This window comes from Calypte anna, chromosome 5A (genome assembly GCF_003957555.1).
Source record: "Calypte anna isolate BGI_N300 chromosome 5A, bCalAnn1_v1.p, whole genome shotgun sequence".
Classification (NCBI taxonomy): domain Eukaryota; kingdom Metazoa; phylum Chordata; class Aves; order Apodiformes; family Trochilidae; genus Calypte; species Calypte anna.
In genome coordinates, this window is record NC_044251.1 from 4241380 (window position 1) to 4309632 (window position 68253).

The 68253-nt window shown below is 54.0% G+C and overlaps 4 protein-coding genes across 6 annotated transcripts; 2 read left to right on the top strand and 2 right to left on the bottom strand.

Annotated features, from left to right (window-relative positions):
• Positions 1-7550: 7550 nt before the first annotated feature.
• On the bottom strand, positions 7551-33604 carry LARGE2 (LARGE xylosyl- and glucuronyltransferase 2). 2 transcript variants are annotated; one of them, XM_030452457.1, is made up of 15 exons: positions 33523-33604; positions 14412-14585; positions 13595-13851; positions 13125-13207; positions 12744-12867; positions 12042-12213; positions 11783-11887; positions 11419-11531; positions 11176-11301; positions 10866-11021; positions 10592-10755; positions 10074-10352; positions 9607-9753; positions 9247-9442; positions 7551-9135 (listed from the first exon to the last, which is right to left on the bottom strand). In XM_030452457.1, the coding sequence occupies exons 2-15, from the start codon at positions 14509-14511 to the stop codon at positions 8938-8940; spliced, it is 2220 nt and encodes a 739-aa protein (XP_030308317.1). In that variant the 5' UTR covers positions 14512-14585; positions 33523-33604; the 3' UTR covers positions 7551-8937. The 2 variants fall into 2 exon arrangements, with proteins under 2 accessions (XP_030308317.1, XP_030308318.1); XM_030452458.1 differs by lacking the exons at positions 13125-13207; positions 33523-33604 and having other exon boundaries at positions 13772-13851; positions 14412-14497.
• Positions 33605-33676: 72 nt separating this feature from the next.
• PEX16 (peroxisomal biogenesis factor 16) lies at positions 33677-40080 on the top strand. Its single transcript, XM_030452608.1, has 11 exons — positions 33677-33856; positions 34020-34055; positions 34313-34389; positions 35613-35746; positions 36052-36158; positions 36640-36720; positions 37106-37255; positions 37578-37650; positions 37934-38053; positions 38264-38328; positions 39431-40080. The coding sequence occupies exons 1-11, from the start codon at positions 33700-33702 to the stop codon at positions 39487-39489; spliced, it is 1059 nt and encodes a 352-aa protein (XP_030308468.1). The 5' UTR covers positions 33677-33699; the 3' UTR covers positions 39490-40080.
• Positions 40081-41306: 1226 nt separating this feature from the next.
• C5AH11orf94 (chromosome 5A C11orf94 homolog) lies at positions 41307-41976 on the top strand. The gene is made up of 3 exons (XM_030452575.1): positions 41307-41374; positions 41528-41601; positions 41711-41976. The coding sequence occupies exons 1-3, from the start codon at positions 41307-41309 to the stop codon at positions 41842-41844; spliced, it is 276 nt and encodes a 91-aa protein (XP_030308435.1). The 3' UTR covers positions 41845-41976.
• Positions 41977-42146: 170 nt separating this feature from the next.
• Positions 42147-52383, bottom strand: MAPK8IP1 (mitogen-activated protein kinase 8 interacting protein 1). Of its 2 annotated transcripts, XM_008500396.2 has the most exons (10): positions 52097-52382; positions 48618-48699; positions 47535-48410; positions 46406-46481; positions 45779-45951; positions 45409-45518; positions 45159-45278; positions 44081-44151; positions 43641-43739; positions 42147-43195 (listed from the first exon to the last, which is right to left on the bottom strand). In XM_008500396.2, the coding sequence occupies exons 1-10, from the start codon at positions 52259-52261 to the stop codon at positions 43123-43125; spliced, it is 1845 nt and encodes a 614-aa protein (XP_008498618.1). In that variant the 5' UTR covers positions 52262-52382; the 3' UTR covers positions 42147-43122. The 2 variants fall into 2 exon arrangements, 1 of the variants encoding a protein (XP_008498618.1); XR_003987673.1 differs by lacking the exon at positions 44081-44151 and having other exon boundaries at positions 43108-43195; positions 52097-52383.
• Positions 52384-68253: the final 15870 nt, after the last annotated feature.

Here is a 68253-nt window from a genome sequence, read left to right on the forward strand (position 1 = left end):
AGCGTAAGTGGCAGAGAGACAGCTTGGCAAAGGATGTCAGAAGTGACCAAACTCATTTTTATGACTGTGTATCAGCAGGTACCAACAGGGGTCATTACCATAGGGCAGCACTGGGCCTGCAACCTGTAGAATTTAGAGGTTGAATAGGTTGAATTAAACGAAGGACTGTAGAAAAAAACCAAACTGAACACAAGCCTTTTTTCTTTAGAATGTGAGCCAGGATCTGATGCCCAGATACTCAGGAGACACTGCCTTTTTGACCAGGTTGTTCTCTAGTTGGCTACTTAGGTAATTCTTAACATCATGTGAAGCATTAAGTGCATTCCTGATAAGAGACAGTTCTAGGAATGCATGTGCCAAGTCTTCATAATCCTCATGTTCTTATTTCTGGGGTTATCTCCTGAGGTCCCTTGAAAGCACTGGACTATTTGGGGATAGCAGGCTATGCCTGAGGACTCGTTAGTCCTTCTCTTTCCTTTGCCAACTCAGGAGGGGATGAAAGTAAAATTCACGAGTAGCCAAATTTAAATTTGACCACAATTAATGAGCCAGAAGATGTGAAAACAGCTACTGCTGCTTTTTTGAGGCATGTACTTGTCTCCAGAACCCAAGTAGAAGAGCACAGACTATTATGTCCCTTTTGTTACAGCATTTGTGTTCCAGACTGGAAAAGGATTCCTTTAGTTAATCATAACCTGGCTGATCCTGTTCAGATCCTTTCCCTCCTGCCTCTCCAGCAGTATCTATCAATAGGCAAGGAGCATTCCCAGGGTTGCACTGACTCTGGCAGTGATGCTGCTACATTGACACAAATAAATAGGGTTATCTTTGCCCCATTAGGAACAACAAGGTGGAAGGGGAATTGGCATTTGCTAAATACAGAGCAAAATGGGTTTTTTTCTGGCTGCTCTAAGAGGTCCCAATCAAGGGAGAAATTTAAACTGACAGTCTAAAGCTCCAGCTTGTCTACTGGGTTTTAATTGTTGGGGTTTTTTCCCTTATGTAATATTTGAGATAGAGTAAATTTGAACTAAAACTTCTGTGCTTTGGGAAGCTGTCATAATGACTGGTGTTTTGTATTTCAAAACCACCATCAAGGTGTTGACTAATTCCTATGTCATTTTGTGTCACTGGTGGGAAGTAAGTAGCTTTTAAATCTTTGTTATAAAGAAGGGGATGAGACCACAGAGGAAGCTCATCTCAGAGATGGTCCTGGCCCTCAGCCCAGTGCTAAGGGCTTCAAGAAGTCATCCTGCTTCTTTTTTTCAGAAATAGAGTAAGCATTGCAGTTTTTCCCTCATCCTTGTGATCTGTTCTTTAAACATCTGGAAGGGAGTGTTGTGGTTAGAGTGGGGAAAACGAGCACATCACCTGGCTAGAAGAATCAGAATTATTAATATTCTCATTATCTTTGTTTAGAGCCACAGTGGTGTTAAGTGCTGTACAAAACAGCACTTTTTAAACTAAAGTTTAAATTTAAACTTACTAAAACAGTAAAGGCAATACTGCCATGGATGGTTGGCAGCAGGGTGAGCAGCATGGATGGAAATTATTAGCCAGGAGTTACTGTGTTGATAGGATCAACTAAGGGTTTGGCATGAGCAAAACAAGTACTTTGTTCTTTGTTGCAAGCAAGTTTCTGTTGGTGGGGCTATGAGTTAAAATCCACTTATCTAGAAATGAGAGAAGGGTTTATTTTATGGGCAGGTATGCCGGTTTTGTTGGTAGAAAACACAGTATTGTATTTTAGCCTTCTTAGCTGACCATATCTGTATTGCAGCTTTCTAGAAATTTGAAGCCTAATTCTGACCTCCTTGGCTTCAAATGATCTTCTCTGAACTATTGCAGAGACAGCCCCAAAGAGCAGCATCAACAGCATTCAGGAGGGCCCAGAGTGACATCTCCCTCTTAACCCCACCCAGTTGTGGTGCCCTGCAGTACAGGGGAGTAAACTCTGAGATTTCCTTCCCATGTGGATACAGTAGAAAATATTTGTGAATTTGCAGTGCACATCCTTATATCTTTTTTTTCCCAGCTAGGTTGCCCTCTGCTGTCTTTGATTCTGGAGCACTAATGATGAGTATGTTTTTAAATGAAATGTGTTTTTTAAATATCATATTCAAATGTCAAAAAAAAAAAAAATTAACTCTTTTACTGAGGGCCTCTAACAGTGAGCTGCACAGGTAACTACTGAAATAGGGATATTACACTTCCTTGTGTGCCCTTTGGGCAGAATTTATTGTGTCTTTTCTTAATTGTTTTGACCCTTCTTCACCTCCATCTTTCCTCCTTTTGAATGCTGAAGATCCAGGGCAAACTCAGCCTTGCTGGGTTACTGCAGAGTTTTCTGATGAGTGTGTAGAAACACTCCAGAAGAGTCAGGAACCTGGAGAAAGAGAGAGATGTTCTGTCACACAGCTAATTGATTTGGTGCTTAGGCTTGCCTGGCCAACAAACTACCTCTGCAAAGGCCATTCCCAAGCACTCTGTGGATTCTGTAGTTTCTGGCATTCAGAATCCTTCCAACAGCCATCCAGGTGCTGGTCTCTGAGGGGATGTGAGCAATATGCTGTTGGATCTTTGTTTTCAGTGACAGAACCTGGACCTGGGAATGCCCTAAAAATCAGGTGGGACCAGGAAAACACAGGGGCTGCAGACAGCTTGTCTTCAGGTTATTGGCATCTTACTCAGATCCTTCTTTAAGCCTCAGTCTTGTTTGTTACACCTACACAATGGAATGTAATATTTGAAAAATACTACTCTCTGTCCTTTTCCTTTATCTCCCATTTCCCCCACGTTTATCTTTTATCTGGGACAAGTACTTTCCACCTCGTGTCTTGTATAGGCTGAGCACATAGTTGAAACTTGCCAATAAAGGAAATTATTTATACCATGCACTGGTAAGCTTGGTAATTAGAGACTCATGAAAAGACAAACACCTTTCCTAGAGGTCAATTTAAGATGTGGGCTCTTTTCAGCAAACCAAGGCCTTACCTGTGGGTTGGTCTGTCTGTATCCTGTCAGGATTACTCAACTACTTGAGTAAGTAATGGAAATAATGGGCTCACCAAGAGCATCACTGCTGTTCCCCACTGTGCTGGGCTGGAATCTGTTGAGTGAGAACAGTCAGGCCAGGGCTTCAGATCTCCTCTGGCTAGAGGTGGGTGCTGCAGGGACCACAGAAAGGACAGAAGCCTCTTTTGAGAAGCAAGAGCAGTGAGAGGAGGAACAGAAAGGAAGATTACACAGGATAAAGCAGAGCAGAGAGGAAAAATGGAAAGAGATGAAAATGGAAGGAGTGAAATTGAAGGCAGGCAAAATCCAGGAGTGACATAGTGCTGCATTGTGAGGAGACTGTCATCCCTGAAGTTAACAGAGATTGAAAGTACAATGGAAAGACCAGAGGAAAAAAGGCTCTTTAGCCTACCTCAGTTTCTGTCTTGGGTTGATCTGTATTCCAAAAGGACCAAGAGAAAAAAGACCTTCTCTGCTACTGATGGAGAAGGAAGTGGGCACTGTCAGCCTAGCTCTGCTTCTGCTGCCTGGTCATCCCATCCTGACCAGAGCCTTCTTTGACTTCTGTGCCACAGCATGTGATGAGGCAGATCAAACAGACCTTGGGACAGCCAGAGCCTGCTTCTAATCTGGACTGAATTAATAAAAATTTCCCTTCTTAGAAATACTACCAGGAGGAGCCAAAACTTCAGCTTACCAGTATGGTTGTTACTAATTCAAGTGTCACTATCAGCCTACTTGAAACCAGTGTCAGATTCCAGAGGCCCTGAGTGAGCAGAGGAGATGATGCCAGGCAGGACATGTGAATGAGGGACTTCTCAGCTGTCTCTTGGAGTGCAAAGTTCCTCTTCATCTGGCAGTTCTGTGCCAAAACTCCTTTGTGTGCAGCAATGCCTCCCTGTTTTCTTAGGATCTGGTTGATATACAGACGTGTAAAAAGAGAGTTTATCAGAGCAGTTTGGGTTGTGTGGTGAATTTGATGTAACCCATTAGGAGCTGAGCCTGGAGAGCCTGCATCAAGGCTACATGTTCCAGGGAAAAGAGCTGTCCTGCCTGCCCTGGTGTGTTTGCAGGGTACTTAAGGTCTCTGAGCCTGTTCTTCTTCACTCTCTAGTATCCAAGCAGGTGTCAAATGCTTCACACAGAGAAGCTCAGCCCAGACCCCATTTAGGAAGGAAGAAGTACTTAAGTGCATGTTTACTGTTGGAAGTGTCTGGAGAACTCAAAAACTTTGTAATCTTGTCTCTGTCTGCCCTGGGTGGGAAGGCAGCACAGAAAAGCAGCAGCAAACAGGAATATGGGTCTGCTGGCACTCGTCAGACTTGAACATGTGGAGAATTTGCATATTTTTTTTTCTTTTTCCTAAGCTTACACTGGAAAATTTAGACCTCAACCAATTTCTGCTCTTTTGTCACCTGCCTTCTTTTATCTGTGCTGTTGGAAATGAAGTATTGTTGTCTTCTGAGCTTCAAGAAAGCACTTTTCTTAGTGAGCAGCCAGAATGACCTTGGGGATATAGCTCAGCAGGAAAGGGAGGCAAGTTGCTTATGCAGGAACAGCACTGGCAGAGTGCTGGGACTGCTCCTGGGACTTTGTTCAGTATCCACCCTTTATTCTGTATCCCAGCACTGAGATATGATACTGCAGCAGCACTGGGGAGACACTGTGGCCATGCAAGCAAGGGCAGAGAGCTCACCTTGCTCATTACCCAGATCTGTCAGGCAGATCATGACAAAATAGGGGAGGAGAGGGTACTTTGTCCCTCATGTACCCCTCCCTAAAGCAGGTTCCAGTGGTTCTGACACCAAGAGCTGTTTTTCATGGGCTGCAGGCACGAGGAGCTGACACTTGAAAGAAGAGGCACAGTCACACCCCATGCTGGGTGCAGCAGAAGGGTGAATGTCTCTGCCTGTTCTGGGCTCATGTCATTTCTATTCATAGCCTCTTACGTTTCCTTAATTATCACTAGCACCAAAACAGTGATTGACTCTAGAGCCAGGAGTGGTGTCTTACCCATCAGCTCTTGCTTCAAGAAGGTACCTTTGTCTCTGAGTCATTACTGATGCCATCTGTGACTGACAGCCAAGACTTTCCTCATGGGAGGGTTTTTGGTGCCAGGTAAAGCCCTGAGGCTGGGGCAGCAGAGCCAACAGGCAGTCGTGCCCTATGGGGTGTTTCAGTCCAATTACAGCTGTAATTACACCCCCAGCACCTTCTTATACTGGCAGAGGATCCTTGGCCACCTCTCACAATCCCACAGGAGCAAACAAAGCACAGGCTGCTGTTTCAAACTCTATTAAGCAAGGTAACTGGGAGGAGATGGCTGGCACCAACCTGTCAGAGCTTCTGTGGTGGAAAGAGACGACTGCACCGACAGCAGCGGAGCCTGTGGTGCAGAGGTACGGTGGCTGGTGAGTGGCTGCTTGGCTGGGAAGTCTGATGCACCAGTGGGGTGGTTTCCCAATGCAGTGGTTTTTGTCTTTTGGAGACTGACTGGTTCTAATCTGCAAACATCACCATGTGGTCCACAGCTGAGGCAGACAGGTTGTGAAGGTAGCTCTGTTGGTACACAAATCACAGCTTCGTGTCCCTGTGGTCAGGCCAGCACCTCCTCAGCAGACTTGTTGATGCCACCACCCTGTTTATATGCTGTACTTTGTCCTGTCCCCCTCACACCCTCAGTGGTTCACCAGGGGCCACACTGCAAAGCAGGGTCCTGTCCTGGCTTGGGGTTGGACCAGGAGCTGATGCTAATGGGTCCCCTGTCTGAGCCCCAACGCCTCCCAGCCTTCCGACTTACTCCAGGTGATTTTTGGTGAACAACCCCTAGATCTGGTGGTGCAACCATGGGAAGTTGCAGAGCCATGGGCCCAGCACTGCCAGGGAACTGTGGCAGCTCCTCTCCCACTGGGTTTCCACACAGCAAAGCCATGGCTCTGCCCTCCAGGAGGGGTTGCCACCTGTGCTGCCCTTCTCTGTGCCAATCTCCCCCCCCCTCCAACTTGCAGATCTCCCTGGTGTAAAATGGCCTTTCTGACCAGTACCGCCCTGTTGTCACAGAACCACATCATGAGAACACCCGACTTTTTGAGCTGGTTTGGGTTTTTAAAATACCGCTTTATTTTTTTTAGCCTGATGCTCAGTGATCGACACAGTCTCTTTGCTGCCTTCAACTCCCTTGTGGTTTCAGTTTTGGTACAAATGTGTTTTTGAATTTTAGCAAAGCGAAGTTGAGGGGGGTGGGGGTGGGGATGGGATACGGAGCATCTGATCAATTTGTATTTATTTATTTTAACATTTTACTAAATAAAACACGATAAAATCTCTCGTTTCCTTAGCTGTATGTACCAGGCAGGGACAGCTGTGTCCCACTGGCTGCAGGGATGGTGTGGTGCTGCAGGAAGCCCCAGCTGCAGGAGGGGTTTCTGAGAGCAGCTCTATGCCATGGCTGCAGTGTGCTCTAGCTCCAGGCTTGTTTTCTTGGCAGGGAGAAGGGTGCTGGTTTAGCAGAAATCAATCTTAGCTCTAGAAGGGCCTGTGCTCAGTTTAGAACATCTCCGTGAGTCCATGTGGCTGCCTCCAGCTGGGGCCGCCCAGCAGAGGGCACATGGACACCAAAGCCGAGCTGAGTTTACTCCACGGACCTAAATCCCTATAGGGATGTTTTGAGCTAAGGACAGAAATAGGCGGGGGGGGGGGAATTAAAATCTGAAAATGATGGCACACGGTCCTCCTGCTACAGGCACAGCACTTCACCTTCCAAAAAAACCCTGCAGAGGCAGCAGGTTTGCAGCCATCCAACCATCATCTAAACACCCAGAAGAGGCTGATGCCATCCCAGCACTGTTCCACCACCTGGTCTCTAGGACAGAGCAGGCTCGACTACAGCCTAGATGTGACCTAAACCTGAGTTGTGGCAGCTGTAAGGCTGGTGGCTCCTGTGACCCGAGAGACAAGTGTTTATTCCTGAAAAGCCAAGGCCATTCTGCAGGGGGATGAACATAGCCTGAGCTGTCCATCTGTCCTTGGCAGGCAGGGGAAGGTCCTACAGGTCACAGTGCAGCAACCAGCTCGACAGACTGGTCTTGGGGACAAGCCACAGCAGTGCCAGAAGAAAACACAACTCATCTATTGACTGCATGCCTAAGCTGGGGAGCCCCAGGCTCCATTTAAGAGAGCTGCCACCCACACTGCCAGCCCCACCACAGCACCAGGAACCAGCAGGCTTGATCCCACCACAGCTGATGGCTACACCAACCATTTCAAAGCTGCCAGGGACTGTCTCACAGTGACACTTGGTGACATAGGCACTGCTTTTGTCTGCTGTTGCTCCTTGCTCCCCAATCCTCCCTCTATGCCAGCCAGACCAAGAAAAGGCTTCAAACACACCAGGCAGAGCAAGCCCAGTGGTGCCTTTCCCCAGCAGAGCCTCAGGGTGCCCCTGCTTTGCTCTTCTCTCACTGCCCTCCCTCCAGTGTACATGTGCGGGTTTCCTGCAGAAAAAAATTAATAACCAGGCAGCTGAAAGAAAGAGGTGAAAAAGAATAAAAAAGCTTTAATTTAAAAATTAAATTAAAAAGACAGAATTAGCAAGAGGCGCTTGTGTCCTTTCCATACCCCATGCTTGCTCCCACCATGGACGGAAATCTTCACCCCTGCACAGAGCTGGCTCAGCAGCCCAGAGTAACACTAAGGAGAGAACAGCAGAGACTGCAGCAGCTGTCCTGGAGACCCTCCAGGGCCACCAGCAAAATCATCTGGGAGGAAGAAAGGGTTAAAAAAACAAAACAAAAACCCCAACAAAAAAAACCCCAAACCAAAAAGCCCCCAAGACATCCTAATAATCATTCTTATGAGAAAACTAGTAAATAATTTAAGTAGTGTGAGGAAAGCAATGCATCCTCTGTGCTCCAGTGTGTGACAGCCATGGAACAGTGCCAAGCCAAGCTGCTCCTGGCACAGGGATCCAGCCAAACTGCTCAGCTACAGCCTTGTCCAGTGTCAACCATGTCACTGATTGCCAATGGCAATCTCTGCTCTGCCATGAGTTGGGGAGGAGCAGGGTGGTCCCTAAACAGGAATTTCTCCAAGCATATGCTGGCCCACGAAGCTGCTGTATTGCTCCTTGCAGTGGGTGCCTGGCATGGTTGGCAGCCCTGCCCCATGGGGCACTCAGGACTGTGCCTGCCACTGGCATGGCTGCTTCCAGCTGGGAAGCATAGGTCTGGTCTGGAAGAACACTGCTGGGGACAGCAGACAGCCTGTCATCCTCTAGGTGACTCCCACACCACCAGTACTGCACCAGCCTCCTTGGAGACTCTGCATCTATATGGATGGTAACAGTATTTTGCCCTGTTAACCACCTAGCCTTGGTTAGGGCTACTGGAAGTCCATGGCCCCAGCTCCCTGTCTCTGAACCTGGCTACACAATGGATGCAAAAGGTTTCTCTACAATCTTGTCTCCCACTCACCAAAGCGGGGTATGCAGAAGACTGGGACATGGAACCACAGAGAAGAGGCAGAGCAGGGTAAAGTAATGCTCCCAGGCTTCTCCAGGAGCCAGGACTCAGGCTGAAGCGAGCCAAGGAAGGCTAAGAATCCACATCTGCTAAAACAGGGGACAGATGATACTTGTCCACCTGGCCCCTGGCATGGGGAGGTTCTCCTGTAACACAGGAGGGCTGCTGCTCCAAAAGACCCCTTGGCCACACTGCAGCAGACTGACCCTGCAGGCACCACCTGTTCTTGCAGCTGGTATCTTCCATCTAATCTATGGGCATCCCATTGCTGGACTAGAGAAACTGTGCTGCCACCTCAGCTCCTTCAGACCAGGCTGCAGTGGTGGGCCCAGGGCACGAGTGGGGCCCTGCACTCCCCTCTCCAGCGTGCTGCTAGCACCCTGCACCCACTGTCCCTGGGGCATCACAGGCTTCTCTCGGCGGTGAGGTATTTGAGGGCAGCAGCCCCATACCGCCGGGACAGGTCCTGGTGGAACTCCTCCCTCAGTGTCTGCAGGCAGCCCCGGTACCCTGCGCTCAGTCGAAACTTGGAGATGTCGAAGCTGGGGGCATGGGGCATGTGGATCATGAAGGCATTGGGCAGGACCAGCAGTTCATATTCCTGGGGGCAGAGCAACAATTGCCATCAGCTCGGTGATCCCAACACCTCACTGTCCAGCCAAGACCCCCAACCCGGCGCCTCCGTGGTGCCAGGAGCTGTCCCCTCACCCACCTGTGCGTCCAGCTCCATGATGTGGGACACCTTGTTCCATCCAAAGCCCACAAACCTCTGGTCATACTTGGGGCAGTCTCGCCTCACTACAACGTAAGGCTCGAAGTCCGGCTGCCACGCCACGCGGTACGGCACGGTGGCCGTCCGCCACTTGGCGTAATCAGTTGGTGCATGGCCTTTTGGCCACACGTGGTACCTATGGGTAGAGATGGAAACGAGAGGACCAGGAAAAGCTGGCAGCTCCCCAAGACAGGAACCTCTCTGAGTTGGCTTTCCAACAGCTCCAAGAACAAGGGTACAAAGCTGGCTTCTCCTGAGCATGACAGCCCTGTGGGATTGCAGGGCAGCTCCAGTCCCTACCTGAAGGTGTAGAGGGAGCCCATGTCCAGCATGGAGAGCAGCTCTGCTTTGGACTTAGGGAAGGTCAAGCGGTAGTGCAGAGTCTCAAAGGCTGGCACGATGAGAGCTGCCTTCCTCTGGGGCAGCTCCAGCTGCTGGATGGAGTTCCTATGGTAGGAGGAAGGGTGTGATGCCTCTCCAGCTATAAGCTGTGCCCACAGCCTCTCTCCTCAGCCTCTCCCACCTGACCACAAGGCTATTAGCGTATTCAGACACTATGCAGGGGCAGAAGGAACAGGGCAGCCCTAGCAGGCATGACTGCTTCCTTATCTGCTGGTGTCTGACAAAAAGGAGGACAGGATCCCAAGACTGAGCAGCAAGGAAACAGTTTCTGCACATTACGAACTCCTGTCCAGGGTGTTTCCTGCAAACCCCAGTCCTTGAGGAGCCCAGCAGGCTGAGCAAGGGCGAGCAGGAGAGAGCCTTACCTGAGGTAATCATAGAGGCCGTACATAGGCAGGAAGTCAATGTCTGTCAGAAAGACATAGGGTGTCTGCGTGTTGGCCAAGGCCACGTTGCGCAGGAGGTTGATGGGGTAGAACTGCCCCTCCTTGTAGACGACGTGGTAGGCAACGTTGCGGCGGGCGCTCAGCACCTCTGAGGCCTGGGCGTAGCGCAGGAACTGCTGAGCCTCCGCGTCTGACATGTACAGTGCCAGGCTGATGGGGCCTGCCCAGTGTCTGCAAATAGCCTCCAACATCTGTAACCTGTGAGGCAGAGGGCATCGTGTGAGCATGAGGTCTGTCAAAGCCAGAAGGGCTGCTGGCCAGTGAGCCCAGTTCAGGGAGAAGCAGAAGGAACTGCTTGGGGTGTTGCCCTCACTGCAAAATACTGGTGTGAAGGTGAGGAACCTGTGTTTTGAGACCCCTGGTAGCTTCCAAGCTGTGGAACCACTCCTGAGCAGAGGTGGGAGATCCTACCTCCATCCAGCCCCACCACAAAGTACCTGTCCATGGAGAGCTGGGCCACGAGGGTGACATCTGTTGGGTTGGGAAAGGCCATAAACTCGTACTGCACGAAGAACAGGTGGATGCGGTGCTGTGTGAGGTGCTGCCGGCGGAAATCGTAACAGGGATCATCCTCATCCAGCTCCTCCAGTGCCTGCTGCAGCTGTAACACCATGAAGATGAGGGAGAGCAGGGGCCCAAGGGTGGCTGTGTGATGGGGTCTCTGCCCACTCCACGATCTGGGGGTGGGGACAGAGTTGCAATCGCCCTCACCTGGTTGCTGGGAGGACTGGGAAGACTGGCACAGCCAAAGAGCTCCCTGCGTAGCAAGTTCCCATCGTACTCCAGGAAAGTCAGGTATAGATTACGGAAGAACTCCACATGCTTGTTCTTGACATGCAGCTTCTTGGGAGAGTTCCAGTGGATCACCTGAAGGAAGCAGCGTGCCATGTCATGGAGGGAGTCAGCAGCACCCAGCACTCCCCAAGCCCCCAGGCACTATGCTTGCTCCCTCAGACCTCCAGCACATGTGCTGTCTGTCCTTCAAGCCCTGCCCAGTCTCAAAGGCAGCAACCCCACCCACCTTCAGATCTGAGACTTCAGTGTAGCACTGCTCCGAGCGGGTGTGATCAGAGAGCTGTACGTTCCAGAAGCAGGGGAGCCGGTACACCAGGGCTGGGTCATGCTTGATCACCACATTAAAGATGTCCTAAGAGAGATTAAGGTGAGTTTGCAGGTGGATGAGGAAGGCAGCACACCTCCTACATGCCAGCAGTACTATATGGGAATGGAGCAGGGCTGATAACTCTGGGAGAGAGACCATTACCTGATCTGCCAGGGAGGTGGAGAGCATGTTCATCAGCTCCTGCTCAGCTGTCAGCCGCCACATCTGCTCCCAGCCCAGTCGACGCAGGCGGTCGAGCAGGAGCAGGATCACCCCTGGGTGCCAGGGAGGAGGGCACTGGGTCACCGAGAGAGCACTCAGCCCTTGCAGAGCTGGAGCAGAGCAGCATGCCTTCGACCCTTAGGACATGCCACTTCTCTGTGCCCTCCCACATCTGTGCAGCATCCCCATCACGCCCACCACTCTGCTGCCTCACCTCAGCCTTCCCCAGCCTCCCTGTGCCAAGTGCCACCTCAGCTAGACACACCCCCAGGCTGCAGAGCCCACCCCAGCAACCCACACTCACCTGTGTTGAAGCCACGTCCCAGGGCCGGCCATGGTTTGTGGTTTTTCCACAGGTTGCCCAAATACCAATCGCTTTGGTTCTCCACCAACCCAATCACCTGCTTGTCTGAGAACACAGAGGGGACACCGATGCAGCCCATCTTGCTGTAGGTTCAGCAGGCCCAAGCAAACCCACTGTGCTGGTGCTGTTGCAGACAGGACTGCCAGCCTGAGCCCAGCACCCAGGGCCCCAGCAGGTCCTAAGGGCACCCTGTTCTCACCAGAAAACTTCCCAAAGACAGCCCAGAGCTCAGCAATGTCAGTGGCAAAGGTGATGTCGGTGTCCAAGACGATGACCTTGGAAAGGTTGGAGGGCAGTGCCTTGGTAAGCGTCAGCTTCATCAGCCCGTAGATGCCAGAGTAGTGCTTGTTGGGGATCCACGACACCTCTGGCTGCAAGGCAACACAGCCTCAGGGCTGGGCATGGCCACGCTCTTCCCTTGCCTAAGCAGAAGGGCTGTTTGTGCCCAGTACCCTGTGCAAAGGAAGCCAGCAGAGAGGCTGTGGAGCCAGCCAGCCCTGGGGCATCTCCTCCAGCTGCACCACTGGCAGCCGCACATCTCTCTGCCCAGGCTCTTCAGGCACTGGCCAGCTGCATTTCCTTCTCTTTTGCTCTCACTCTGCTATGTCTCTGTGTCTTCCTCTAGCCACCTGAACCCCAGTGTTTCAGAGCTCAGGGGGAACCCACCTTTACCACACAGATAGTGTAACCCAAGGGGTGTCTCCACCCCTCCAGTACCAGCCCTGTGCCACCTTCTCAGCTGAACCAGAAACAAGTCCAAAATGGGGAGTAGGTGGAAGACGGACCAGCAGGAAAAGTTACTAAGCCCACTCCCTGCTGCTCCTCCCTAAGCTCCTCTCTGCTGCTCCCCTGGCATCCAAGCACTGTGTTACATCAAGGTAAAGGAGGGGCAAGTGCCTGCCTTCAAGTCTTCAGCATTGTAGAAGCTGACGTGGACAGAGGGCACCATCCAGGACTGGAAAAGCATCTGGAGGATCTGGTGGGCCACCAAGTCTGTGATGAAGTGAAAGTGGAGGGGGTTCTTCCTGCCAAGGGCAAGCACAGAAGCACTCAGCAACACAGCAGGAGGAAGAGTGCATGATCCTCATCCCTCCCACCCCTGCCAGGGGACACACATCAGCTGAAGGGGCAGATGGAGAAAAATCATCCATCTGGAAGAAAAAAAATCCCCCTCTAAGCAGCAACAGAGGGGGTAGAGAGAGGCCCTGAAGCCCTTCACCCACAGCACTGCCCAGCCTGCAGCAGCTCATCTTGGAAGCCCAAACCAGCACCTCCCCATTACCTGTGGAAGAGGATGGATTTCACCAGGGTGACCACATCCCGGCTGGCGTTGTGCCCGGCACACACAATTGCGACGTGCAGGAGCTGCCCAGAGACAAATGGCACCTTTCTGAGCCTGGACACCCTTTGCCTCACAGGGGCCTGTCTTCCTTGGGGCTGTGCTATGGGGACAGCCTGCATAACCCAGCCTTTGCCTTGGGAAGGAGCCCCAGAGAGAGGTGGGACTACCTCCCAGCTCAGAAGTGGGGACCAGGAGTCTGGTTGCCACTGCTTCTGTCTGGCCTCCCACTCTGTGGGTGAAGCAAGACACCCTCACCCACCATGGACAGTCAGGATAAGGCCCCAACATGACCAGAGCATAGGGTGAGCAGTGGCAGGCAAGCTGCACATCCATCCATGCTCAGACATGATCGCAGCATACCATCTGACTTCCCCTATCTGCCATGCCACCATGTTGGTGTCATCACCCACCTCACACTTGTGAACCATCTGCTGCTTGGGGCAGGCCGTGCGGTTGTTCCTTTGTCCCCTGGGGGGGTCCCCATCCTCGGCAGAGGCCCCCCACTGCAAGCTGCCATTGCTGCGCCCCCCCTGTGCCTGTCCCAGCTGCCGGCGGAGCTGCTGGTTCTCCTCCTCCATCCTCTGCACCTGCGATGCCAGCGCCTCCCGCTCCATGTCCCGGCTCGGCTGCTCGCCCAGGCAGGGCTGCAGCAGGAGGAAGCGGCCATCTGTGGAGAAGAAACAGGGCATGTGGTGGGCATGACAAGGTAAGAGTTTGTCCAGGAGGATGTGGATGTGAGGGCATGATCTCAAGTTGTGCCAGGGGAGGTTTAGGTTGGATATTAGAAAGAATTTCTTTACGGAGAGGGTGATCAGACATTGGAATGGGCTGCCCAGGGAAGTAGTGGATTCTCCATGTCTGGAGATATTTCAAAAGAGACTGGATGTGGCACTCAGTGCCATGGGCTGGGAACTGCAGCGGGAGTGGATCAAGGGTTGGACTTGATGATCTCAGAGGTCCCTTCCAACCCAGCCAATTCTATGATTCTATGGACGGTGGGGCAGAGCCCCAGAAAGAGGTCCCGGCACACTCCATGTGTGCCCACACACGTGTCCCCCAGACACTCCACTGTCAAAGCTCTGCTCCCCTGATCCTCAGGGATGCCCCCTGGAAATGCAGAGCTCAGATGCACCTGCAGCAACGTACATGTCCACAGAGCACCCACCCCACGGCCTCAGCCTCCCCTCTGTTGGGAACTGTTCCGTGATTGGACAAGGACCCACTCACATTCGAGGCTGCCCATGAAGAGGTAGAGCCAGGAGAGAAGGACAGCCAGGGTCACTGTGGCAACCAGCAGCTTCAGCTTCACACGCCAGGAGCGCAACATGGTGTGTGGGAGGGACAGAGATGGTGAAGATCAGGTGGGCAGCCCAAGCCCAGATGGCCCTGGCATCCTAAAGCCTGCAAAGGTCAGGAGAGTGAGGGAGTGGTGTCACCAGTAGCCCTGAAACCCACACCCAGGTGCCTCCACATCCCCTGGCAGGATGTCCCATCTCCTGGTCCTTCCAAGGACACCACCTCGGCCAGCACAGCAGTGACAAAGATGCTCTTCAGCTCTAGTGAGAGCCTCTCCCAGCCAGCACCATCCTGCCCCATCTCGGGGCATCTGGACCTCCCCAGGAGCCTAGCCCATCACCCTGCTGTGTCTGCACTGCTCTCGGGGGGCTCTCAAACATGGGAGAAGAGAAAGAGTGTTCCAAGGGATTTCACTCAAGCTCTGTTCTCGCCATGCACCCTACAGACAAGGAGAACGAACCGAGGGCTCCCAAGGCAGGCGGGAGGCTATGCTGGAGAGGCTCTCCCCGCTCCGGGCAGCAGGGAGCGGGGTGGTTAATGGAGCCTGCCCTTGACAGGGAGAGGAGGTCCCTCCCCCACCGCCTCCGGAGACCGAAAGGCCGGGGCCGCTCTTGAGACGCGGCCTGAAGGACGCGGCTGGGCCGGACCAGGACCTGGCTGGCCTGACCCAACCCTCCCACCGAGAGGGAACTCCCGTACCCAGGTCGGATGCAAGCCAAACACCTCCCCCTCCCACGAAACTGTGGAAAAAACCCAAACGCTTCGGTGAAACGAACTCACTTTCCGGCACCGCTGCAGCACAACGGGGCACGCCGGGGAATACGGTCATTGGGTCGCGGTTCCGGCCAGGGGTGCCGTGTCCGAGGCTCCTGTACCCAGCCCCAGCTCGGGGAGAGCCCTGCCCGAGATCCCAGAGCCAGGTGCCCAGGGCAGACAAAAGGCCCCACAAAGCAAAGGAACACAAACCTCATTCCTCGCCCCTGCCTGCCTCCTGCAGCTCAAGCCTGAGCCCCTGCCCGCGGAGCGACATCTGGACGCTCAACTAAAGTTGGAGTAGGGACGAATGGGCCGGATTAGTACCTGCTCCCCCCGCTGGAGCCCATTGATGTGCAGATGCCCATGGGGCCGCCAGCGTTCGGGGGGCCGGAACAGGCATCCTGGGAGGTCACCACCCTGAGCAGCCCCCGGGCGAAACTCTGCCCCGCCGCAGGAATTGCCTGCTAAGGGCGAAAGGAAAGCTGACCAAGAGAAAGCATATGCACCAACAGGCTCAGGTTCTGCTAAAGCTGGGGTGAGGCCAGCCCAAGGGAGCACGGCCACCCACACCCCTTTAGCAGCAGGCAGGGCTGCAACCCTTTTCCCGGTGGAGAACAGGTCCTTCTGGCTCCCTGCAAGCGGGGCCTGGAATCCCACTGCTTTTCCACTCTATAGAACAGGCCAAGTGCAGATACAGCAAGGAAAAGGAGCAGACCAGACCCCTTCTTCCCTGCCGCAGCCATGGGACAAGCTGGACCTGGCGATGTCTCCACACGCTGCTGCCAGCCCCTCTCCCTTCCCACAAGCTGATCTCCACCCCTCCTCCCTGGCCTGGGCATCCCCCAAACTTTGTGCTGAGCTTGTACCCTGAAAAGTGGGGGCAAGTCAAAAGGAGGGAGATGAGCTGGAACCAAGCAGTCTGGGAAAAGGAAGGACAAAAGGGACTTCGGCATGAATGAACGAGAGAAGTTGAGGGGCACATCTCAGCACCCTCCTGTGTCTGTGACCCCTCGAGGGAAGCCTCAGTGTGGGCAAGAACTTCATCCAAGGCTGCACGATCACACTACCTGGATAGTAGTCTAGGGGACAGAATGGGACGAGCAACAGGCCAGTTGGCAAAGACCCTCCCAGAGGCACCCAAGGACTCCATCCCTCCCCCCGTAGCACCCTCACCCTTCCCACCGTCCCTTCTCCTCCTCACGTGGCTGCTCACCTGCACCCCATGATCTCCTTTCCTGCCTTTCTCCTTCTCCTCCTCCCTGGGCGCCTCCCAAGCCGGCAAGCAGCCCGCTGCTGCTGCTGCTCCCTCCTCAGTCTGCCGTTCCCTGTCCTCCCTTTACTCCTCCCTTTCAGATCTGACACTTCCCCCCCACACACCTCCTCCCTGCTCTCAAACCCAAGTTCCCCCCCCACCCCCCCGCACGCCCTGCGCTGGCCCCCCTTTCGGAGGAAGAAAGAACAAACAAAACAAGAGATTAAATTCGCTTTCTACTCAAGAGCCCCCAGCGCCAGGGGCACCGAGTTGCCCAAAGTAAATCAGAAGGAATCCGCCCTCCCTTCAGCCCCCTTCCTGCTCCCAGGACTTAAAGATCTCTCTTCTGCTGAGATTAGGGATCAGCATTATCCACTCCCTACCCAGCACTTGCCTCCTCCTTTCCCAGGGCAGGTGCATGAGGTTTTGGCCGCACGGAGAGATAACTGGGGGGCTCTGAAAGGCAGCAGAGCCCACCCTGTCTCCCCTTGGCTGGCCGAGAGGGGCTGCACAGCCAGTCCAGGATGCAAGCACGGCAAGGGTAGGGTGCAATCCTTCCTACCTAGAGAGAGGAGCTATCAGCCGGGGTCTGAGTGACAGCCCCTCAGCTGGACAGGGTGCAAACACCACACTGTAGGTGTGAGAAGGGAAGAGCTGCCCTTGAATTTCCCAGGCTTGCTCCAGCCCCACCAGCCCAGGAGAGCAGGGCTCCCCAAAGAGCACAGCATCGACCAGACCTCCCCACTTCTCCAGGAGCGAGCAGGATGGCAGCAGGAAGGGTGGGAGGCCCGGGCTGGGAATGCTAAATATGCGGAGCCAGGCCCTACCTGCAGCTCCCCCTGCGCCTGGCCCCAGGGCCGGGGAAAGGCAGCAAGCTCCTGACCGGCCCGGAGGGAAAGGAGGAGCCCACTGCCCTCCCGGCTGCCTTGGAAGAGCTGGAGGGATGTCCGGAGAAGGCAGGGTGTGGTGGGAGGCCACCACCAGTAGCAGCAGGCGCAGGGATTAGAACTCAACCTGTCTGCACAGCAATTTAGATGAAAATACGCGGCCCCCCACCCTGTATCCCAAGGGAGAACTGTGGCATCAAGCCCCAGCCTGCCTTGGAAAGAATTAACAGCGCCTGCAAAGACACCCCCCGAGCCCCAGGGCAGGGGCGGGCTGGGTATCCACCCAGCCAGTGCAGAAATCACTGCCCCGGGAGACACATTTCCTCTCCTGCTCAGGCAGCTCTTGCTTGCCCTTGCAGAGCCCTGGTACAATAGGCAGTCGCTCCTCAACACCACCCCCTCCCCAGCCTACCCACCGCAGAGAGAGGAAACCACCCCCCTACTCTGCTGCTCCCCTTAGCAGGAGCCCCACCTTTGCTCTGCTCCTTGTATCAGGGGCACACAGAGCACAGCCCCTGGGAACTGTCGTGTCCTTGCCTCAGGGTATCCATCATCCAACAAGTGCTCCGGATGAGGCACCAGCTTCACAGGGCTTACCCACACTCCTGGGAGAAGCACAGACCTTCCGCAGCCTCTGACCACCAGCACTGCTCCCAGGGAGAAAACAGCCTCCCCTGCTAGTTGAAGAACCAGTGAGGAGAGGTGCCCTGCTGAACCTTGTATTAATGAATAAAGAAGGTCTGGCTGGGGACATTAAGGTTGGGAAGAGCCCTGGTGACAGTGACCATGACATGGTGGATTTTAGTACAAGGAAGAAGGACAAGTAGGACCACAATCATGGACTTCCACAGGGCTAACTTTGCACTCTTTAAGGATCTACTTGCAGCAATCCCATGGACTAAGACTCTGGAAGTGAAGGGAGCCCGAGAAAGTTGGTCAGTTCTTTAAGACCAAGATAGATGCATTCTCTAGAGTAAAAAAACAGGTAGAGGTGGTAAGAGACCCACATGGATCACCAAGGAGCTTTTGAAGTCTCATGGAGGAAGGGACTGGTCACTTGGGAGAACTATAGGGATGTTGTCAGAGCATGTAGGAAGGCAACAAGAAAGGCCAAAGCCCTCTTAGAACTCAAACTAGCAGAGGAAGTAAAAGGAAACAAGAAGAGCTTGTTTAAATATATCAGTAGTAAAAGGAAGAATAGGAAAAATGTGGGCTCACTGCTGAATGAGGCAGGAGCCCTGAAAAAAGAGGATGGAGAGAAGGCAGAATTTCCAAATACCTTCTTTGCTTCAGTCTTTACTCCTAAGACCAGCCCTTGTGAATTCCAGACCCAGGATGTAAGAAAGCAAGCCTGGAGGAGGGAAGACTCACCACCAGTCAATGAAGGCTGGGTTAGAGACCAGTTATGCAAACTGAATATACACAAATCCATGGGCCCTGATGGGATGCACCCAAGAGTGCTGTAAGAGCTGCTGATGTTACTGTCCTACAATTCTCCATCATTTTTGAGAGATCATGGCAAACAGGAGAGGTGCCTGAGGAATGAAGGAACGCCAGTGTCACTCCAATCTTCAGAAAAGGCAACTACAAACCAGTCAGCCTCACCTCCATCCCTGGAAAAATGATGGAGCAGCTCATTCTGGAGGTCATCTCTAAGCACATGGAAGAAGAAGGTTGTCAGGAGCAGTCAGCATGGATTTACCAAGGGGAAATCACACAGGCCATCCTGTTCAACATCTTTATCAATGACCCTGATGATGGGACAGAGTGTCTGCTCAGCAAGTTTGCTGATGACACAAAACTGTGAGGAGTGGCTGGCACCCCAGAAGGCTGTGCTGCCATTCTGAGGGACCTAGGCAGACTGGAGAGCTGGGCAGGGAAAAATGTAATGAATAACAACAAGGGCAGGTGTAGAATCTTGCATCTGGGTAGGAACAACCCCAGGTACCAGTATAAGTTGGGAACTGAGCTGTTGGAGAGCAGCAGAGGGGAAAGGGACCTGGGGGTGCTGCTGGATGGAAGGATGACCATGAGCCAACAATGTGTCCTTGTGGCCAAGAAGGCCAGTGGCATCCTGGGGGGCATTAGAAGGGGGGATGGCTAGTAGGTTGAGAGAGGTTCTCCTTCCCCTCTGCTCTGCCCTAGCAAGGCTACATCTGGGATATTGTGTCCAGTTCTGGGCCCCCCAGTTCAAGGACAGGGAACTGCTTCAAAGAGCCCAGTGCAGAGCCTCCAAGATTGTTAAGGGAGTGGAAAATCTCCCATATGAGGAAAGGCTGAGGGAGCTGAGTCTCTTCAGCTTGGAAGAGAGGAGAATGAGGGGTGACCTCATGAATGTTTATAAATACATAAAGGGAAAGAGCCAGGAGGACGATGCCAGGATCTTCTCGGTTATGCCTAATGATAGGACAAGAGACAACAGATATAAGCTTGAGCATAAGAGGTTCCATATAAACACTAGGAGGATTTTTTTTACTGTGCGGGTGACAGAGCACTGGAACAGGCTGCCACAGGAGGCTGTGAAGTCTCCTTCCCTGAAGAATTTCAAAACCCACCTGGATGTGTTCCTGTGTGACCTGCTGTAGGTGACTCTGCTCTGGCAGGGGGGTTGGACTCAATCTTTCATGGTCCCTTCCAACCCCTAACTTTCTATGATTCAGTGCTCTGGCTGACCAGCATCACCTCTCAGCACACTTTTCCCAGCCTCAGTGTCTTGCTCCTTCCTGCAAGCAAGGGCCCAACACCAGGTCCTCACCAGCCAGGAGGCAGGAGCAGGTAGGCTGCTGGAGGAGGACAGGTGAAGCAGAGGCATTTTAGGATGTTTATGGTGGGAGATGGCAAGCAGGAAAGCAGGTACACAGCCTCCCCTCCCCTGTGAAACATTAAAGGTACAGCTAGTGGAGGGCAGGGCTGAAGTGGCTCCCAGGCCAGGGGCACAGCAGGAACCAGCACAGAACACAAGCATCTTGGCTCTGACTGTCCCTATAGCTGCATTGCTCAGTATCTCTGCCCTCCCTCCTCAGTCTCCTTGCCCAGGCCAGACAAGTGCAGCCAGCAGTAAGATGAGAGGTTTCCCAATACTGACAGTTTCCAAACCCAGCGCAAGGGTGCAGGGCAGAAGTGCTGTTTGAAGCAGGTTATCCTCCCTTCCCCACATTCTCCCTGGAAGCAAAGCAGCTTGTGCTTCAGAAGGTGACAAACAGGACATAAAGAGGCACCTGGTTCTGTCACCCTCTGGGAGAGCCTGAGGCTGACACTGGGGATGGGGCAGGCAGGACCCTGCTCTCACCTTATGTCCAGACATCCCTCCTCTCACTGACAACAGGGTGACAGCCAGGGCATGGGGAATGTCAAGCCAGCAGATCCAGGCAGTTGCACAAACACAGGGTGCATGCTCACAGCAGCCTCAGAGGCATGGGCAGGAGCCCATGGTGCCTGCCAGCCACCCCTCCACACACAAGCAGACTTTGCTCCCAGGACAGTGCACCCACCCTGCTTGCCCCAGACCTACCCTCAGAGCTCCCCATGTTCTGGCACCCTGCTCCTCCAAGATCCCCTCTTTCTCTAGAGAGATTTTTCAGCCCAGCTGGCCTTCACTCTCCCTGGCTCAGTGACAATCAGGTGAGCAGTTAATGTTTAGGGAGAGCTGGCAGTGGAAGCTTTCCCACCACATCAGCACAATTCCCTCAGCTTTACCTCCGGAGCAGGGAGCAGCATGGAAACTGTCAGCAAGGTCCATGGCAGGGTGGGCATCATAGCCTGTTGTCTCTCTTAGACCTGCACCTGCAGAGAGGATGCTGGGCACATCAAGACCATCTGCAGGTCACAGGACAGCAGCAAGGGGCAACGGGGGCAGGGCCTTGGCTTGCTGCCCCCTGAACACAACCTCCACCCCCCCCCAAGGCATCCCAAGGGAGGAGGTTGCCTGGCTGTCCCCAGGCAGGAGTGTTTTTGTGGAGCTGCACTGGCTGTTGTCTTACTTAGCTGCAGGCAACAGAAACTAGAAATCCTTCTCCCAGCTCTCATTTTTGGAGCTGGGAGAGCAGCAATGGTTTATCTGACCTGTTTCGACTGCCTCAGCAGAAGCACAGCATGGCAGCTTCCCAGGCTCCCAGGAGGTGAGAAAGGGCCCTACAGCCATGGTGAGAGCTACACAGCAAGACTGGCAACTGAGAAAAGGCACCATGCTCTGAACTAAGACAGCTGCAGAGGAACTCTCTTTTGCTCTTCGATGGGAGGGGACAGGCTGGTTCCTTGTTCAGCAGGTCATCTTTAAAGCCCATGCCCTAGTACCCATCTGACAAAGCACCTTGCAATCTGGGGTCATCTTTGCTCCTCTCCCCATGACCTAAATGCAGCCATTTGAGACGGGCTGCACCAGCTGGCAATACCACACAAGCAGCTGCAGGAATTTACAGAGGTGGAATGGAATTCTGCCAGGAAAGCAGGATTAAAACCTCATGCTCCAGATTACCATCCCTCCCCAGTCTTATAATAAGAAAACTTCAGTGAAAATTTCACCTTTGTTTCTCCATGGAAAGAGCAACATCTGACAAAACAGCCACCATATTCTAGAGATAGGATTGAGCAGCAGCCAGAGTCAGATATCAGCACATGAGCTTCAAGAGAAGCAAGTATCTTCCCACTGCCCCTAACACCACTAAATGGCATAGAAAATCCCAGAAAGGTGAAGATCTTCCTGGGGCAGCAGTCACCTGTGCCTCAGCTATGGTTCATTCATAAGCATCTATCTCTCCTTGGGACCGTTAGATTTTCACCAAACACAATTCTGCTCATCTAAGAGTTCAGCTTTTTATTCAGCAGAGGCAACACTGAAAAGCCACCTTCTCTAACAGCAGCAAAGCACTTGGGAAAGAGGAGCTAACAGTCTGAACAGTGTTAGTTCTTGAAGCTTGGCTGAAGCAGGGGCTTTTATCACCAAACTGTTTCCATGTTTCCAGAGGAAACAAGCAAGTTCAGGCTGGGCCTGACACAGGAACATGCCTCACTGCTCATACCTCTCCACATCTGAAACCCCAGGAATGCATCAGGGAGCAACACCTCTTGGCAGGGATTCTAATAATGAGGCCCTGCTAGACACAATCCACTTAATGCAGAACAGCCCTGCAGCCAACCAGCCTGCCTGCACCCCAGGACTGGATTCAGCTGCCTGGCAGAGCCTCAGTTGAAGAGAGATCTGTGCATGGGGAGCCTGGTGCCACAGCAGAGTAATGCAGCTGTTGTGTAGGAGGTTTAAGTCTTCCAGACATCCTGCAATGCTTACAAGATGGGCAGCTGCACTTTGCCACAACTCTCAGGCAAGGCAAGAGGCGGCCACCCAGGTAGCAATGTTGTCCTTAAGTGCTCTCGGTCCTGTTAGGCCCAAGCAGGTGGAAGGATCCAGCTGACAATAGCCTTGAACTGCATCTGTGGGGACACCAGGGCAGCAGAAAGCATGGTGTTGGCTTGCCCTCTGCATGGGCTCTATTTATCCCTCACTGCACCTGGGAACCAGCAAGAGAGACCCTGAAAGCTTGTGTGCCCAGGACACCCAGCCAGACATGCCAATACCACCAGCTGGGTCTCATCCCAAGGAGATGGGATCTTTGCTAGGAGAAAGGATAACCTCTTGGGGACCAAGTCACTCTCAGCCAGCAAGAAGCCCCTTACCCACAGGCTGTACAACATCCCCAGCACAGCTCTGGAGCAGACCACCTTTCCCCAGTGCTCATCCAGTGCTGTGCCCACAGTGCCAGGCTCAAGGCAAGGGAGCACACTTCATGTCCATGCCAGTCATGGCTTTCCCACCAAGCCCCTGCTTCCACCAGCCCTGCTCCAACCTGGCACTCAGAGGTGTTCCCTGCACCTCCTGCCCCCATGAAACCCTACCATGTGTTGTTAAGACCCCTAAAAAGCTTTGGAGGAGACACCTGTTTAACACACTGCTTCCAGCTTTACTTCCCTGGAGTACAAGTTACTTGATGTCAGGAAGATACTCAGCAGGTGAAGTATTGCCACCAACTGGTCTTTTTCTGGTCCTGATGGAGCATAAGCCTGACTCAGAACAGCTGCTCTGACACTAATAAGAGGCTACAGAGTCCAGCTGAAAACATGTCACTCTGGCCAGCACAGCACAGGAGGGACCAAGCCTGGGCACTACACAGGGCAGGAAGACCCTGTCTGCCTCCTGAAATCAAAAGAAGAACAGCATTTGAGCTGATCTCCAGCTCCCTTCCCTCTACCAAGATCAGGTTTCTAATACCTGCATTTTTGCCAGCATCTGGGCTGCAGCTAATAGGCAGTTCCAAAGCCATTAGGTTCACTTTGTCCCCATCTCCAGATGTTTTTTGGACACCACTGCCACTTCCTGATGTTTCCACTACTATGAGCTTGGAGTTGATGGCATCTCCTGGGGTCAGAGCTGAGAAGCAACAGTGTGCTGGAGCTCCCACTTCCATGAAGGGTAACCTGCTGCAAACCTTCTGCCAGAGCCAGCTCTGCCATCAGCACAGCTGGAGCATGAAGCAGGTATTGCAGAGTGGTGGGAATTTCACCCAGCTATCAGTCCTCATGGGTAAGGATGGACAGATCATCCTCACCCCACAAATCTCCCTGATTCCCTGAAATGCTCTTGAACGAGCTGCATCAGAAGCTGCTCCCTGGTAGGACACGGGCAACCATATGCCAGCACATCTGACCAGACCTAACCCCTACACTTCTGAAGTCAGCACCATTTTATACATAATTAGGCTAAATACAACACAAAAGGAGGCACAGGGACTCCCACAACCCCAGACCAGGAGAAAAGTCCACAAGAGGCAAGATATCATCCTCCCTGATACCTCTGGGAAGGTGCCAGGGGCAAAGCTGTGAGCCAAACCCCCAGGTGCCTGCTATGCATTGTCACTGGCAAAAGGTGGGTGTTTTTAGCCAAATAGTTATAGATTGAAAATTGGAATTTACAGACAGCTCAGAACTATTTGCTGCTTCACTACAAGCTTTGGACAGGAACAAAATGCTTTGTTTTCCAAGCAAAAGGTCTCGTTTTGCATTGTTTTGTTTGAAATTGAGCTGCATTACACTTAAAAGATAAAGGGTCCCTTCAAACTTGGCTGTGTTTTTTTTTTTCCTCCAGCTTCTCATTTTGCACTAAATCAAGCAATTAATTATTTGTTCAGCTCAGCTCTCCAGACAAGCTGCAAGCACCACAAGCCAAAGTCCAGAGCAGCTCTGCCCAAGCAGCAGCAGCAGCACTAAGGGGGGGGTGATGGGGCTTTCTGTGCTGCAGACTCCTTTCAGACTTCAGCTTAAGCTCCCTCAAGGACACTTGCCTGGGAGAAAGGAGCACAGGGCCCTGTGCAAGGGATGGCAGGTGCCCTACCAAAAAGCCATGCACCCTCCCTGGTGGGCACCAGTTCAGGATACATGATCAGGAGTTCACAGCCACTGCTGGAAGGACATGCTAAGAACATGGCTCCCTGTGCAAATCGCCCTCCACAGTCTAAGTGCATCATACCAAGGTCCCTCACTAATCCTACTGCTACCTGGCACTGGAGAAATTCTTCTGGATGCCATCTCTCACGGTGCCAAACTCTGCTCTGGCAGCCTCAGGAGCACAGGGGAGCCAGGCAAGCACACAGGGCATCCATCTAACAAGGAAAGGCAATCCCTTCACTTTCTCTGCATGGAAAGAAGGTGTGCTGCAGAGGAGGCCAATGCTCACAAAGAGCCAGAGCTCATAGATGCAGTCTGGTACCTCTCACACCAGTGACTGGCCCAAACTGGGAGCTGTGCTCAAGCAGCCACTCCCATGTCTTCCTTGCCCAGAGCTATTCCTGGCACTGGTGTGCCCTTAGTGCCCAAGCAAGGATGAAAGCAGAGCTCATCCACAGAGGAATGGAACAACTGCACTATAAATAGCAAATCAGGATGGCTCAGGGCAGGCTCTAAAAAACTCAAGCAGGAATAGTGCCATCTACTCAGGGTGCCCTGGGCATTTTGTAGGACCTGAAGGGGTATCTGAGCTACAGAGTGGCTTACACATTGCAAATAACTGCTGGCTGGGCTAAGACACTGCAAACTTACTCACAAAAAAGCAAACCAGTCGCAAAAGGTGACTGATGAGGGAAAAAAATAGGAGGGGAAGTGGACTGTAGAAGGGTGGCTGTTCCAACAGCCATGCAGTGGAAAGGAGAATGCTCCCAACACCCAAACTCCTTACTGACCATTCCCAGCACTTCTGCCCTCCTCCTGCTCCTGGTGTTCCTGTCCTTGGGGCTTCTCACATTGCTGAGCTAAACCCTGAACTCACGCACCAAAGGACAAAGGCAGGGAAGAAGAAACAGCATAGCTCAGCTCAAGCACACAGCAGAGGAGCAGCTCAGGACAAAAAGTCCCATTTTCTGCAGTCTACAGCAACCTCTGTGCAGTGCCCAGCCTGCACCAGGAGCAGGACAGAGGCACAAGAGCTCAGCCCATCTGTGACCATCAGAGCCAAGTTCTCCTACCTCCAGAAGAGTCTTATCCTTCCCACAACACCCGTGCTCTCTAACCTCTCTTCCCTGCTGGTGCCTTCACCTGGAACAGCAAACATTCCACCTTCCCCTTCACATTGACAGAATATGTCCTAGAAAGGGATGTCAGCCTCCACAGAGAGGGTACATGCCTGGCCTTCTGCAGCACTGCCAGGCAGCAGCCCTGTGCCCTCAGCAGTGCTGAGCACAGCTTTCTTGGGCAGACAGCTGGGAACACGTGGAGATGCAAGTACACACAGGGAAGGCACAAGACCTGAGCTGAATCACCCCCTGTATAAAAAACACAGGCACACACACACATACAGCCAGTGCTTCCTCTGATAAAGTTTTTTTTGTCAAAACAGGAAGACCCAAATCCAAAACGCCAAACAAAACAGGCTCAAGAGGTGAAGACAGCCAATGCTGGCTGCAATTCCACCTTGAGAATATGGGAAGCCCACAGCTCCCCTTTCCAGCCTCCCCCATGCCCTTCCTCCTCTGCACAGCAAGCAAGATGAGAGGTAAAGGTTTTGAGTTTGGCTGAGTTTCCACTCTGGGGACAGAAGCTCAATAACACTAGGCAGGATGTGAGTGTGTTGAGGAAGAGGATTAGTAAGCCCCTAATCTGCACATTTTTGGAGTCTAAGTACTTCACTCCACTCCCTAATTAAACCACAGAGAGCAAAGACTGCCAGAAGGGGGAGAACAAGGAGGAAGAGGGAAAGGAGACCAGAGGCTGTGGCTTAAAAGCTGTTCCTTGTGGCTAAAATTCAAGAGGTGTCATTGCTAGGGATGTACTGCAGCTCCCATTTTTTATGCCACAGCTGTTGAGCATCCTATTGCCACTCCTGACCCAACCCAGAGCAAGACTGAGGGCAAGATGAAGAGGAACCTGAGTGATGGCCTGGGGATGGTGCATTACCTGCAGCAGCCTCGCCTCTGCTTCCCAGACCTGTCTGCACAGAAGAGCTTTGTTCAATTGCTTATCTGGCTCCAGCTGGGGAGGGGCCAGTGCCTTGCTGCCTTGGCACCCTGGCAGGACATTCAGCTCTGCACCTGCCTTGGTTGGGGCTGCACAGAAAGGGAAAATTTCCTGGCACAGGTAAAGAAGGAAACCTTCTCCTGCAGTTCAAATAATGCTCCTTTTCCCTTTTCACATTCAGGCCCATATGCTTAAGAGCCCGTGGCAAGCCCAAGCCTCTGCTCCTCACTGCTGGCACTGCAGCAGGGACAGACTCACTGGGGAACCCACCTGGGGAGCTCCAGGGAGCAAGGGAGCCGGTGGCATAGCTGGGAACAGGAGTGCTTAGGAAGGGCCTCACTTCCCCAAAATCCTCTTGCTTCCAGCTTTGCCCCACCAGACCGAGGCAGGGGGTGTGAGTGGGCTGGGGCAGCCTGTCACTCCAGCATCCCTTTCACTCCTATTCTTTGGAATTCCTCTCTTCTGTTTGCTTTGTTTCAGCCCTCAATAAACAGGAAGAAAAGGGAAGGAGCCTTGACAAATCTGATCAAGGCACAGACAAGCTGAGGCTTCCTCCTGCTGGCATGGCAAGCACCACACTAATGAGGGGTAGAGGAGGGAGAGTCAGACACTGGGAACAGTGGCCCCACTGAAACACTTGGAGTAAGGACAGAGGGAAAAGAAGCTGCTAGGGCAGAACAATGCCAGCACAAGTTCCCAGCCTTCAGAAGGGGGACTCCCCATTTCCTCTGGTTCAGGGAGTTTGTCCCAGTTCCTCAGCCCAGATCCCAGTCACCTACTGCCCACCACAGTGGTAGACTTTGGGCAGAAGGATCCAGATGTGCACATTTAAGGGAAGTTCAACTGAAACAGCCATGAAGATGGGACCACATTTTGTACCAAGAACTCACATGGAAATCTTGTCTGCCAGAGAACTGAACAACAGGGGCTTACAGGAGCCAGTTTTTCCTCCACAACCTCTCCACAGGTGATAAATACCCATGGGTCCAGCAGGGAGGAAATGCAATAAGCCAAGACCTGCTGCCATGCAGCTATCCCCAGTTTATCAAGCTGGGTGTACTGAAGGATTAGGACAGGAAGGAAGAGTTCACATGCAACTCATCTACCCAACAAGCAAGGTAACAAACCTCTGCTGCCAATATTGCAGGGGTACCTGAGAATAGCTGGATAAGCTGGCATAGCCTGGTGGTGGCTCTGAGGACAAGCGTTTAGCCAGGTACCCTCAACCTGAAGGCCAGAGAGCATATGTCAGCTGTCCTTGAGGGTTTTGCAGCTTGCTGTCAGCTGAAACCCAAAAGACAAAGTCATGTGAAGAGCTGCTGCATGAGATCTCTGGAAATAGGTCCCGGCACAGCCAAGAGTGTCATAAATCAGCAGTACCCAACACCTCGTTCCTGAACCTTTCCTCCAGCCTGTTACAAAGCACAGCTCAACTCGTGGGAGAATATCTACAAGCTGCATGTCCCCAGTCCTGCAGACCATTCCCCACCCACACCAGGAGGGCTGTACATGTATCATATATCCCCAGAAGTGCTGGCAAAGCCACAGCCACCACACTCCTTTGTAACACATGCAAAGGAGTCCTCACATTGACTCTTCAGCAGGACAGGAGTTCCCTGACCCCCTCCCAAACATGAAAGCTGCAGCAAGTTTTTAGCTTGTGAGGCAATGAAGGGATTAACTATCACATCCAGTAACCTGAGACTCTGCGACATACCTTGGGCTGTCCCAGGGGTGGAGTCAAGATAGTTTATCCAGATAGATGTTCAACAGAGAGAAGGGATGAAGGCAGAGGACAGAAGGCAGGCTAAAAACCACCAGGCAGCTTGCACTGCAGAGAGCAGAAGAGCCTGTACATGTCACTCCTTCTCAGAGGAAGAGGAGACCCTCCCCTTCTGCTGGGATCTTGTCAGTACACCCTTTTCTTCCAGCTTCCCTGAAGACGGATACCCACATCCCACAACTGCAGGCTGGAATGGATGGCCCTTCTCCCAGGAGTTTGCAGAGAGAAAGACCAAACCAGAAATACAGAGCCATGAAAATAAACTGGGGCAAAGGAATCAAGAGAGGAACTGGGAGTTTTGATCTAAAGCCCCACATTATCCACACATAATAGCTATAAGATTTGGGAGAAACAGGACCATCAAAGCAGGTAAAACTTAGCAAAACTATCTTTCTGGTCTGTCCCACCTGAACACAGAAGGAAGTGTGCAGTGTGCTGGGCACCATTCCTACCAGAGCACCTGTTGCACCCCTCTAAGCCACAGCAAGCCCTAGGTCAGCCTGGCAAAGCACAGCACGAAACAAGGGAAGCAACATCAGTCCAAATAAGGGCCAGAAATAATAAATAACTTGCAACAGCTTCTACCTGAACAGTGAAAATTAGGACTACAGAAGAAGTATAGCACGACAAGCACGCAGCAAAACCCTCCTGACACTACTTCTGCTTTGTGAGGCTCCCTCAGTACCTGGCTACAAGGTGGAAGCCAGTGAGAGTGGACACATTATGGACACCACAATACACATTAGTGAAATGACATCTGTCCCCTCCAGCATCCCCACTCTGCCTACCCTGACGTGTCAGCTCCCACCTCAGACTAAAGGGGTCTAAGGGAGGAACCTTAAGATTATTATTTCTGGAACAGGGGTAACAATATGAACCAGAGTGCCAAATCTGCCCAGTACACATCCCCTTTGTAGTTTGCCATCAGAGCCCTACAGCTACAGGGAGCAGCTCACCAGGGAAGACCCAAGTCCCTGATACCCTCCTGGAACAGGAAGCAAAAAACCAAATAGTTTCCATAGCAAAGAGCTGGAAAACCGAAGGCACCTTCAGCAGAGCTAATCATGAAAAATCATGGGAAAGCAGACGTGTTTGCACATGGCAAGAGCCTCACCATGGTGGAACCCATGCCCAACAGCTACAACTCAGCCACCACCAATTATTTACACAGCACTGCACAAGGGACTACAAGATTTCCAGATCCACTGCCTTCTCCAGGTGAGGTCAGGAGATCTTGGGCGAGACTGGGAAAAAGGCAGAGCAGAAACCACAAGCAGTTGCCCCTCTCACTAAAAGCACTTGAAGCACTTTCTCCCTCAGGGCCCAGCTGAATCTTCCCTTGGAGTGTTTCCATTAACCCAAGCCACCAGAGAACTACATGTCCAAAAGTTTTTTCCAACTGCATCACATGGTTATTAAAAGATATTGCCTGTCCCTCTCAGCCTTTAGCACAGGCAGATTTGGGATATTACAGGAGAGCCTGCACATTGCTACTGAATCAGGGAAGGGAGTGATCCAATTAACAGTCTGGGTCACTGAATGGCTTTCTGCAAAAGATATCTGGAGGCAGGAGGAGGTCACTGTCTCAAAGCAGAGCTCTGCACACATTGCCAGATGTGTTGTTCCTCCTTGGAATTAAAAAGAGATGCAAAGTCTCAGATAATCTGCGAAAGGCATGAGCACCCTGACAGATGCTTCCAAAATGCTTTTAAGTCAAAACACTCATTAAAAGGCACCTTAAGCTTATTTGACCTGGGTTTCCCTTCTCCTCAGACTACTGCTTCAAGCAACAGACCTATCAACATTTCAGAAACTGGAGGACTACATCACCACCATCATAATCCCCTGCCAGCTGTGCTTTTGCAGGTCCCTGAAGGGCTGCTGGGGATCAGAGGTGCCAGCTACCACCACCAGCAAAGCCATGCTCAGAGCTTGGTGTTTGTCTCCTCATTTGGACTGACATTTGGAGCTCTCCTGAAAAGTGCTGGCCTCCAGTGATACTGTGAGTGAATCAGGCCTTCCATTCTAAGCAGGGCTTATGTGTCAGGGACTAAAATACTCCCTGGAGATGCCTCTGTCTACAGGTTATTTGGAGCGAGTCATAATTTATGCTTGGCTATCCCAAAGGATTGGCTGAGCACATCCAGAAGCAAAGAAAACAGATGGCCACAGCAGAGGGTGGGCAAGATGGGATGCCCCAAGGAGACAGGGCCAGAAAGGTCATCTCATCCCAGACTCATCCCAAGGACTGCTCCTTTCCAACCACAGCCAGAACAATCCATATCCCAGACCTCATACTACCAGGCTTCTCCCCTCCTAGTGGTGGAAGGGCATCAGGAAAACACAGCTGGGAAAAATACCCACTTTTCCTTCACAACTATCAACTTCCCAAGACACAGCTACACCTCAATATATTGCATCTGTTCTCCCAAATCCCTCTCCCCAGCTCTAATGCTGGCTAGTGCTGTAAGAACAGGTCCTCACCTACCCCAGCACCCTGCAAGGTATGTTTTGAGCCATGCTTACTTTGGATGATCTGCTTCATACCCACAGCAGGGCTCCATCTGGGGTCAGGCTCCCCAGAAATGATGTGGTCTTCTGAATGCAAGCAAAGAGCAAGACACTGGCAGCCAAGCAAGATGGACTTCACCCACTGACTGTCTACCAGAGAGATTGCTTTTTTCTGGTTTGCTTCTTTTTCTACCATTAGTGCTGAGACTGCACCACTAATCATCAGGGCAGAGGAACTATTTGGCACCCGTTACAGACAGTGGATTTCCAGTAAGCATGAGACCTTGGCATCCAGGCTGGCAGTAAGTGTTAAGAAAGGAGCTGCTCAGGGATCTTTCTGTCTACAGAAAAACTAGCCCCTCAATCCCCTTCCACACATCTCCCACCCCCTCCATGGGCATTATTAGCCAAGGCAATTAGATCAAAGTCTTGTCCAACCTCACAGTCTTGCTGGTGCTCTGAGAAGCCACCCCTCCCACAGAGCTCCCTTGTAGCAAATTTACCATAAAAAGGCAGCATGATGGTATCCAAACTGTCCTCCAAACTCATTCACTGCAGAAGGGAGATGAATAGAAAAGGGGACAGGACAGAGAGTAGGTGAGAGGGAGCAAAGGATGAAGAAGCATCTGCCAAAAAGTTCTCACTCGGGGACTGAACAACACTCTTGAGAGTGGCCCAAGGACTTTGTGCATCAAGCTACACCTCTGTCTGAAAGATAAGGTGTCTTTGGCAGTCCCCTAGGCAGCCAGCTCTTAGATTGCCTTCTGGCAGAGCTAGAGCTTCTCCTTGAAGGAAAGCAGATCCAGCAGTCTGCACTGGATATGCCCCCAGAGTCACGAGCAGTGCACACCTACCCTCAGTAATCTATTCTCCAGACCTCTGTCACATGGCTCAGGTGCTGTCTCACTCTCCTTGGTACTTATCACCAAGCAGCTCAGCCACCGTGAATTCCAGAGGAGCTCACAGGTAGCACCGCATGTGAGCGGAAAAATTGGCCTAATCCACGTGATTCTGACTGAAAAGGTTTGTTTAGTACCAGACTGTTTGCCAGCAGTATCTCGTGCCCTTTTTGAACTCAGCCTGCTGGAAAACAAACCCTCAGGGGACTAGGAGGAGAACAGGAGAGATCAGAAAGGATAAAGTGCCTGCCCATGCAACTGTAATTCTTGCAGAGGAAGCTGCAGGCAGACACTGCGTCCATTGTGTGGAGGTAACCGGACAGGAGGAAGGAAGGGAAGCTTGGCAGAGCTCTGTTTGCACTCGGGAGACCTGTGAGAATCCATGAAACACCCTCCTCATCCACCCTGCGCACCCTCAAAGGTTCAGCAGGGAGGCACGCAGCTGGATCCATGTGCCCCGTTGCCGATCTTTGCACCCCAAGGTGTGCCCAGGGCCAGGTGCCGCTCGGGGGAGCAGTGGTGGGAGGGCAGGGTAGCAGTGGCCGGGCAGCCTCAGCTCAAGGTAACCCTCCCTAGCTGAGCGGCAGGCAGAGCTGGAACACACTGTGCAGCCCAGCACGGAAGGTCTGCCAGCCTGAACAGAGGTTTGGGCCCTCTTTTGCAACAGGCTGCCACCAGACTGTCCCCAGCATCTGCCTTGAATGTTGGGGTTAGCGCTCGAGTAAAGCCCAGGGCGGGACCGTGGCTATGCACAGCACGGGAAGGAGCCCCGACAGCACAGCCCTGACCTCCGCAACTCTGCTACTCTCCATGCTTTGCCTCCTTCCTTTCCTTCCACTCCAGAACATCCTCCGACCTCCGCGGGCAGGGACAGACACTGTCACGCAGGACACGAGCTCGCTTCGGGGTGGGCAGCCCCTTCATCCCCAAGTCCCCCGCCTTTCCCAGGCCTCCTGCCCGTGCCCGTCGGGTTTCCCCTTGCGCTTCCCGAAACGCGGCCCTTCCCGGGTGCCGAGAGGCTCTCCCTGATGCCTGCCAAGGACGGACCCAATGCGTTTGGGTCTGGATGTCCCCCAGAGCACCCCCGCCTGAGACAGCAGCTCCGGCGCGCTGGTTCCCGTCGGGTGGACGCTCCAGACGCCCACGTTCCTTCCCCAGAGCCAGAGGGAACTTCATGCCGGTGCCGCTCCCGGAGCCGGTGTCCGTCTCTCGCCCGTCCCCCCGAGGGCGGTCAGCACTCGCTACGCCCCGAGCACAGCGCTGCCCGACTCGGCAGCCCGCAAGGACCCCCCAAAAATGACCCCTACTACCCCGGCTCCTCACCCTGCGGCAACCGCTTCCCCCCTCGGGACACGCACAGGCTGGGACCCCAGCCCCACGAGGGTCCCCCCCGGTCCTCACAGGATCCAGCAAACCCCAGCCCTGCTGCCAGCTCCCGTCCCTCCTAGCCCGCCCGTACCTGTCCAGCCACCGCTCCAGGTCCCGGTCCTTTAAACCCCCGCCCCACGGCCCATCACCCGCTCGGTGCTCGGCCTCGCCGCCTGGCCCGCTCCGCTCCGCTCGGCTGGGCCGGGCTGGGCCGGGCGTGTCCCGCAGGCGCAGTGCCGGTACCCGGAAGCGTGCGGCCGCGGGAGCCATGGCGGCGGCAGCGGCGGCTGCCCAGGTCCTTGCCCGCGGTCCGATGGCGCGGCTGCGCCTCCTGTGCCAGCGCTACCAGGAGTACGTGAGGCGGCACCCGGCCGCCACGGCCCAGCTGGAGGGCACCGTGCGGGGCCTTTCCTACCTGCTGCCAGGTGCGAGAGGGGGGCGGATGGGCCTTCGTCCCTCCCGCCGGGGCTCTGTGCCTGTGCCAGGGCCCGCTCCGGTACTGTCCAGGAGTGTGAAGGGTGTTGGGGTCTTGCGGGGAGCGGGGGTCTCCCCACGCACTGGTTGGCAGCTGCTTTCCTCCCTTCACAGGTCGCTTCTCGGACTCCCACGCGTTGTCGGAGCTGGGTAAGGTGGGCAGCGGCGGGAGGCCGGGGCAGGTCGGTACCTGGGGGGCTGGTGGTGTTCGCTGGTGTGGGTGTTTGTGGGGCTGTTCTGCGGACCCCTGGTTTTCCTGATGCCTGGCTGCATCATCCAGCAACTTGCGGGAGAAATCTGCGCGTCTTGCTGCCCTTCTCCCCTCGTCCCACTGGGGAAGAGGCAGCAGACCCAGGTTAGTTTGCTTTCCCTGCGTCCTGTAACTGCAGTGTCCTTCCCTTTTCCAGTGTACTCTGCCTCCAACCTCCTGGTGCTATTAAATGACTGGATTCTCCGAAAGGAGTTGCAGCGGAGCCTGCCTGTGGTAAGGCTGGAGTGTGTGGGAGGAGACTACGGGACACAGGCTTTCTTCCTCACAGAAGCTTTCAGAGTGTCTGTAGAAACTAACAGGACTTTGCTGTGGCCTGTCTTTTCTGACAGGTATGTAGAGGCCAGAGGCAAACTCTGAATGCAGATAAACAGAGTCGGAGGAGTGGCTGGAGTATTCCATGGGCCACAGAAATCAGGCCCTGACTTGCACCAGAAGCCCCACTGTTTTGGGTTTTTTTTTTGGGTTTTTTTTTTTTTTAGAAGTTCAGAACTTGAGATGGGCAAAGATGTTGCTGAATAACCATCGCTGTTTCCAGAGCAGTGGCTCTGGAGCACTGACACTCTGATTCCATTTCTCAGACTCTTGCTTTGCATATGCTACTGAGTAAAGCAAATACAAGCACCTTGCTTCTATGTTTCTATTGCAAGAGCACTAGACTGGCTCCCAGCACTTGTTAGAGCCTTTGGGGAATGAGGAGGAGGGTGTTTTTTCCACACAGGCCTCCTCTGTTGCAAGCCTGCCTGCTGTGTGGGTTTGGGTGTTGGCAACTCTCTGGCTGGAGCATCAGGTATGTAAGAGACAGAAAGGCAGAAGATTTGCTTCCCTGATTGCTAAATGCTGAAGTGAATTTCAACTGTATTGCTTTTCAATGGTTAAATCCTGTGGATGCACCAGGAAAGTCCTGTGTGGGGAGCAGGGACCCAGGCTGGAAGAATACCTGCTGTCTGGGGATTCATGTCTGTGATCTAGACTGATGCTGCATTCAACAGGCATTTGCTTTGATGTAACTGTGGACTCTGGAGTCCCCTTCCCTCTACTCTAAGTCCATTGTCAGCTAACTAGGAAGGAGGTCTGTCGTGTAGCCCCGTTCTAGGCCAAGGAGGACAGAGTTTTGCTGTGGAGACTGGGGACAGTGCCACAACTCTCCTGCTGTGTCAGATGGAGTAGAAGGCAATACAGTATGCAGGTGTGATGTTCTCCCTGTTTGCTCCTGCTTGGAGGCTGAGAAGTGGACTTCTGTGTAGACACTGGCTGCATTGGGAGACTTTTTGTTATTACTTTTTGTATTACTTTTTGTTTCTGCGGCTGTGACTTCTAGGGCCGTCTGGTACTTATTTTTTGAGAGTCTCCCCAGACTGGGCTGTGCTGCTGCTGCCCCATTTAACTTGCAAGCAGAACCTGCATCCTATCCCCCTCCTCCCCTCTGTGTTTTGCAGTCGCTGCCCCAGCAGAAGCTGCTGACCTGGCTGAGCGTGCTAGAATGCGTGGAGGTTTTTGCAGAGATGGGGACAGCCAGGGTGTGGGGGGAGATGGGCCGGTGGACCATCATTGTCCTCATCCAGCTGGCTAAGTAAGTGCCACGGGTGGAGGGGAAGGGGCTGCGTGTACTCTGAAAGGGAATCTGGAGGGCACTTGGCTGTACCCCAGGAAAAAAGCCCAAGCAGGACTGAGCTGCCAGTCCCTGAGGCTGCGGGAGTTTGGAGCCCCACAGTGTCCTGAATGCATTGCCATAGAAAGGGACGCTTCCCCTTTTGCCTTGCCAGCTGCCCTGAGCAGACCTGAGTGTCTCCCTCTTCTGTGGAAGCCACCTTTCCAGTGCAACAGGAACCCAGCTCTGTTTCGTGGTATTGAAGTCTTCCATCTGTCTGCCCACAGAGCCATCCTTCGTCTCCTGCTTCTGCTGTGGTACAAAGGTGGCATCCAGATGTCTCCTCCCATTGTGCCACTCAACAGGGAGCAGCAGCAGCCTCTCTACCCCCAAGGTGAGCCCATGGTGCTGTCATCATTGGCTTGGCACCTTGCTGGGCCACATGTACTCATCAGAGTAGTGGTTTGGACAGCACAGGGAACTGTAAGGCTTCATACCACTAAGCTGAGCTGTGTGGAACTTTCTATCCTCTGCAGAGGACTGGTTAGCTTACTGGCAGGGTTGTCCTGCAGTCTTGAAGGGGGGAGTGAAGGAGTCTAAGCCTGGAACCACTGGCTGAACTGTTAGTCAAGCTGCATGTCCCCTGGTCTGATGAGGAAAGATACCTTATGCCTAGGCAATGTCAGGCAGATTTACCCCCTAACCCTCTGACAGATCCACATGGTGTTAGTTGCTTCAGGATGATCAAGTTTGCACCAGAGTAAACAGTCTAGTCATGAAAGAACTGTAGGGATGGCAGTGTAGGGAAAGGTGCTGCCAGCTGGGGGGTGAGGTGTATTCCTTTGGAGCCTGACCGTGGCTGTTTTCCTCTGCAGATGCAGAAGACAGCTCCTTGGGGAAGGATCAGACCTATATTGGCAAACGTTCCAGCCGTGTTGTGCGTTCTCTCCACAACAGTGAGTAGCTGGGGTCACTTTCTGTCCTTGCCTGAGCTGTTTCTGCTCTGTGCCCTTACTGTCACCTAGGTGTGGGCAGTAAAGGGCAGAACCTTGTATTGGGGCACATGCTGCAAGGATAGTGCTTGCTTTCCCAAGTGAACTGTGTGATGGAGACAACCTTTCAGTATGATTTGAGTTTCACAGACCTTACAAATAACTCTGCCTGCTCTCTTCCCACTGAAGGTGAGCTCTACGTGTGCTGGTCAGCTGCAGCAGTTGCTAAGTGCATTTCAAGCTTTCCTGTTTCACACCTTCCCTCGTGGTGCAGAAAGCAGTCGGGTGGTGGTGTGGGGACACTCAGTAGGGAGATTTTTGTGTTAGTGACCTGTTCTGCTTGTTTCAGCCCCATCCCTTCAGTCCCGGCACTGGGGGTATCCCCAGCAGAGGGAGGAGTCTCAGAGCCGACGAGCGGAGATAAACCAACCCCCCACCTCTCTGGGCCTCCAAGAAACCATAGCAGAATCAATCTACATTACCCGCCCACTGCTCCACTGTATCCTGCCCTGGCTGCATGCAGGCAACACCCCCTACCCGGCTGTCAGCAGAGGGTGCTGCAGGCTCGGCCCTGGCTCAGGGCAGTGCCACACCAGCCTCCTCTCCTTGTCTCTGCTCTGCTTAGGGCAGTGGCCTTGGGAATCCTCTTACACCTTGGAGTTATGGGCACAACTCTTGTCCCTTCCCTGGGGAACCCCCAGCACTGCCTTAGAGTGTGTTCTGCTGGGCTTGCAGAGCCCTGCTGGTTAGACAAGGGACTGCTTGTCTCCATGCCTCATAAGGCATCCCTGTTTTTTTCTTTTCCTTGACTTTCTTCCTAGTATTGAGTTTAGGATTATGGGGCCAGAGATCGTGGAAACCCTGGCTCCTCTCAGCAGTCCTGGACATTTCAAGGTCAGTCTGAGGAGATCTTTGCGGGTGCTTGAGGTTGTTGGTGGCTGATTATCACACTGCTTCCTGTTCCCCAACACTGAGCAGGCCTCCCTTAAGAGAAGTATGCAGAGATTGGTCTTTACCCAGGAGGCTGACACATTTAGGTATCTTCTGCAACACTTAGTGCTCTGTGTTCCGAGCTGGTGCAGCCTGCTCTGTGGAGCTGAGAACGGGGGGCATTTAGAGACCCACTTTCCCTGCTGGCTGCTGTTGCTGTGAGTTAGCTCTGCCCTTCTCCTCCTAGCCTGAGCTTGCTGAGTGACCTGAAAGACCTGAACAGGCGAGAGCGAGCAGAGCTGAGACGAAGGACCATCCTACTGCTGTACTACCTCCTGAGATCTCCTTTCTATGACCGATACTCAGAGTAAGAGGCCTCTGCTGGGCTTTTGCTGACAATTTCCCTTTTAACAGAAATAGCATCAGGGGACTGGGGTGAGTAGACCTGAAGACATTTGGGTGCTTGTGACCAGGTTAATCTGAGCCCTTGCAGGAAAGTCACCATTGCTGTTTGTGCACTCAACTGCTGGGGCAGGAGGTGTCCTGCTAGACTTGTTCATACTCTCTCCCTTCCTAGGGGCAGGATCCTTCTCCTTCTGCGCTTGTTGGCTGATTATGTGCCTGGAGTTGGCTTTGTCACACGTAAGTGGGCCCCACTGCTGTATCCCTGTTTCTGTTGGGTAGAGAAAAATCATGGGAGCTGGAGAAAATGTTTGTCAGTTGTTTTCCAACCTGAGGAATGAATTGGGAAGTCCCTAGAATGGTTGACAGTGGTGCATCATGTTGATGCTTGTGTTGTTTTAAACTGGAACATGAAAAGATTAATTGTTTCCTGGCTATTGGGAGCCTGTGTTTGACCACAGTGGTCAAACCCTCCCTGTGCCCTCCTAGGCTGCAGAGCTCAATCTCTGCTACCTAGATCTGTTCTTCTGGTGCACCTCCCTGCACCAGAGCCCTGCTTTGCAGCCTCTGGTTTTGAACTCTTCACTGATCCCCAGTCTGCAGCACAAACACAGGGGATAAACAAGTACTGACCCAGCTGGGAGCTGATTGTAAATCAAAAAGCCAGACTAGGTCTATTTTTTTTCTAGTCCTTCACCAGAGGCTGCCTTTACTATGGGCCAGAATTCCACCTTCCTCCCTTCCTTACTGGTGTGGATTGATTCATGGCACTGATGTGGCATTAGATCAGCCTGGTGTCTGGGATTGTCCTTTCAATGGAGAGTTCACAAAACCAGCTAGCTCAGGAGCTGCTTCCTTCAGTTAGTGATTTTTGGAGAGGCTCTGGAGCCTGCATTAAGCCGTGTGCTGCATAAGCATTTTGATTCTACAGCAGTTGCTTCTATGGCTGCACCTGCTCATTATTGCTGAGTTGTCTTTCTCTGCTGTGCCACAGCAGTGTCCTCCTGACTCACTGCATGCAGGTTTCCCCCTTGCACATTTTAGAATCCCCTTCCCACTGAAGCTTGGACATGTTGGTGGGACACCATGGAAGGAGTGGTGTCCCATACCATGACCGTGCTGACCATGTTTCATTTCCTGCTCTCATCTCTGGCACTGCATCCCAAAATTGTCTCCCATCTTGGCTAAAGTACCTGTTTTATTCTTGGGTTCACCTGGGTTTTGTAACTGGAGATTTGGGATTGTTGGGCATCGTAGTGAGAAGGGGGATTACACCCTGTGTACATACAGGTTCAAGTTCCTGCCTTTCTATGTGCATGACTCTCCTGTTCTCTCTTCTCAGGGCCATTGATGGACTACTTGCCTGCTTGGCAGAAAATCTACTTCTATAACTGGGGCTGATGGGAAGATGATTGTTTTCTGCTGAGATCATGGCTGGACCTTTCTAAGGAAGGCAAACAGTCTGGGAGAGGGATGTTGATAATGTCTGTAATTTTCAGTTAAATGATCAATGAGAAGCTCCCGTTCTGTTCTGCAGTGTGGGGAAGGGGAGTATATATAAATTTTTTTAGCAGATCTGGCTGTGAGCAATGGACTCAACATGCATGGTGATACCATGGCCACCTCTTTCTCTGGACCATTCCACAGCTGCAGCAATGGCGACGTGACAAACTTTTTTTTTTCTTTTCTTTTCTTTTCTTTTTTTTTTTTCTTCCTTTTTTTTTTTCTTCCTTTTTTTTGTTTTGTTTTTTTTTTTGTTTGTTTGTTTGTTTGTTTGTTTTTCTTTTCTTTTTTTCCTTTTTTTTTAAAGCACTTGCTGTTTCTTCTTTTGTATGGCTACACTATGTTAAAGCCAGGCAGCACAGTGGTTTTTTGGAGAGTTTCCCACCTCATGGCATGGAGACTGACCTGCAGCTTGCTTGTCTTGGCTCTGCCTGGCTGATTTGCTTGGAGTGGACTCTTCTGTCAAATAAACTGAATGGAAAGGACCGAGCTGAAGGATTTATCTTCCCCTGTTTGCACGGGCTTCCCTTGTACCTGGTTGCCAGCAAGTCTGTGTCTGTGAGAGCAGGATTTGTAGTTGTATGCCCTGGGATGTGCTGTCTATTAGAAGCCTTTTACTCTGGCTTGGGGGAGAGGGCCTGGCCTTCAGCAGGCAGGGCCCCACCATGTTGCTCCCATGACAGAAGCTTCTGTAACTCCAGGTTACAGTCTCTGGTTTCCTGTGAGTCCCCTGGGGTCACGGAGAGCTGCAGCTTGCAGGCTGCTCCCCTCATGGCTACTGTGTGCTGAAAGGGTTTGCAGAATGGCTGCCAGCCAGAGCTCTGGGGCTTGGCCAGGGGCAGAGGAGAAATGAAGAGAGCAATTCAGCAAATAACTGATAAAGAGCCCAGGAGAGGCCTGGACAGCCATGCCTGTCTTTGTGTCTGCTCTGCTGAGGGAGAGTTGAAGCATCAGTCTTCTCAGTGAGCTGGTGCTGAGTGTCCCTTGCCTAGGAAAAAGGAGCAGGCAGCTGGTGGCACTGGACTGCCCCATGCAGCTGCCAGCACCACGCACAGCTTGGGGGCTGGAAACTGCCAGGTGCATTGGCCTCTGGTGGCTGACAGGGACCTGAGGCTGCAAGGGGTCACAGCCTTCTTGCTTCTGTGCCTGCTGTAAGAGGGTGTATGCCCCCCACACCCTTATAATGGGCTACCACAGCTGGGGACCTCAGGGCTTTGGCAGTGCTGGGGGGGGGGTGTGTTGCCACTTCAGCTGTCAGGGATGCCCGAGATGGCAGCAGCTGTGTGGAAAAGCCATGAGCTCCCTTTTATCACAGGAAGATGCTGAGTGCAGGAGTACAAAGTCTTGGCGTTGGGGGGGGTGTTCATTCCTGGAGACAGGGAGGCACTGAGATGGAGGGATTTGCTTTTGGAGAGGTTGAGAAGGAGGCAAAGGTGGTGATGAGGGACCAGGGAACAACCCTGAAGCTGTGGCTGTGTAGAGGGACATGCACAGGGAGGGCTATGTGGAGCTGGCTTGGTCTGGGCATGAGCAGGCAGCCCAGAACCATCACCTTATGTACCAGGAGGGAGTAGGCAGCAGCATCTGGGAGACAGGGTGGGGGGCAACCAAGTGTTCCAAGGCCACCAGAACGGTTCCTCTGTGACCTCGGTGTCCTGTGGCCATCGGGGTGGCACCTCTGAGACCTTGCTGTGACACTGGCAACAGGGCACACCATGCAGTGCTGGCTCCTGCTGCTCACCCTGCTGCTGGGGGCTGCTCTCTCACGGCCCCTGCCTGAGAGGTGATGACTCTTTTCCCCCTCCTATCTTCAGAACTACCTCGTGTCTCTTGTGGCACCAAGGTCTTGAGAGCTGGCCAGGCAAGGACAAGAGGTGCAGTGCCAGTGTGGGCAAGTGGGTCTCAGCTCACTCCTGCCCCCATTTTCCCTCTGCAGGGGTAGTTACTCAATCCCTGAGGAATTCACTGCTCTCCTGGAGCTTCCAGAGCAGCACTTCGGCCTGGTGGATGGTACATTGCTTTCCTTGCCCTGCTGAACTCCCTTTCCATTCCAGGGAGGGAGCTGTTCCTATGAGTGAGGAGCCCATGTCTGAGCCCAGGCTCTCTGCTCTCCCTGCAGATTATGGCATCAAACCCAAGCAGCCTCGCCTCAGGACCCACACAGCCCGGGAAAAGCCCCCAGGGCTGCGCAGAGCTGGCAAAAGCAAGCGTGATGAGCTTGACTTGCTGGAGTACTATGATGCCCACTTTTGAGCCAATGTGCCTGTGTGCCCACTGCAGCCCAGCCTCCAGGACCCCCTCTGCCCCATCTGTCCTCTACTGCTGCCAGACAGGGTAGGTATGGGGTGTAGGAATGGGGCAGGTGTAAAGGTAAAGTCAGGTGTGGGTAGAGAGAGAGAGAGGTCCTTTCTGTCCTTTCTCTGGCCCCCATGAATTACAGTCAGGCCTTTAGGACTCAGTCTGAAAAGCTCCATCTCCTATTGGGGTCTCAAGGGAAGGAACAAGCCAGGACCCAACCCCACTGTGGCAGGACACACAGAGTACAGCAGCCCTGCTCCATGAACCATCATATTTAATAGTTGTTGCCATCACATCAGATCCAGCTGAAGCACAGAGACCACTGGCTGCAGGGGCCAGGAGAGCTCCTCTACCTCCCTGGTGCTGTGCTCAGCTCCCTACAGGGTTTAGCCCTTCACTGCCCCACTTCTAGCAGGAACACAGCTCCGCAGAGGGGCTGAGTCCCATTGCCCCGGGGTGGCCAGAACCCAGCCCAGCCCCTGCCTCTCACCTGCAGCTGGGGAGAGGGGGAAAGGGGCCAGAGAAAGGCTCCCATCCCAAGGGTGTAATTACTGCAGGGAGATATGGGGAGGGAATTTTCTGTCTTCTCAGTACACAGATGCAAGAGGGGAAGGACAGGGATGGGGGCAGAGGCAGGGGTGAACTGTCTCAGCTCATCCTGGTGCTGCCTCTAGCAGAGGAAATATCGGGGGGTTCCTGTGTCATCCCTGCTCAGCAGCCTTGGCCCCGGGGCCTGGCAGGGAGGTGTTGCCCACCCGGGGCAAGCTCATCTCCCACTAAGGAGCCAGCATGTGGGTCTTGTTTGCTGTAGCTGCTGTGCCTTCATACTGCGAGAGTCCAACTCTGCCACTGCATTAAAAGCCACCCCAGAGGGATGACAGGAAGCTGGGCCATGGTGGTCACAAGGAGAAGATGCTGTCACCCCAGCCTGCAGCAGAGACAGGCACAAGCACATTGCTGCTCACCCCCTCCCACTGCTCACAGGCAGGGCACCCAGCGGGTGCTTCATCAATAGAATAAACTAGGAATATTTTGTACAATAAACACAATTTGTCCAGAGCCCTCCCCCCCTCCCGTCCCCCCAAGGCTGAGGAAGGGGAGTCACAAAAAGAGGCAGCACTCCATGCCCTGAGCCCACTCCTCCTCCAGGCTCAAGCAGCTCTTGTCCATGCAAGACACGGGGAAGGGGCGAGACTGCAGCCCTGGCTGTGCAGGAGGTGCCTGTGCCAGCCCCTACTCCAGGTAGATGTCCTCTGTGGGGCAGGTGTACTCCACATACTCCTTGTAGAATTGCTGAAAAGCTCTCCTGCAACACAGTACAAGGCAAAGCTGAGCAGCATTCCCCCTGGGAGGCATTTAGAGCTGCTGTTCCCACCCTTCCTCCCTGCCCTGCTGGCAATTTGACCCTCCTGCCCTTCATCCCCTGGCCCTTCCTGTGTTAACACCCAGAGTTGCCATCAGAGCCACAGGGCCTCCATTTTTGCCCTGATCCCCTGCACAGTGCATGACTTCCAGCCATCTGCCCGCAAATCCTTGCACTGGGACTTGTTCCAGTGCTGTCAGGAATATGTTGCCTGTAGCCTTGTAAGAAGCCCTGGCTCTCACACTAAGCCTCTCACTTGAGGGAAGAGATGCCAGCCTGAAGCAAGGCCCAAACCCCACTGGGATAGGGAGATGGCAAGATTCAGCCAGGCTGCCTCAATGCCTCCTGCCTTTTGGGAGCAATCCTCCCCTGCTCAGCCAGGACTCACCCTACAGACTCTGCCAGAGGCTTCGTGGACTCCTCCGAGACAAAGACATGACAGGCAAATCTGTGGTCAGCAGGGTGCTTGGTGATGAACCCAAAATATCTGAGGGTAGAGAAAGTGCATGTGACCAGACAAGCAGGCACAGGTACCTCAGCATCCCCAGGTGTACCTGCCCTGTAGCATAGGGGTTTGGAACCTGAGCCCCTACCCTCAAAACCCAGGGGTCACTAGCTACCATGGCCCATGGACAAAGCTGGAATGTAATCCCCTCCAAAGGCTAATTTTGCATGAAGCTGCAGCATTGGGATCACAGGGAGAGGGGACCCCTCAGACAGGGTGCTTCCCTTCCCTACCAGCCCCAGCTGTGCTGCCATTAGGGAGTGGGAAAGCACTGTGACAACCTGCTGGCACTGTGAGCCACCCCACACCTCCCCACTACTCACTTGTTGTTCTTTGGATGGTAACCACAAAAGGAAATGTTCTTCAGCTGGAAAAAATGGCTACACTTGTTTACCTAGGGGACAGAGACAGGAACTGTGAAAGCTTTCCTCCCCATCACCCTGCAGGGCAGCTGGTCTCTGGACCCTGGAAATACATGCTTGAACTCAGTGGTGAAATAAACTGGAGCCTGACCCTGAGTTGCCACCAGCAGAAGTGTCAGGATGGCCCCAAGCACCTGCACACAGGATCATTTTCCAGGCAGCCCTGCAAGCTCCCACCCTGGCTGCCTCTACCTCCCTCCATCCACAGGATTTCCCTGCAGGCCTGGGTTACTCTCTACTCCAGCTAATTCAGTGCTGTTCTTCACCCAGTGCACACAGCCCTTCTCCCTCACTAAAAAGGTTCTCAGAAATACCAGCAGGTGAATAGATGAATAGATAACTTAGTTCTAAGTCATTCAAGCCTGAGCGTTCAAAGGGTCCCAACCAGAAAGAAATGTTTAAATAAGTTTAAAGAGTAACCAAGCTGATGCCATCCTCTAGGTCCAGTCAAGACTGGTAGAAACCCCAGCCCAGCTCCTTTCTACAGCATCCACAGCCAGGAAGTACTCCTACCCCATGGCTGCAGGGCAGGTTTCCCCAAAGGCTTCTTGCAAAACCCTTGGTTGCCTCTGCCCAGCATGAAGCTGTGCTTTGCTATGCTACTTATGCAGAATGCTAATCAGCAGCCAGCCATAGCCTGCTAAGGAGATTACAGGGCAGGCCTGGAGGACACCACTGAAAATAGTAGCTGACAGGTTTAGGAGCAGCTGACAGATTTCAGTGCAGCTCAGCTCACAGCATCCTAGCACAGTGAAGTTCTTGGCAACTGCAAGGGTATCAGCTGGTGGTATGGCCCAAAGCTGGGATCCTGGGAGGCACAGAGGCCCCTGACAACAGAACAACCTGACTGATGGTGCTTCTCACACCCCTAGATGGGTGCAGATCCTTCATCTTCATATGCAAACGTGACCTACAGAACACAGGGGGCACAAACCAGCAGCTGGGGAAGGGATGAGACAAGCAGCAGGGGGGCTCTAACCTTGCTGTGCTCTTTGGAGTCATCAGCTTTCACGGCAATCTTGACCCCGCGCACGCTGATCTCCAGGATGCAGCTGGAGGGTGGGTTAAAGTGCACAGTGAGGCGGCGTGTGGTGGCAATCTGAGAGAGCAAGACAGAGAAACTAAGCCCTGGCACTTGTGAGCAATGATGATGGCTCATCCCTTCCCCTGCCATGCTCTGCCCTGCTGCCAGGAGCAGGCACAGCTCCCAGGGACAGGGTGGGACATACCTTCTGCATGGCCGCGCACAACACGTCGTTGCCCTTGTGGTAGGGAACCTGCACCGAGCCGAGGAACTTCACGTGAAACTGGTCCACCCAATCGCTGCTCTTGGCCAGAGCTGGAGTGAGCATGTGGTAGGGATCAATGAGCAGGCATGTGGGATGAGATCCACCTCCCAGCCCCACACTCCCACCTCTGCACAAAGCTTCCTGAAGCACCAAACTCAGAGCACTGCACCAGAAGCTGCACATCATTTCTCCCTGCCAGCTGCCTAGCTTGGTCCTCCCTCCATCTCCCTGCTCATCACCAGGCTCTGCTCAGCAGAGCAGGTGGACACAAGGATGCAGTACATGAGAGGTGCCCACAGAGGCTTGGTACCTGTTACATGGTCTGGGTCCTTGGTGACTTCGATAGCATAATAGGCAGGGAAAATGCCCCGGTCGCCTGTCCGCATGTTGTATGCTTCATACCAATAATCTTCTGCCTGCACCTCCACCAGCAAAGGATCATCCACTTCCAGCTCCAGCTCATCCACATGGCGAGGCACAAACCTGGGTGGGGAGGCAGTAGCACTTAGCCAGCCAGCAGTGCTGGTAGCCATCTCACCAGCATGCTGCTGGGGAAGGGGCAATGCAAAACCCACCACCCACTCAAGCAGACAGTACCCTGATAGGTGCAATATGCCATGGGGACCCAAAATGCTGAATAAAGCATCTGAGCAGGGTTAGATTCCAAAGGCAGCAGGATTCTGGTACCTAAGGCAAGGGTGTTCCTATTGCACTCATCTCCTGAGAGGTCCCAGCTGCCCTCAGAGGACTCATCCCTGCAGCAGCCTGGGCAGATGTTCCTCCTGGGCAGGCCTTGAGCTATGTGCAGTGGTTTGGTCCCCAGAGCTTCCCAAAAGCTGGTAACACTGGAGTTTGGGCTGGCTCCACAAGGGAGGGAAGGCAGCCACCCACTTTCCCCTGTGAGAGGCTCAGGGCACTGCTCATGCCGGCAGCTCACCTGAAGACAGCACGGTGGGTCTGCTCCTGCTCCTCCCCATTGATCACACAGGAGAACAACCCGAAGGATTCGGCACCTGGGGACAAAGACAGAGGGGGACATCTCAGTGTTGAGGAGTCAGCACCACAGATGAGGGAAGGCCATGGGCTGGGCAGGTTGCTGAGGCTCCTGGGGGATGAATCAGTGGAGATGAAGCCATGCAGTGCCACAGGACAGGAGGGCAGAGCTACAGCAGCTGCACTATTGCCCTGTGGTCCCCGACAGGGCTGTGCCTTCCCTACAGCAAGCTATGACAGCCAGTGTCACCAGCACTGATGAGACCAGCTGCACCACAGGAAGCCCTGCCTGCTGGGGCATGCCACAAGCCCCAGTGCTCCTGCAGGCTTGGGGAGGAGGATGGCACTCCCTCCAGCAGGGATGCTGTCCTGCTGTGAGACCACTGAGCCCCCACACCAGCATGGCCATACCTTAAACTATGCAAAAAAAAAAAGCCTGAAATGCCTCTTGTCACCCCTACCTGCAGGTCATAAAGCTTTTCCTTTGCCACCCCCCCCTCCCACCATGCCTCCCTAGCCACCAGGGACAAAGCCAGAGGCTGTGGCAAGCAGAGCTGGGGCTGGTGTCTGCTGGTGGCTTTCCATCTCCTGAGTGTGCTCCTGGTACACAGAATCATAGAATCAGCCAGGTTGTAAAGGACCTCTGAGATCATCAAGTCCAACCCTTGATCCACTCCCACTGCAGTTCCCAGCCCATGGCCACATCCAGTCTCTTTTTAAATATCTCCAGGGACAGAGAATCCACTCCCATTCCAATGTCTGATCACCCTCTCCATAAAGAAATTCTTTCTAATATCCAACCTAAACCTCCCCTGGCACAACTTGAGACCCTGCCCTCTTGTCTTGCTGAGAGTTGCCTGGGAAAAGAGACCAACCCCCCCTGGCTCCAACCTCCTTTCAGGGAGTTGGAGAGAGTGATGAGGTCTTGCCTGAGCCTCCTCTTCTCCAGCCTGAACATCCCCAGCTCCCTCAGCCTCACCTCATAGGACCTGTGCTTGAGTCCCTTCACCAGCCTAAATCATACCAGGAACAGGCAGCCATCAGCCCCCTTCCCCCTGGTGCCCAGCACTCACTAGAGGAACGTGCCCGGCCACTCATGAAGACGTTGAGGAACTTCTTGGAGAAGTGGATGTCCGCCTCAGGGGTGGAGTCCTCGGAGAGGCAGATAGAGTCATGCTTCAGAGCATCCTCCTCATACTCCTCACCAATGGCTGACTCGTAGGGCGAGGAGACACAGTTGTCATAGACAGTGGCTGAGTCACTCTCATCGCTGTAGCCTGAGTAGCATTGCTTGAGGCTGACCAGCTCCAGCTGCACGTTCTCGTCCACCACCAGCGTGTATTTGACTGAGTCGTAGGAAAGGGCACTGGTGTCTGAACTCACTGAGGCTCTCTGGAGGTTGTACCCCGGCTGGGAGCCACCGCCCCCACCGCCGCAGGAGGCCCTGGGCAGGTTCGTCTTGTCAGGGGAGGACATGTAGTCCAGCACCTCATCCTCCTCACTGATGGAGGGGTTGGTTTTCCCTGCCAGGGCCAAATAGCTGGAGGTGTCGATGTCGGAGCTGATGGACATGCGGTTCTCACCGGACTGAGACAGGAATGGCTTGTCTGTCTCCAGGGGGTCCGAGTTCTTCTGCACAGGTGTCAGGTAGATCTCCTCTGTGGCCTCCAGCCTCACGTCTGTCTGATAGCGGATGCGGTCCCGGTGGGCCTCGGGGCCCCTCGATGTCACCACCACCACACTGGCACCGTGTGGTGGGGGTCGGCTGGTGACCTGGTGCTTCTCGGGTGGCCGGGAGGATGCAATGCAGGTGGGTGCCATTTGGGTGGCTGCTGTGCGTCGGCACGGGCTCTCCGTGGATGTGCCCCGGTCTTTAGTGGAGGTTGTGCTGTTTTGGTGATTGACCTCATCGCTCAGGCAAACGTGGTCATGGGGAGGGGTCTGCTCACCTAGAGGGGGAGGATAGCAGCACTGACAGCCCCGCAGAGGATAATGCTCCCTGCTGGGGATGTCACCCAGACTCAAGATGGGACATGCTCCATCTATCTGTGTGGGATGTTTTACCCAGCCTCCTGCCCTGGCACCACTTGTCCAGGGCTCCTGAGAGCCACAATGGGTGCAAGGAGCTGCCCCTGGCCAACAGCCTGAGAACTCACCTGTCTTCAGAGGGGACGACGACTGGGAGACCCGCTCCTGCCAACTGTGCTTTTTCCCCAGAGAGTTGTTATTCAGAGTGTCCTGAGAAGACAAAGACGCCTTGTAGCTCAAATAGTAAACAGCACGTGGTGGTGTGGTACAACCCATCCCTCACTGGGTCCACAGCACTCAGCTCAGATCCCTGTTTGCCTGGGCTTGGAGGGACACCCCTCCCAACAGGCCCCACATCTCACCATGCTGTGAGAGCTGGTGCAGTGGCCAAAGCAGGGAAGGCAAGTAGCCAGCAAGGAGGCAGATGGCCTGGATGGATGTACTCCACCTCAGCGAGACTCAGCAGCAGTAGACCACGGCTGGATGGTCCCAAGCCAAAAATTCAAGACCTGAGGCTGCCTGGAACCTGCCCAGCTTGCTTTACTTGTGTCCTTTGAGCCTTGCCTACCTTCGAACCACCCAGACTATTTAATGGGGGAAGTCCCAAGAGCCATGGGTTGTTCTGCTGCCAAACTGGGAAGCAGCTTCTGGACAGAGTGACACCTGCTACTGGAGTCATTCATACCGGGTATATATAGGGGTATACATAAGCACAGACATATATGTATGGACACATAGTTGTACATTCACACACACATGTATATACATATAGTCCACTAAAGGACATCAATCCTAACCAGCAGGAGACGAGAGGCAGGATCAGGCTGTCTGTGCTGCCTATGCTCAGGTGAATTTCTGTGGGTGCTGTGCCCTGCCCATCTCACCCTGGGTGGCTGCCCACACGTGTGTATGTGTGTGTGGACAGGGGAACGTGCTCAGCCCCAGTGTGAGACCCAGGGACGCAAATGCCACCAGGCTGGCCCTCCCACAGACCGGGGACAAGTCCTCCCTGCTCACCTCAGCAGGATGTGACATCCTCTCCTCCATCCCTAAGTTATCCTCGGCCACCCAGCCCCTCCAGGGAGGCACAGGATGTTTCTCCCCTAGCTGCAGCAGTGGCATTTTCCATGCCACTAGTTTTTGCTCAAGTACTAACCCCCACTGGGACTCCCTGGATTTTCTCACAGCCTTATCACCAGCCTGCAGCTATTACCAGCAGTGCAGGACTGCCCTGTCCTTGCTTTGCTTCCCTGGCAGTATAAAGTAAGCCTAATGCTTCACCACATGACATGCTGCTGAACCCTGGCTGCCAGATCCCTGCCTCAATGCAGGGAAGGGTGGAGACCCCTGCCACAGGGCTTCTGCCCTTCTGCAGCCCCTACAAGCCCCTCCTGTGCTGAAGTAAACATCAGTGCATCCCCACTTGACTTTACCAGGGACCTGATGGGCTGGGACACGGGCCAGGCAAGCTGCCGCAGCGACAGCCTCTGCGTGCAAAATGCCACGGGGCCAGCACAGGAGCCAGGCTGGCTTCCTGGACCAGGAGAGGAGGCAGAAATGCAGCAGGCAAAGCCCACTCATCCCAGAGGGCAGGCACTGGGGTCTGCGATGACTGGACAGGTTGGAGAAGCACTCTCAAGGTGATGATGAACCTTGCCAATCCCAGCAGCTCTTTCCTCCCCTCTGGGAAGCTGGGGATGTTCCTTTCACCATCTCTGGGTCACCTGCCTAGGACGATGATCAGGGTGGGACAGTGCCCTGCCTCCCCCACCCTGCCCACCCTGAGGGGGCTTGAGGTATGAGAGGGCAGCCAGGTATTCAAAGGGAGATGCATGGCCACAATCCCTCTTCAAACCATTTGCAGGAGGAGGGATCTGGGCAGGTCAGGAGGGTGCAGGAGGTTCTGGTACAGGTTGAGGCAGATCTCCTAGACTGATCCCTCAGTGACAGTTGACACCCTGCCCTCTCCTTGGGAACACCACACATGAGGAGGGAAAAACTGCCTTTGGCCCAGAACAGGCAACTCCCTCCCTGGCCAGCCCTGCACCCCCATCCCCCCACTGGCTCCAGCTGCAGCAAAGCCCTCACCTCCCATCCCCCATGTCCTCTCCTCTGGCCATGCCTGTGGCCCCACAGCCTCCATCAAGGGGACCACCAACTTCCCTCTCCCCATCCCACTGTCTATGCACCTAACCTGCCCCCAGATCTCTCTCCACAGGCCTGCTGTTACCTCTGAGGTCTGTCACCCCTAGACACTGCTTGGCACCAGCTGCTGGGAGAGGGGCCCTGCTGCCCCCCATAACCCCCAGCTGGATGTGGCTGCCACATGCCCCCTGGAGTCCCCACACGAGGCAGGACAAGGCTGCCACTGTCCCTTTGTCCATTATGCTCAGTGGGGCTCCCCCGCCTGCCCAGCACCACTGCCTTTGTCCCCGGTGCCAGCTGCCCCTAGGGCACCACCCTAGCTCTGTGTTTCTTCCTCCTCCCAACCACAGCCCGAGGCAGAGATCTGGCATCAGCTGCCTGTGCTGGGCTGGTGACACCCAGCTCCAGCTACTCCCCATCTGTCACCCACAGGAACACCTGCCTCTTGCTTCATGCTCCTCAGCTGAACATCACCAAGATGAAAATCCTCCTACTTGGCAGAAGGCACTGCTGAGCGCAGGAGGGTGGCAAAGATAGCCCCGCGGATTGCACATCTTGTGTGGTTCCACAAAGTTTGTAGTAGATGGGACAAAGGGACTCCAGCCACCACCCAAAGGGTTAGTATTCAGGACACCCAAATGCCACCTGTACCAGGGTGACAGCAACCCCAGTCTTGGGGAAAACCTTCTAAACCCTTGTGTAAAATATGAATGCAAGAGAGGCAACAGAACCCCCTCACCCTCCAGGCCACCATTTTGAGTGTTGCTGTTCTGTCTCACAAAGTTTACACTGACATTAAAGCTTCTTTTGCCAGGCACTGCTGACCAGGAGTGCTCCCAAGTCCCCATTGCCAGCTATGAGGCACACAGTGTCATCATCCTGCCCCACGTCCAGGGCTGGAGCCCAGCCAGCTGATGTGCCAGCCAGCTCCACGGTGCCCCATCCCGTGACAGCTCATTCCATGCAGAATGCATTCCATAAGGTCCCTACCCTGCTCCCTGCTAGGCCCCACAGGCTCTGCTGGAGGCACAGCTCAGCCGTGATGCCCCTTCCCAACCAATACCCTCCTCGCCTCGGCAACAGGGATGGAAGAAGGACCCACTCGATCCCTAAGACCCCCACATTCACTCCCGCCCAGCGCAGTGCCCAGGCAGGGGGCACGGCCTCGGGGGGCTGGGCAGTGCAAGGGGGCTGTAAGGCAGGGATCGAGCGCGTCCCTATGTCGTCCCCGGTGCCCGGTCCCGTCCAGGTCTGCAGCAGGGACCGAGCCTGCGCTGCGCCCGACCCGAGGATCAGGGTGGCGACGGACAGGGACCCCCAGGGGGGAGGCCGCGGGGAGGGGCAGGGGGGTCTCTCCCCTCCCTCCTTCCGTGACAAAAGTCACCGGTGGTACGAGCATCCTTTCTCCTCCCCGGACTACTCCGTCCCTCTCACCCAGAGCCCCACCCCGTCCCGGCCTCACCTGACTGCGAGGCACCTGAGGGAAGAGGTTGAGAGTTGTGGGTCGCTTCGGCCTGTAGACATCGGTGGTCCCGGCCGGAGGGTCCTTCTGCAGCGGCTCGGGGGCCGTCTGCTGCTCCTCGGCCGGCGCGTCCCCCGCCGCGTCGATGAGGTCGAGCTGGAGCATCTCCGCCTGCAGCCGGCTGGCCTCCCCCCCGCCCGCAGCCCGGGCTCCGCCGCCTTGCCGGCTCACATGGCCCTGCCGGGATTAGCGGCTGCGATCAGGCCACAGGGAGAGAGGAAGGGAGGGAGGGAGGGAGGGAGGGAGGGAGGGAGGGAGGGAGGGAGGGAGGGAGGGAGGGAGGGAGGGAGGGAGGGAGGGAGGGAGGAGGGAGGGAGGGAGGAGGGAGGGAGGGAGGGAGGGAGGGAGGGAGGGAGGGAGGGAGGTGCTCGCCTGCTCACCGCACCCCACGCCGGGGCCGGGGAGGTGGGGCCGGCTCGGCAGCCGACGGCTTGTTCTTTTTAAAGGGGAAAGGATGTTATTGCCGCGGGAGGGATAGCGCAGAGCACACTCCGTCCTTGCTGGCTGCCCCTGGGTTGCGGGACACTCCCCGCACCTCCTTCTCGTCAGGTTCCTGATGGGACATGGAACCGTCACATTCACCACGAAGTGCACGAACGTGAACACCCAGGCTTCATCATGACATAACAAGGACGTTTTTTACAGTGAAGGCAACTGAAACAACCTCCTCAGGGACATGTAGAGTCCCCACCACTGGAGGTTCTCAAGATGTGACTAGACAGGGCACTAATAATAATAATTATAATCCCACCTGGGCTCCCTTTCCCACTAAAGGTTGGACCAGATGATCTGTCAAGGTTTCCTCCAACCTGGGCTGTCCTATAGTTCTTCCTCCCAAGGCAGCCCATGCCCTTTCTTGGTTCTTCTCCCACCCTTGGAACAAGATAGCCACCACAGCCCCCTGAGGACTGCCAGGAACAGGCAGCTCCATGGCTGCATTGCTGGGCAGAGAGGAACAGATGTCCCTTGCAGCTGCAGGTGTTTAAAGGTCAGGAGTTTCCTTCCTAAGCTGCTTTGGTTGCAGTAACTGGAGTCTGCATATTCACAGGTTGCTGCAGCCAGCAATAAACGCTGTGACTTGGCAATAGCCAGTTGATTTCCCTGTGCTACCAGCTGTTCTTGGTGACTGGAAGGCTTGTCAGCAGGCGAAGGTGCAGAAAGGCATTTTTTTCCAGCTGATAACATCCGTGTCTCCAACTGCATGAAGGATGCTTCTTGAGCTGTGGGAGAAGAAACAGCCCCAGCAGCCTGCCAGGGGCACTCTGTCAGCTCCTTCAAGAGCTCTTGCTGCTATTAGCTCAAAAATATTCAGGCTGATGCCAGCACAGGCAGGATCACTTTACCCCAGTGTCCCTGCTGCAGTGCTGGCAGATACCAGGTGAGAATCTGGAGGAGCACTGCCACCAAAACCCATCCACCTATGGCTTTAAACATCTAACTCTCTTGTTTTTAATGCTAGCCCTTGCACAACAAGTTGTGTGTTTCTGTGACACCAGTTGTCTGTGGCAAATCACGTGGATTTTAATGAGGAAAACAAGGCACAGGGAAAGAACTGTGAGGAATTGTCAGCTAAACAGATCATACCTAACAGAGGTATGTATAGTGGAGTCAACTGGTGATGTTCTACCTAGACTGCTAATGATGCTGCCTCAGTAATCATGTAGCTGTAGCAATCACTTAGAAAACTCACAGAAGAGGGGAAGTACCAGAAGGATGCAGAAAAGCAAAACAGTACCTGTTTTGCAGAAAAGTGCACCTTAGGAGGCATGCACCATTCCAGGTTCAACAGCAAGGAGGAAACTACAGCTGCTGCAGGTCTTATGAAATAGCTTCTAGCCAAAAAAAGTGTTTTTGAAACTACATAGCAATATATCACCTTATCATCTGAGGGGGCCCTGCAGTGATCTGCAAAGTAAGAGCAAGGACTAGATGTTGGGAAGTCTTTCAAGCTGGAGGCATGCTCACTACCAGAACAGGCTGCCCTGAAAGCCCTTTAGGAACAAGTTCATGTAACCTAAGTCCAACCTTAATATGCTCAACAGAGATGCAATGGGGAGGTGACCTCCCAAATCCCTTCAGAGCTTAGGGGGTGTGGGAGAGTTCAGGGGGTGTGTGGGAGCCATATCAGTGTCCAGTGGTGGACATAAACAAGATGATAAAATCATAGAATAGTTTGGGTTGGAAGGACCTTAAAGATCAGCTGCTTCCAACCCTCCTGCATGGGCAGGGACACATTCCACTACACCAGGCTGCTCAAAGCCCCAACCAACCTGGCCTTGAACACTTTTAGGGATGAGGGATCTACAGGCTCCCTGGGCAACCTGTTCCAGTATCTCACTATTCTCACACTGAAGAATTTATTCCTAATGTCTAGCTTCAAATCTACCCTCTTCCAGTTTAAAGCCATTACACCTTGTCCTGGCTCTATGTGCCCTTTAAAAGTCCCTCCCTGCTTTCCTGTAGGCCCTCCTCAAGTATAGAAGGCAACTGTTAGCTCTCAGCACACCAAGCCCCTGTTGCAGTGATGGGGAGGCTCACAGCTCCAGTACACTTGGGATGGTCACAATGCTGGTGTGTTCCTTCTGTTGCTGCCTCCCACCCACACGGTCCCATCTGCAGGACAAGAATCCCAGTGTCCAGAAGCTGGTCTGTGACGGTCCTGATGCTGTGCTCTGTGGGCCCTGGGGTGGGCCAGAGAAACTCAAGCCCTACTGCAATTGCAAGGTGCTGGGAGCACCTCTGGGAGCACAGGTCTAGCCAGGAGAATTGCTTGAATGGGGGCTGCTGCAGCCCTTGCAAAAGGAACAGTTGCTGCTCACCTCCCCAAGAATGAATGTCTCTTGTAAGGAGAAGGGGATGATACATAGGCTGTTGCTTGAGGGACCCTGGCAAGACTGCTCCTCTGCTGAGCCTTCTCCTCAGCCCATCTTTCTTGGCTTCCAGTTTTCATTCACCTGGGACTTCTTGTTGAAACTGACTTTTTTTCTGACTTTCTTGGATCATTCTCCTTCTTAGTACATGGTCTCCCACCCAAGATAAGCAGAAGAGTTCCCTCTTGCACAAACATCAGTCAACGCCTCCTTGCAGTTTCTGTGTGTCTAAGCCACTATTTCTGGAAAGATGCTAAAATAGCCCACGATGAAGTAATGTTTGTTCTTCCAGGACCAAAAGAGCCACCCACCTCTGTCTGGGTGTTGACCTCCACACCAGCTGTCCATCCCTGCCATGGAGTTTTGCCAGCAAGCAGCTCTGCCTGCAACCCTCTCCTTACCAAGGTCACTGTCTCCATCCAGCAGCCAACTTCCAGCCTTCCAGCAGGGTTTATCAACCCTTGCTTCTTCCCAGTGCTCTCCTGCTCACCACTGGGTTACTGTGCCTGCCCATCTCTCTGCAGGCTCACCTCTGGGTCAGGAAGCTGGATGCCCTCAGTCCTACAGCTCCCCACACTCCCCAGAACCTCTGTTTCCCCACTCCCCATTGCTCTCCACTCTGGTGTTATCCAGCCAGCTGGCAGCTGATTCTCACCCCACATCCCTCACTCCATCACCAAGCTTTCACCAGCCCCCTGGTGCTGAGGGGGTGATGGTGCCAACACCCCATCCTTCAACCAGGGGTCCTCTGCACCACTGGCACTGGGAGCTTGCCACAAGCAGGGCATCAGCATGAGCCCCACTCCAGCCCTGGCATCAGACTGACTTGCCAAGCCAGCCATTCCCATATGATGCAATTAACTGGCTGATGCCAGCCCTGGGTCAGCACCAATTTGATGGTCCCTGCACCACAGCAAGACTGGGCCATGCCACTCCCTCTGGGCCTGGCTGCTTCCATCAGACAGATCCTGCAACCCCATCACCCCAGGCTCACTCTGGATGGCAATTGGGTTGGAAAGATCCCTGGCTGTTGTTTTTAACTCTGGGGATTGAAAAGTCCCTCTCTCCACCATTGTTTGTCACCACTTTCAATCCTGCTCCTCAGGCAATGCTCCATGTTGCGTATAAACCATTCGGACGTATTTTTAGTAGGCATTTTTTTCTGAGTGTAGTAGGATTCTTCCTTTGCTTTGTGTATGAATAGCTCATTGCTTCCCTGGGGGCAGACTCACATCCCCCTTCCACCCCATCAGACTCTCAGTGCACTCTGGCATTCGAGCAAAGCAGCTCTGAGCCCTCCCTGGGGAAAGCGTGGGGGTCACTGCTGGAGAAAGAGCAAACCTTCTGCCAAGGGTCACATCTCTGCATCACGGTGCAAGGACACACAACCCCCTCAGTAAACTGTTTTAAATGGGTAAAACAGTCTATTTTTCCTCATCCTCAAGGAAAGACTGCAGCAGCTGAGCTGCAAGTGTTCTCTCCCTCCCTTACCTTCCTTGCCAAACCTCAGCTAAGGGCTGGCAGCTGTAAAGAAGAAAGAAATCTAAGAGCCCAGCAGTGCTATCAGCAGTGGAGAACTGGGACAACTCTGCACTCACAGCCCTGTCTGCCTCACCTATTGCAGGCAGGGGGATCTTCCCAACACACTGCCCTTCTTGTGGCTCTGCCACCATGGGCACCCAGCACCAGGTTTGCCTTTGGTTTTGCCTCCAGTGTGATCCCTTCTTCCTCAGCATCTACAGCCCTGCTCTCCCCATCCTTCCCTGGACATCATGTCCTGGAGCTGGAGAAGGCTGCAGCTGAAGCAGAGACATGGAGCAGCAGCCCCATCTCCAGGAACTGGGAAGATCCTGAATTAGGCCAGGGAGCACAGCAGGACACCCTCACCTCCCAGCATGAGATCTGGCTGTACCCTTCTGCCTGCAATGAGGGATTTCCAACACCACAAAATCACTTTCTAATTTTAAATCTGTGGCAAATTCCTCTGCCTTTCCTCTGCTTGCTGGTTCTTTAACAGTTTTGGAGAGGAAATATTCCTCCTGAGGAATTCTCAAACCATTTGGTTACTCTTCCAGAATTTGCATCATACTGGCACAATGCAGAAACCCTGCATATTTTCAAATCCAATTTTTCCCCATGTTTCTGCCCCCATGGCGTTCTTGGGCATTACAAATAGTGGTGTGAACTCTGCCAGGGTCTCCACAGTGTGCCCTGGGGTGCTTAAGGCAAAGAGGAGACCGACCTGCAGCACCTGCACAGGCTTCACAGCTCCTGTTTTTATTACACCTGCTATGGTCAGAGCCATCTCCTCCATCCCTATTTCACCATCCCCCAGGACTCCTCCCTCTACAACACCTAAAGATGGCTCTAAGTGAAGGCAGATAGCAAGCCAGAAGTAACACCTCTCATGAGCAGAGGAGAGCTCTCACCATGCCAGCCCAGACACACCAGGGATATAACATGAGGACAGGAGGCACAGCCCATGCAAGACATTGGGTGCCACCCCACATATGTTCTTGCTTCCTTAGGATGCTTCTCAGGTGCCAGAAGCTTGCTGGCCACCCTTCTCAAATGGGGACCATGCCCTCAGTCACACCCCAACTCTTAGGCTCATCCCTAAGGAATGAACTCAAATCCCAACAGCCCAAATAGGGACCAAAAGGCACCTTCTTTGAGATGCTTTTTGTCACCTGGATTTGGCTGGGTCAGAAAGGGGCTGTGCTGTGCCATGGTGAGGCAAGGACACTGCGAAGTGGAGGAGTCTGGGGTTGTGGTCATGGGTACAGTAAGAAAGCATCACTGCCCTGGGGACCTGGACATCCTACACAGGAGCTGCTAGCCCTACAAGCCCAAGTGGCACCCTGTGCCTGTCCCCATCCCTCTTCCCATTCCCATCACACTTACCCGGGTGGCCAGGCTCTCCTTGCAGTGCAGGCTGATTCCACACTCATCGGTGATTTCAGAGAGATCTTCATCCTCAAACTCCTCAAGGCTGATGTCGTGGGTGAGCCTGGAGTTAGTGGAGACAGCATCATCACCCACTGTGCAGGTGGTGGGCAGGAGGTTGTAGGGCAGCTCTCCCAGTCTTAACTGGAAGGAAGACTGGGAAGGGGACTCCTTCTGGAGGGGATGGCTCTTTCCACACCAAATGGCTGGGTTTGGCATGGTCTGTGGCCATGAGGAAGCATGATGAGTGAGCCCCAAACCAGCCTATGGAAGCCAGCAGGGACATACAGGTTGGGAGAGGATGGGACAGACACACAGGATGGGACAGACACACAGCCTGGTGTTCCCAGGAGGTTCAGCTCCCACCATTCAAAGGAGGCACAACCAGGCACAACCCAGCAGGGCAGAGCCTGGGTTTCTGGGGAGGGGAAGGGCTGGGGATCCTGGCAGAGGATGGACCAAGTGACCCTATCAAGACTCACAGATCTTGCAAGTGCTGCAAACCCACCGACCCTGGCACCACCAGCCCCCAAGCCACATCTGGGAAGGATGTCCCAGCCTAGATGCCTGCAGTAAGAGAGGGCACCCATTTGCCTCTGCATGAAATTCACTCCCCAGGGTGACTTTGAGCATCCCCATGACCATCAGTGCTACTGAGCACACCTGCACAGCCCCGGGGGTGCCTTAGGGCTGTTGGCCCCCACAGACTCATTACATCCCTTTAAAAAATTTAGAGATACCCTTTTAGCAGCTGAAAATGTGATAAGGAACAGGCTCCTCATGTGCTTGCTTGCATCCCTGGGGGGGGGGGGGGGGGACTAAGGCAAGGAGCTCTTGGCTTCTGTGCATTAAAACATTTCTCCATGGTAGTACTGCAGTGCTCTCTTCAGTTATTCATTACCACAGGGGTAAATAAAGAGCCTAGTCCAGAAGTCCTCTGCCAACCAACTCAGCCCCCAGAGTTTTGTCTGGATCAGTTGTGGCTGCTGCTTTGCATACTGCCATTTCCATTTGATCCCAGCTCCATGGGCTGGGAGAGGCTGAGTTGGAAGCACCATGCTAAGCCCAGAACCCCTCTCTGGCTTGGCCCTCACTGGTGGGGAATTGTGACCTGTGGAGATCCCACCCTGGCTTTAAGCATCACTCGTGCACCCTGGGGCTCCTCAAGCCAGTGCCATGGAGGGGCAATAGCTCCCTTATCCCAACCTTCAGTGAGAGGGAAAAAGCAGGAGAAACCCGTGGTAGGAAGTGGCATCTCCCCTTCATGTTTCTGAGGTCCTCACCAGGAATGGGCTCCTGGGGATGAAGGGGGCTGGGAGCTGCTGTGCCTACAGAGGCAATCCCTGTGGGATACATCAGGGGGGCCATGGACACAGCTCCCAGCACAGGGTGGGGTGTCTGGACCCCTCTCCACCCATCTCCTGCTGCTGTCAGCGAGAGGGAGGGAGGAAAGAAAATCAGAGTAGAATGCTCATGATGAGCCTTCAAAGCACAAATTGATTTCTTCTCCAGTTACACATGTCGCCAGGGTGGGACACCATCTGCTGCTAATGCTCAGGGCCTCCATCCCCCCATGGTGTGGGAGCACAGCAGGGACTGTGGGGTCCTAGCAAGGGGTACAACAACATCACTTAAGGGCTGGCAGGTGTTCCCTGGCTCTGCAGGAGCAGCTGAGGTGGGTGGCAGTGCCCCTGCTCAGGGGTGGGATGCCCTCGGGGATGGGGAGACGCTATGCCAGTCAGTATCCAGCACCAGCTCTGCCTGCAGGTGCTGGTATCGTCAGGATGAGGCCAGCTGCCTTTGCCACTCTGTCACCCATCTGTCACACAGCTCCCTGTACAGCCAGGAAAACTTTGGGCTTGACTGGATGCCAAGTTTGCTCCTGTCCTGCAGCCACTGCGTACAGAGAAGGGTGATGTGCCCAGGTGATGTGACCCTCACCCCCCTGCCTGCCCACAGGACAGCCCACCCCCACCCCTCCCTGAGGCCCATCTGGTCCCCTACCATTTCTCCCACTGATCTTCCAGCCAGCTCTCCTCCTCGGTGCTCGACTCCAAGGGTAGATGCATTGAGGACGAACCCTCTTCCCTGGGAGACACACTCCCACCCCAAAAAAAGACCCCCGGCCTGGGGTAAGAGAGGTGACAGCAGAGCCCTGGGTACCCACTGCCCCTCTGCCTGCCTTGGTGCAGTCTGTGCCTGCCAGCGCTGCTCTTTCTCCTCACTGCGCAACCTGGGGAAGCTCATTAAAAATAGATGGAATCAGCTGTCCTGGAGGGGGAAAAAAAATCCAAACCAAAAAAAAAAAACCCAAAAAAACCCAAACCACCACAACTCCCCAGCTGAGCCAATGCCAATTCCCTGCACTCTGCCAGGGATGCTGACTGCCTCTGCCAGCCAGCTAGCCAGCCCAGCTCCTCATCCCACTCCCCAGCACCTGCACTGGGCACAGGGGACCTGACTCTGCAGGGACATCTGTACCAACCCTCCTCCTCCTCCTCCTCCTCCTTCTCCTCCTGCCTGTGCAGCATTGCTCACTGAACCAGGGATGAGGAGCTCTGTCCTGCTGCAGCAAAGGGATCCCTTTCTGCGGGAGATGGGAGCATTTGCCCAGCTTATCAGCAGGTAGAGCAGAGCTGGATAAGCAATGCAGAGATAACCTGGAGCAGAGGGAAGCAAGAGGAGCACCTTCACCAAGGGGCAAGCCCAGCCAGGGCACAGCAGTGCCAGGAGCAATGCTATCTGCTCCCACCTAACCTCTAGCTCTGCTACCACCTCAAGGCAGAGACATCCCTCAGCTTTCCCAACCTCTAATCCCTGTTATAAGGGCCATGACAAATTCCTGCTGAGCTGCCCTGCCAGGTCTCCCCATCTTCTATTGCTGGAGGAAATAGGGGCCTTTCCTAGAAGGGGATGCCTAGGAAGGGATGCTTGGTGTAGTAGTCTCAGATAATCCTTCCCATCTCCCCACCCTGCTCTGCAGCCCTCCTGCCCTGAGACTGGCACCTACCTAGAGGCTTCTTCAGCCCCCCTAGTGATGGGGGTGATATCCCCATCAGTGATGGGTGCATGTCCCCTCAGCCTGGTACTGCCAGATTCTTGTGACCCAGCCTTGCTCCTGGTTGGGTTAATGTGGGTGATGTTCTCAGAAGTCCAGCCCACCAGGTGCCCTGGAAGCACACTGCTGAGATAACCTGTTGCTGGCTCTCACTCCACCAGTGCCATGCCACCAGCAAATGTCACTCATGGCACTGTGTTTATTGTCTCTCAGATCCCTGATAACAGTATCCAGGCTTCCATCTTCCCTATCACTTCTGCCCGGAGGCATCTCATCTGCTTGAAAAGTCCTCCTTTAATTCAATGAATAAAGAAATCTCTTATCTCCATATTACTCCTGCCCTTTTCTCTTCTCTCACTGATGCTCCAGCACTTCCTAGGAGATAGAAGAAAGGCTGTTATCCCCCCTGCTCCCTACGCTGGAAACACCCTTGCCTTTCTCTCTTCCTTCTGAAAGAGGCTAAAAATATATGCAAAATGAAACAGCTCTGGCTTCCCTCAGCTCTATCATAGGCAGTGGAAGTTGGAGCAGGACCTACACAGACGCATTGGCCAACTTCCCTCACCAGCAGCAGAGGCACAGGTGCCACCTACGTGCTGCTGCAGGTACACGGGGGGGGGTTTCCCTTGACCATGAGGGTGGGTGAGCCTTGTACCTGCAGAGGTTATGGGTACTCCCCTGAAGGACTGAGAAGCATCCCAAGACTGGCAGCCCTGCTGAATGCATGAGAACTGATAAACTCAGGATATTTGGGAACCAGTAGCAAAGGATGCACACGTGTGTGGAGTGGGAGCAGCTTGGTTACAGCCCTAATAACAGCCTTATAAATCAAGCTTGGCTACTCCCTGGACTCCATCCCCTGCCAGGGAAAAGGGGATTTACAGCACTGCCTCCCCACCCTGTCACTGTTATGCAGGTTTTCCCACCCGGGGACACGGTCAGGGTAACAGCAGATGGTGGAGCTGGGGGCTCCAACAAGGCCAGGTGCCTCAGTCAGACTCTGCTGCCAGGCAGAGCTGTGCTGACGTCCTGCAACAAGCACCAGCGCTACATTTGGCTGCCTTCTTCTTCCATTCCAAGAGCCAGAGACTCTTATTTGAACTGAGGAGAAGGTGCTGCCTCCCCATCAGAAGGAGACAGCTTTTTTGTCTCCCCTCACCAGAAGACAGTAGTAGCCCCTCTCTGATGCCCAGCTCATTACCTCCAAAGAGGCTCTTCTGATGACATAAAACAACCCATACTGACAGGATCAATTTTTGCCTTTGAACTTCCCAAGGAGATGGAGGAGTCTCATTCCCTGGAAACCTCCACCCCTCCTGAAGCCCTGGCAACCACATGGGAAAGGGCTGTGATTGCCCACAGAGCTCCCCCCCAAGAAGCAGGGTGGTTTCTCCCTCTCTCCTGACCCATGCAAATAACTCCCTAAGGGCTTCCTTCTCTTTTATTGCTTTTTATTAAGGAAACCAGAAGGAGACAGAGGAGATCAGTCTCTGAGCCCTCACCTCCCAGCTGCATCAGAGCTGCTCTCCTGGGGGCAGCAGGCCAGGCACTGATACTGAGGCCCCACACTCAGCTACACCCCAGTTGTCCAAGCCCTTCCTGCCCCTCTCACACTGTGCAGAGGGACCCCCAGCCCCAGAGAGCCTCTCACAGGACAGCTTGGCTGAATGCACAGGCACAGCTCCTTGGCAAACCATGGAGCTGCAACGTGGTGTCCCAGAGAAGGATGCTAAGGAACCCCAGCTGGGTGCAGTCCCCACTGCAAGGCTTTTGGAGGCTTAAGGACAACAGGGAGACGAGGTGTGAACTATTTTCTTGTTGCATCCAAAAATTCTGTTGCTCTTGTCATGGAGAACAGTCACCTCTGGAGGTTCTACTTGCTAATGGAGGGTTCACCCCACCATCCTTCTCCTCCTACGTCTTTTTACACAACACCAAACCATCACCAGCAATGAAGACTTGCCAGACTACAATTCCTGGCTTCTTTAGAGCTTCATATCCCAGCTCATCAGGACACTTGCTGGCCAGGACCAAGTCCTCAAGTCCTTCAAGCCAATAGATCACCTAATGCTTATGCCACCACTCCAGAACCTGGAAGAGTAGCTAAACATACCAGAGGTCAGAAAGGCTGAAACACCTTATTCTGTAAGTAACAAGATGGGGCAGAGCACAGGGTTAACCTGGGACCTCACCAGCAGCTACAGGTTGAGCCCTCACTCCTCATTGCTGGCTCCAGCTTGGCTGTAGGTGATGGCCTCTCACGGAGTCCCCATGGCAGGGACACAGGACCCAGGACAAACACAACCCAAGCTGTGCCACAAAACCCAGTTCACAAACACTGCACAAGCTGGGCTCCCTCCTCACATGCTGCTCCCCACCACAGGGCCATCACCAGCATCTCCTTCCACTTCATATCTCACACCCTAAGCTCAGTGTCTGGGGAACATCTTCTTCTCCTGCCCTGTCCCCCCAGCTCTCTGCCTGGCTGCATGGTTTCCTTCCACAGAGGTCAGTTCTTCCCTGGGGCAGGCTGCCAGGGCACTGGGCTCCCTTTCTGAAGGTTTGATGCACAGCAAGAAGCAGCACCTCATCCCACCTCCCAGGGTGTTGGTCCCAAACAGCACCCATTTCTCTCATGGGCCCAGAGCTGCTCAGCAGCTCAACTTTTGGCTTCCAGTTCAGTGGCCAAGCCCCTTTCTCCATGGTGGACATTTCCAGAGGCAGCATTTAATAATGGCTTGGTTTGCAGGGCTCCCCCAGCCATGCTGCAGCAGCTCCCAGCAGCTCTTAGAAGCAGTGCTGCAATAGGAGGCAGCTGCTGAAGCCCCCAGAGCCACTCAGGAAAAGGGGCTGGCGGAGCAGAGGAGCCCCTCAGAGGTAAATTGCCTGAACACCACCACAGCCAGACTGCACCTGCCTGATTTCTTTCTCAGAGGGACCCACTGACCCCCAAGCCTCAGGGGCTGGGGCCTGAGAGGCAGCCATCACCACAGCTGTGTCCCCAAGTGTACCCCAGCCCCTCCTCCCCCCTTCAAAATCTCACCATTACAAAGCAGCTGGTGCTGATCCCTCTTTCTCAGCCAGCTCACCTGCAGCACCCCTGGGTGCCAGAGGTAGGCAGAGAGCAATGGCTGACAGCAGCACAGCCACCAGAAGCAGCAAGCAAGCAGTGCTAGGCACTGCATCAGTGGGCAGAGTGCATCCTTGTGCATCCTTGTGCCAAAGCTGCTCTTGGGAGGAATCAGAGGGTCTGAAGCCCCCAGTCTCCACACGTCAGCACTTCAATCCATCCCTGGCCTGGCCCTTGCCATCAGAAGACCCCGTGAGCAGCCTTGCTTGGGTTTCAGAGAAGAAACAGGCCCCTGCATCCCTGGGAGAGCTTAGTATGGCTGAGAGCATCAATCCTGGCACTCTCCCACCACCTCACTTGGGGTTTCTGATTCACAGGGGTGGGGAGGAAGTGGAAGCACCTGGGAAAGGGCTAGAAAAAAAGCTTTTCTGGGGTGGAGAAAGAGATGAAGCGTTTTTTTCATGAGGGAGAGGTGTTTGAGGAGAAGACAGGTAAGGAATCTGGAGGGACTGGAGAGGAGATGGGGCCAAGTCGGGAGATGAGACGGTAGATGGGGAGAGGGCCAACATGGGCTTTGGGGTGGGGGGCGGAAAAAGAGATGGGGGGATTAGGATGATGGGAGGGGGGTGTTCAGCGGTGCTTGGGGAGGGTGCAGAAGGAATGTGTGGGGTGGGGGTGGGGCACGGGAGGAAGCAGAAGCGGGGGATAAGGCGGGGGCCCGGCGCGGCAGTGGGGGGGGCTGCAGCAGACGGGGAACGGCACCCGGAGCGGGGGTAGCGTGGCAGGGGGGTCCCGGGGGTGCGGGGTAGGGTGCGGCCGGTACCTGAAATTGGGGGGCGAGGCGAGGTGCAGCCCCAGGAAGGGGGAGGAGGCGGGCGGGGATGCGGCTCCTTTCTCTCGCTCCGCCATTCTGTGGCTCTCTCCATGCAGGCGGAGGGCGGGCGGGAGGGAGGGAGGCAGGGAAGAAGGGATGGAGGGAGGGGGATGCTGGCAGTGCCGGCTGGGAGGGACATACCTGCCGCCGGGGGAGGAGCTGGGGGGGTGGGCTGGCGGGGGGCTCCTTCCCGCAGACCCTAGCAGCAGATGCAGGACAGAAGGGGAACACGCACCACACCCAGTCCCGGGCCCTGGGAAACGCCCGCCCCGCCGGGTCAGACAGACGTGTCCCCCCCCCCCCCCCCCCCCCATCCCGGCCCCCTCCCAGCTGTGCCCGCAGCTGGAGGCTGAGGCCCCTCAGGCAGATGTCTCTGCAGCAGCCCCGGAGACCCCGGTGTGTGTGGGGGATGTGTTGGCCCCCCAGGGCCGGGGGAGCAACCCCAGGAGCGGGACCGGCAGAGCGGGCAGTCAAGCAGCCCAGGGAGAGGGGCTGGGTGCTCTTGGCCACTTCCAGGGGTCTCCTCCCCAGCAGGAAGGTGCCCGGAGGCAGCAGAAGCCGCAGCTCTGAGCAGGATGCGCTTTCCAACCCACGGCGGGTTTGCAGCTGGCAACAAGTCCGTCAGCCCCAGAACAACCCGCTCTGCCTTGTCCAAGCTTGGTAAGGCTGCCAGCTCAGCGAGGGGAACTAATAAAGCAGCTCATACACACGTTCCACAGGCATGAAGAGGGGAAAATGCATTTCGAGGTTGCAGGTCTCTTCCAGAACGGGCAGGTCCCCTGTCGCATCCAGGTGTATCCCAGGGAGCATCTCACCTTGGGTCAAGGCTTTCCCTGGCTATCCTTCCCCACTAGAGCAAGCAGCAGTGTCCTCTGCCTGCCTTTCCTGCTGCTGGCTTTGCAGGCTGCCTCGGGAAACCTGCAGGTTGTGTTGTGCCCAGGAGTCAGCATGGCTATTTTTTAGGTTCCAAGGCCACTACTGCACCTAACAGGAGAACTTCACATATTCCCTGCACACTCACTGTCTGCAACAGCCTTGGATGGGATGGGTGGTACTGCTTTAGCAGCCTAAACTTTATAAAGATACAGCAGGTGCCATCAGTGTTTCTCAAACCACAGTCATTGAGCAATGGTATTAATTCTTGGCCAAAACCCAGGATGTCAGCTGCTCCTCCAGAGAAGAGCAAGCACAGCCCTCCAGGGCACACAGCCCTACTCTCACTCAGGAGTCTTGATCTCCTCAGACAAACTCAAAAGAGATGTCACTCCCAGACCAGTGTGGAAACAACCACTCACCCATAGGGTCCCCACACACCAGCACCCCAAGAGCAGCCTCCCGAGGGGTGCTAGGTCTCTCCTTCCCAAACTGGACACAAAGACTGAACTGTCCTACATGCAAGACCCCAGAAACTCACCAGCATCCCTTCAGGGACTCGGGAAGCTTTGACACAGCTCTGTCTCAGAGCACAACGCCCAGCTACCCAAACGTGATTATTTGCAGCATGGCTGTGGTTAGGCCTCTGAGCTAGGGCTAAAGGTAAAGCTGCCTCCTCCTGCAGCCAGATTACCACCATCATATCTCGTAGTGCTGAGATGCCAAATGCCTAAAGCTCCTCCCCACTCGCCTTGCATCCCAGCCCTGGCTCAGGACAGCCTGGCAGGAGACACACTTTGGTCCTCTGGCTGTGCTACTGCTGCATCCATCTCCTTACATGCCTGGTAGAGACCCTGACCTCCAGGAGAGTGCATGAACATCTGCAAAATGGAAATTACTTCTCTGCTAGCCAGTGTCTCCCAAGGCATTGTTTCTTTCAGATTGCCCAGAATTTACCATCAGGTTCACTTAGAATCATAGAATCGGCTGGGTTGGAAGGGACCTCTGAGATCATCAAGTCCAACCCTTGCACTTCAGAGCAACTGTTCTCAGTCTTAAGTTAAACCTGAAGAAAGATTCTGGGCTGAGAGGTTTCCCTGCACCTCTCCCCCAGCTGAACCACCTATCTCCCCCTAGATACAGCTGCAATACCAGACTAGCACCCTGCCCTCCATCAGCCACCCTTGCCAGTGCTCCAGTTTCTCCTCTGCCCCAATGGCCACAGCTCTGGCTCCCATCTCTTTATATGCAAGTATGTATTCTTTCACATCTCTCAGTCAGCCCCTACTGAAGCTTCTTCAGCTCCTTTTTTGTGCAGACAGAAGAGACATGAGAGAAGGGAATTTCCCCAACTACCAACATGGAGTGGGCAATCAGTCCCTGCTAGAAAATTCAAGGTTAGCCAGTTTCCATCCTTAGCCACATCACCATCATTACTTTGAGAGAGCACAGATGTTCTGTCCAGCACAGAGAAAAAGCCCCCAAAACCCAGCCTCTCTACGTTTCACAGAGTCATAGAATGCTTTGGGTTGGAAGGAACTCATCTAGTTCCAAAGCCCCTGCGTGGGCAGGGACACCTTTCACTGGACCAGTGAACCATCCCATCCAACCTGGCCCTGAACATGTCAGAGATGGGACAGCCACAGCTTCCCCAGGCAACCAGTTCCAGTGTCTCATCTCCAAATTAAAGAACTTCTTCCTAATGTCTCACCTAAATCTCCCCTCTTCAAGTTTTAAACCATTGCTCCTTGTTCTCTCACTACACACCCATGTAAAAAGCCCTCCCCCAGCTTTCTTGCAGGCTCCTTTCAGATACTGGAAGGTTGCTGTAAGGTCACCTCAGATGAACAACCCCAACTTCTTTAGCCTGTCTTCACAAGGCAGGGTGCTCCAGCCCTCTGGGCATTTTCTTGGCTCTCCTCTGGACATATTCCAGGAGCTCTGTGTCCTTGTTATGCTGGGGACTCCAGAACTGAACAGAGTATTTCAGGTGGGGTCTCACAAGAGCAGAGCAGAGGGGGAGAATCACCCCCCTTGACCAGCTGTCTCTGCTTCTTCTGATGCAGCCCAGGACCCGGTTGGCTTTCTGAGCTGCAAGTGCACACTGAGAGCTCATGTTGAGCTTCTGGTCTACCACGACCCCCAAGTCCTCCTCAGGGCTGTCCTCAGTCCTTTCTCCTCCCAACTTGTCCTTGTGCATGGATTGCCTATACTCAGATGCAGAACCTTGCATTTGGCCTTGCTGCACACCACTTCCCAAGCCTGCCATCCCTTCCCTCCAGTGTGTTGACTTCACACAGTTTGGTGGAGTCAGCAAACTTGCTGAGGGTGCATTCAATTCCACTGTCCAAGTTGCTGACAAAGATGTTAAACAGCACTGGTCTGAGTACTGACCCTTGAGGAACA

Excerpts from the sequence above, each read along its gene's own strand:
- LARGE2 (XM_030452457.1), bottom strand. The coding sequence starts at position 14,511 with ATGTTGCGCTCCTGGCGTGTGAAGCTGAAGCTGCTGGTTGCCACAGTG. Across the intron at positions 13,208-13,594 it reads AGATGGTTCACAAGTGTGAG|CTCCTGCACGTCGCAATTGT; the intron begins GTGGGTGATGAC and ends GTCTCTGGGCAG. Across the intron at positions 11,302-11,418 it reads CCACCTCCCTGGCAGATCAG|GACATCTTTAATGTGGTGAT; the intron begins GTAATGGTCTCT and ends AATCTCTCTTAG.
- PEX16 (XM_030452608.1), top strand. The coding sequence starts at position 33,700 with ATGGCGGCGGCAGCGGCGGCTGCCCAGGTCCTTGCCCGCGGTCCGATG. Across the intron at positions 38,054-38,263 it reads TTCTATGACCGATACTCAGA|GGGCAGGATCCTTCTCCTTC; the intron begins GTAAGAGGCCTC and ends CTCCCTTCCTAG. Across the intron at positions 38,329-39,430 it reads TGGAGTTGGCTTTGTCACAC|GGCCATTGATGGACTACTTG; the intron begins GTAAGTGGGCCC and ends CTCTCTTCTCAG.
- C5AH11orf94 (XM_030452575.1), top strand. The coding sequence starts at position 41,307 with ATGCAGTGCTGGCTCCTGCTGCTCACCCTGCTGCTGGGGGCTGCTCTC. Across the intron at positions 41,375-41,527 it reads TCACGGCCCCTGCCTGAGAG|GGGTAGTTACTCAATCCCTG; the intron begins GTGATGACTCTT and ends TTCCCTCTGCAG. Across the intron at positions 41,602-41,710 it reads GCACTTCGGCCTGGTGGATG|ATTATGGCATCAAACCCAAG; the intron begins GTACATTGCTTT and ends CTCTCCCTGCAG.
- MAPK8IP1 (XM_008500396.2), bottom strand. The coding sequence starts at position 52,261 with ATGCTCCAGCTCGACCTCATCGACGCGGCGGGGGACGCGCCGGCCGAG. Across the intron at positions 48,411-48,617 it reads GTCGTCCCCTCTGAAGACAG|GTGAGCAGACCCCTCCCCAT; the intron begins GTGAGTTCTCAG and ends CTCCCCCTCTAG. Across the intron at positions 45,952-46,405 it reads ACCCACCGTGCTGTCTTCAG|GTTTGTGCCTCGCCATGTGG; the intron begins GTGAGCTGCCGG and ends CTCCCCACCCAG.